Here is a 72,089-nt window from a genome sequence, read left to right as displayed (position 1 = left end):
ACTTGCCTCATGGCAAGAGAGAAGAAGGTAATCACTCGTAATGATATCACTTATGATTCTTCTAGTGACGATGAGTCTAGTGATGATGAAATAGATTACTCTAGTTTGTTCAAGGGATTGGATAGAAATAAAATTGATAAAATCAATGAATTGATTGATGCCTTGAATGAAAAGGATAGGCTTTTAGAAAAGCAAGAGGATTTGTTGTATGATGAACATGATAAGTTTATAGAGGCACAAAAATCTTATGCTTTAGAAGTTAAAAGAAATGAAGTGCTTTCTAGTGAACTATCTTCTTGTCATGAAACCATTGCTACTTTAAAGAATGTTAATGATGACTTAAATGCTAAACTAGAAGTAGCTAGTAAATCTAATTCTTGTGTAGAACATATTGAGATTTGCACTAGGTGTAAAGATTTCGATGTTGATGCTTGTAGCGATCATTTAGTTTCAATTTCCAAATTAACTGAGGAATTGGCTAGTCTTAATGCCCAACTTAAGACTAGCAAGAATGAATTTGATAAACTAAAATTTGCAAGGGATGCCTACACAATCGGTAGACACCCCTCAATTAAGGATGGACTTGGCTTCAAGAGGGAAGCCAAGAACTTAACAAGCCATAAGGCTCCCATTCCCGCTCTGGAGAAAGGGAAGGCCCCTATGGCTACTAGTGCTAAAAAGAACCATGCCTTTTTGTATCATGATAGGAGACAAACTAGAAATGCCTATAGGAGTTATAATGCTTACAATGATTTTTCTCATGCTATGTTTGCTTCTAGTTCTTCATATGTGCATGATAGAAATGGTGGTAGAAGGAATGTTGTTCATAATATGCCTAGGAGAGATGTTGTTAATGTTCCTAGGAAAGTCAATGAACCTTCTACAATATATCATGCTTTGAATGCTTCTTTTGCAATTTGTAGAAAGGATAGAAAGGTGATTGCTAGGAAGTTAGGGGCAAAATGCAAGGGTGATAAAACTTGCATTTGGATCCCTAAGGAAATTGTGACTAACCTTGTAGGACCCAACAAGAGTTGGGTACCTAAGTCCCAAGCCTAAATTTGCCTTGCAGGTTTATGCATCCAGGGGTTCAAGCTGGATTATTGATAGCGGATGCACAAACCATATGACGGGGGAGAAGAAGATGTTCACCTCCTACGTCAAGAATAAGAATTCCCAAGATTCAATTATATTCGGTGATGGGAATCAAGGCAAGGTAAAAGGGTTAGGTAAAATTGCAATTTCTAATGAGCATTCTATCTCTAATGTGTTTTTAGTGGAGAGTCTTGGATATAATTTGCTATCTGTTAGTCAATTATGTCACATGGGATATAACTGTCTATTTACAAATGTAGACGTGTCTGTCTTTAGAAGAAGTGATGGTTCACTAGCTTTTAAGGGTGTATTAGACGACAAACTTTATTTAGTTGATTTTGCAAAAGAAGAGGTCGGTCTAGATGCATGCTTAATAGCTAAGACTAGCATGGGCTGGCTGTGGCATCGCCGCTTAGCACATGTGGGGATGAAGAACCTTCACAAGCTTCTAAAGGGAGAACACGTGATAGGTTTAACTAACGTGCAATTCGAAAAAGATAGACCTTGTGCAGCTTGTCAAGCAGGTAAACAAGTGGGAGGAGCGCATCACAGCAAGAATGTGATGACCACTTCAAGACCCCTGGAACTGCTGCATATGGACCTCTTCGGACCCGTCGCCTATCTGAGCATAGGAGGAAGTATGGTCTAGTTATCGTTGATGACTTTTCCCGCTTCACTTGGGTGTTCTTTTTGCAGGATAAGTCTGAAACCCAAGGGACCCTCAAGCGCTTCCTCAGGAGAGCTCAAAATGAGTTTGAGCTCAAGGTGAAGAAGATAAGGAGCGACAACGGGTCCGAGTTCAAGAACCTTCAAGTAGAGGAGTTCCTTGAGGAGGAAGGGATCAAGCGCGAGTTCTCCGCTCCCTACACACCACAGCAAAATGGTGTGGTAGAGAGGAAGAACAGGACGCTAATCGATATGGCGAGGACAATGCTTGGAGAGTTCAAGACCCCCGAGTGCTTTTGGTCGGAAGCCGTGAACACGGCTTGTCACGCCATCAACAGGGTCTACCTTCACCGCCTCCTCAAGAAGACGTCGTATGAGCTTCTAACCGGTAACAAACCCAATGTATCTTACTTTCGTGTATTTGGGAGCAAATGCTACATTCTAGTGAAGAAGGGTAGAAATTCTAAGTTTGCTCCCAAAGCTGTAGAAGGGTTTTTGTTAGGTTATGACTCAAATACAAAGGCGTATAGAGTCTTCAACAAATCATCGGGTTTGGTTGAAGTCTCTAGCGACGTTGTATTTGATGAGACTAATGGCTCTCCAAGAGAGCAAGTTGTTGATTGTGATGATGTAGATGAAGAAGATGTTCCACCGGCCGCTATACGAACCATGGCGATTGGAGAAGTGCGGCCACAGGAACAAGATGGACAAGATCAACCTTCTTCCTCAACAACGGTGCATCCCCCGACTCAAGACGATGAACAGGTTCATCAAAAGGAGGCGTGTGATCAAGGGGGAGCACAAGATGATCACGTGATGGAGGAAGAAGCGCAACCGGCACCTCCAACCCAAATTCGAGCGATGATTCAAAGGGATCATCCCGTCGACCAAATTCTGGGTGATATCAGCAAGGGAGTAACTACTCGATCTCGATTAGTTAATTTTTGTGAGCATTACTCTTTTGTCTCTTCTATTGAGCCTTTCAGGGTAGAAGAGGCCTTGCTAGATCCGGACTGGGTGTTGGCCATGCAGGAGGAACTCAACAACTTCAAGCGCAATGAAGTTTGGACACTGGTGCCTCGTCCCAAGCAAAACGTTGTGGGAACCAAGTGGGTATTCCGCAACAAACAGGACGAGCACGGGGTGGTGACGAGGAACAAGGCTCGACTTGTGGCAAAAGGTTATGCCCAAGTCGCAGGTTTGGACTTTGAGGAGACTTTTGCTCCTGTGGCTAGGCTAGAATCAATTCGTATCTTGCTAGCATATGCCGCTCACCATTCTTTCAGGTTGTACCAAATGGATGTGAAGAGCGCTTTCCTTAACGGGCCGATCAAGGAGGAGGTGTACGTGGAGCAACCCCCTGGCTTCGAGGATGAACGGTACCCCGACCACGTGTGTAAGCTCTCTAAGGCGCTCTATGGACTTAAGCAAGCCCCAAGAGCATGGTATGAATGCCTTAGAGACTTCTTAATTGCTAATGCTTTCAAGGTTGGGAAAGCCGATCCAACTCTCTTTACTAAGACATGTGATGGTGATTTGTTTGTGTGCCAAATTTATGTCGATGACATAATATTTGGTTCTACTAACCAAAAGTCTTGTGAAGAGTTTAGCAGGGTGATGACGCAGAAATTCGAGATGTCGATGATGGGCGAGTTAAACTATTTCCTTGGGTTCCAAGTGAAGCAACTCAAGGACGGCACCTTCATCTCCCAAACGAAGTACACGCAAGATCTGCTAAAGCGGTTTGGGATGAAGGACGCCAAGCCCGCAAAGACTCCGATGGGAACCGACGGACACACCGACCTCAACAAAGGAGGTAAGTCCGTTGATCAAAAAGCATACCGGTCAATGATAGGGTCTTTACTTTATTTATGTGCTAGTAGACCGGATATTATGCTTAGCGTATGCATGTGTGCTAGATTCCAATCCGATCCTAAGGAGTGTCACTTAGTGGCGGTGAAGCGAATTCTAAGATATTTGGTTGCTACGCCCTGCCTCGGGCTCTGGTATCCAAAAGGGTCTACCTTTGACTTGGTTGGATACTCAGATTCTGACTATGCTGGATGTAAGGTCGATAGGAAGAGTACATCAGGGACGTGCCAATTCTTAGGAAGGTCCCTGGTGTCGTGGAACTCTAAGAAACAAACCTCCGTTGCCCTATCCACCGCTGAGGCCGAGTATGTTGCCGCAGGACAGTGTTGCGCGCAACTACTTTGGATGAGGCAAACCCTCCGGGACTTTGGCTACAATCTGAGCAAAGTCCCACTCCTATGTGATAATGAGAGTGCTATCCGCATGGCGGAAAATCCTGTTGAACACAGCCGCACAAAGCACATAGACATCCGGCATCACTTTTTGAGAGACCACCAGCAAAAGGGAGATATCGAAGTGTTTCATGTTAGCACCGAGAACCGGCTAGCCGATATCTTTACCAAGCCTCTAGATGAGAAGACCTTTTGCAGGTTGCGTAGTGAGCTAAATGTCTTAGATTCGCGGAACTTGGATTGATTTGTAGCATACATGTGTTTATGCCTTTGATCATATTCCTTATGCATTTTGTTGCTTAATATTGGTGCTCAAGTTGTACAAACACTCCCTGGACCTCACAAGTCCGTTGCAAAGTGATGCACATATTTAGGGGGAGATGTGTTACAACTTGACCCTTTGAGACTAACCATTTGCTTGAGTCTGCTTGATTTAGTCTCGAAGGTGGAATGAAAGGGAAAGGTGAACTTGGACCATGCAAGACTTCCACTGCACTCCGATGAGAGGGTAACTTATTCCAAGTTCATCTCTATGATCTTATTGCCTTTGTACTCTTAATTGAAGATTTTGGTGAGGCAATGGGATTAAAGGGCCAAGATTGATCCCGTTTTGGTGCTTGATGCCAAAGGGGGAGAAAATAAAGGCCAAAGTGATAAATGGATCAGCTACCACTTGAGAGATTTTGAAAACAGTAGAATAGAGCTTTTGGTTTGTCAAATCTCTTTTGTTGTCTCTTTTGTCAAAAGTTGGCCTCTTGTGGGGAGAAGTATTGATTATGGGAAATAGGGGGAGTTTTTGGAATATTGAATCAATTTTCTTTGGAAAACCTCTCTTTATGTCTCTACAAGTGGATTTGACTTAGAGATAGGATTTTGAGTTTGATTTGCAAAAACAAACCAAGTGGTGGCAAAGGATGATCCATATATGCCAAAACTGAATCAAAATAAATTTGAGTTTTTATTTGAAGTGATATTGCACTTGTTCTAGTTGCTTTATGTTGTGTTGGCATAAATCACCAAAAAGGGGGAGATTGAAAGGGAAATGTGCCCTTGGGCCATTTCTAAGTATTTTGGTGATTGAGTGCCAACACAGGTGCTTAAATGTGAATCTATGCCCATGAATGGACAAAGTGCAAATCAGGAGCAAAGGTATGTTTCCATGTCTTAGTACATTGGTTTTGTGTACTAATATACTTGTCTAAGTATTGGAAACTGATAGTCGCCTAGAGGGGGGGGTGAATAGGGCGAAACTGAAATTTACAAATATAAACACAACTACAAGCCGGGGTTAGCGTTAGTAATAAGAAACGAGTCCGCAAGAGAGGGCGCAAAACAAATCCCAAGCGAATAAGTAAGTGAGACACGGAGATTTGTTTTACCGAGGTTCGGTTCTTGCAAACCTACTCCCCGTTGAGGAGGCCACAAAGGCCGGGTCTCTTTCAACCCTTCCCTCTCTCAAACGATCCACGGATCGAGTGAGCTTTCTTTTCTCAATCACTTGGAACACAAAGTTCCCGCAAGGACCACCACAAGATTGGTGTCTCTTGCCTCAATTACAAGTGAGATTGATTGCAAAGAAAGGATCAAGAAAGAAGAAAGCAATCCAAGCGCAAGAGCTCGAAAGAACACGAGTAAATCACTCTCTCTAGTCACTATGGCGTTGTGTGGGATTTGGAGAGGATTTGATCTCTTTTGGTGTGTCTAGAATTGAATGCTAGAGCTCTTGTAGTAGTTGAGAAGTGGAAAACTTGGATACTATGAATGGTGGGGTGGTTGGGGTATTTATAGCCCCAACCACCAAAAGTGGCCGTTGGAAGGCTGCCTATTCGATGGCGCACCGGACAGTCCGGTGCACACCGGACAGTCCGGTGCCCCCTGCCACGTCATCACTGCCGTTGGATTCTGACCGTTGGAACTTCTGACTTGTGGGCCCTCCTGGGTGTCCGGTGCACACCGGACAACTCCTGTTCATTGTCCGGTGCGCCGGAATGGGCGCGCCTGCCTTCTGCGCGCGCAGAGCACGCATTTATTGCACAGCAGGTAGCCGTTGGCGCGGAGTTAGCCGTTGCTCCGGAGTCGCACCGGACAGTCCGGTGCACACCGGACAGTCCGGTGAATTATAGTGGACTAGCCGTTGGAGTTTCCCGAAGCTGGCGAGTTCCTGAGGCCGACCTCCCTTGGCGCACCGGACACTGTCCGGTGTACACCGGACAGTCCGGTGAATTATAGCCGAGTCGCCTCAGGGAATTCCCGAAGGTGGCGAGTTTGAGTCTGAGTCCCCCTGGTGCACCGGACATGTCCGGTGGCGCACCGGACAGTCCGGTGCGCCAGACCAGGGGTGCCTTCGGTTGCCCCTTTTGCTCCTTTGTTGAATCCAAAACTTGGTCTTTTTATTGGCTGAGTGTGAACCTTTAACACCTGTATAATCTATACACTTGGGCAAACTAGTTAGTCCAATAATTTGTGTTGGTCAATTCAACCACCAAAATTAATTAGGGACTAGGTGTAAGCCTAATTCCCTTTCAATCTCCCCCTTTTTGGTGATTGATGCCAACACAAACCAAAGCAAATATAGAAGTGCATAATTGAACTAGTTTACATAATGAAGGTGTAAAGGTTGCTTGGAATTTAGCCAATATAACTACTTACAAGATATGCATGGAATGTTTCTTTCTTATATAACATTTTGGACCACGTTTGCACCACGAGTTTTGTTTTTGCAAATTCTTTTGTAAATCCTTTTCAAAGTTCTTTTGCAAATAGTCAAAGGTACATGAATAAGATTTGCAAAGCATTCTCAAGATTTGAAATTTTCTCCCCCTGTTTCAAATGCTTTTCCTTTGACTAAACAAAACTCCCCCTAAATTAAATCCTCCTCTTAGTGTTCAAGAGGGTTTTGATATATCATTTTGAAATACTACTTTCTCCCCCTTTTGAACACAACAGGATTCCAATTGATAAATATTTCTTGGAAAACACTAAGTTTTGAAATTGGTGGTGGTGCGGTCCTTTTGCTTTGGGCTCATACTTTCTCCCCCTTTGGCATGAATCGCCAAAAACGGAATCATTAGAGCCCATCGAAGTCCTATCTTCCCCTTTTGGTCATAAGTAAATGAGTTAAGATTATACCAAAGACGAAGTCCGGTCCTTTTGCTTTGGGCTTTTTACTCTCTCCCCAAAGACAAGGTCCTTTTCTTGGAGCGATGGCGAAGGATGAGTTACGGAGTGGAAGCCTTTGTCTTCGCCGAAGACTCCAATTTCCTTTCAATATACCTATGACTTGGTTTGAAATAGACTTGAAAACACATTAGTCATAGCACATAAAAGAGATATGATCAAAGGTATTCAAATGAGCTATGTGTGCAAGCTAGCAAAAGAAATTTCTAGAATCAAGAATATTGAGCTCATGCCTAAGTCTGGTAAAAGATTGTTCATCAAGAGGCTTGGTAAAGATATCGGCTAATTGATCTTTAGTGTTAATGTATGAAATCTCGATATCCCCCTTTTGTTGGTGATCCCTAAGAAAATGATACCGAATGGCTATGTGCTTAGTGCGGCTATGCTCGACGGGATTGTCGGCCATTTTGATTGCACTCTCATTATCACATAGCAAAGGGACTTTGGTTAATTTGTAACCATAGTCCCGCAGGGTTTGCCTCATCCAAAGTAGTTGTGCGCAACAATGACCTGCGGCAATATACTCGGCTTCGGCGGTGGAAAGAGCGACCGAATTTTGCTTCTTTGAAGCCCAAGACACCAAGGATCTTCCCAAGAACTGGCAAGTCCCCGATGTGCTCTTTCTATTGATTTTGCACCCCGCCCAATCGGCATCCGAATAACCAATCAAATCAAATGTGGATCCCCGAGGGTACCAAAGTCCAAACTTAGGAGTATAAGCCAAATATCTCAAGATTCGTTTGACGGCCGTAAGGTGGGATTCCTTAGGGTCGGATTGGAATCTTGCACACATGCAAACGGAAAGCATAATGTCCGGTCGAGATGCACATAAATAAAGCAATGAACCAATCATCGACCGGTATACCTTTTGATCCACGGACTTACCTCCCGTGTCGAGGTCGAGATGCCCATTTGTTCCCATGGGAGTCTTGATGGGCTTGGCATCCTTCATTCCAAACTTGGTTAGAATGTCTTGAGTGTACTTGGTTTGACAAATGAAGGTGCCCTCTTGGAGTTGCTTGACTTGGAATCCTAGAAAATACTTCAACTCCCCCATCATCGACATCTCGAATTTCTGTGTCATGATCCTACTAAACTCTTCACATGTAGACTCGTTAGTAGACCCAAATATAATATCATCAACATAAATTTGGCATACAAACAAGTCATTTTCAAGAGTTTTAGTAAAGAGTGTAGGATCGGCCTTGCCGACTTTGAAGCCATTAGCAATAAGGAAATCTCTAAGGCATTCATACCATGCTCTTGGGGCTTGCTTGAGCCCATAAAGCGCCTTAGAGAGCCTATAGACATGGTTAGGGTACTCACTATCTTCAAAGCCGGGAGGTTGCTCAACATAGACCTCTTCCTTGATTGGTCCGTTGAGGAAGGCACTTTTCATGTCCATTTGATAAAGCTTAAAGCCATGGTAAGTAACATAGGCTAATAATATGCGGATTGACTCAAGCCTAGCTACGGGTGCATAGGTTTCACCGAAATCCAAACCTTCGACTTGGGAGTATCCTTTGGCCACAAGTCGAGCTTTGTTCCTTGTCACCACACCATGCTCATCTTGCTTGTTGCGGAAGACCCATTTGGTTCCTACAACATTTTGATTAGGACGTGGAACCAAGTGCCATACCTCGTTCCTTGTGAAATTGTTGAGCTCCTCTTGCATCGCCACCACCCAATCCGAATCTTGGAGAGCTTCCTCTATCCTGTGTGGCTCAATAGAGGAAACAAACGAGTAATGCTCACAAAAATGTGCAACACGAGATCTAGTAGTTACCCCCTTATGAATGTCGCCGAAGATAGTGTCGACGGGGTGATCTCGTTGTATTGCTTGGTGGACTCTTGGGTGTGGCGGTCTTGGTTGTTCATCCTCCTTGTCTTCATCTTTTGCATCTCCCCCTTGATCTATGCCGTCATCTTGAGGTGGCTCATTTGATTGATCTTCTTCTTCATCAATTTGAGCTTCATCCTCATTTTGAGTTGGTGGAGATGCTTGCGTGGAGGAGGATGGTTGATCTTGTGCACTTGGAGGTTCTTCGGATTCCTTAGGACACACATCCCCAATGGACATGTTCCTTAGCGCTATGCATGGAGCCTCTTCATTACCTATCTCATCAAGATCAACTTGCTCTACTTGAGAGCCGTTAGTTTCATCAAACACAACGTCACATGAGACTTCAACTAGTCCAGTGGACTTGTTAAAGACCCTATATGCCCTTGTGTTTGAGTCATAACCAAGTAAAAAGCCTTCTACAGTTTTAGGAGCAAATTTAGATTTTCTACCTCTTTTAACAAGAATAAAGCATTTGCTACCAAAAACTCTAAAGTATGAAATGTTGGGCTTTTTACCGATTAGGAGTTCATAGGATGTCTTCTTGAGGATTCGGTGAAGATATAACCGGTTGATGGCGTAGCAGGCGGTGTTGATCGCTTCGGCCCAAAACCGATCCGGTGTCTTGTACTCATCAAGCATGGTTCTTGCCATGTCCAATAGAGTTCGATTCTTCCTCTCGACTACACCATTTTGTTGTGGCGTGTAGGGAGAGGAGAACTCATGCTTGATGCCCTCCTCCTCAAGGAAGCCTTCGATTTGACAGTTCTTGAACTCCGTCCCGTTGTCGCTTCTTATTTTCTTGATCCTTAAGCCGAACTCATTTTGAGCCCGTCTCAAGAATCCCTTTAAGGTCTCTTGGGTTTGAGATTTTTCCTGTAAAAAGAATACCCAAGTGAAGCGAGAATAATCATCCACTATTACAAGACAATACTTACTCCCGCCGATGCTTATGTAAGCAATCGGGCCGAATAGATCCATGTGTAGGAGCTCCAGTGGCCTGTCGGTCGTCATGATGTTCTTGTGTGGATGATGGGCTCCAACTTGCTTCCCTGCCTGGCATGCGCTACAAATCCTGTCTTTCTCAAAATAAACATTTGTTAATCCTAAAATGTGTTCTCCCTTTAGAAGCTTGTGAAGATTCTTCATCCCAACATGGGCTAGTCGGCGGTGCCAGAGCCAACCCATGTTAGTCTTAGCAATTAAGCAAGTGTCGAGTTCAGCTTTATCAAAATCTACCAAGTATAGCTGACCCTCTAACACTCCCTTAAATGCTATTGAATCATCACTTCTTCTAAAGACAGTGACACCTACATCAGTAAATAGACAGTTGTAGCCCATTTGACATAATTGGGATACGGAAAGCAAATTGTAATCTAGAGAATCTACAAGAAAAACATTTGAAATAGAATGGTCAGGAGATATAGCAATTTTACCCAATCCTTTGACCAAACCTTGATTTCCATCCCCGAAGGTGATAGCTTGTTGGGGATCTTTGTTTTTCTCATATGAGGAGAACATCCTTTTCTCCCCGGTCATGTGGTTTGTGCACCCGCTGTCGAGTATCCAACTTGAGCCTCCGGATGCATAAACCTACAAAACAAATTTAGTTCTTGACTTTAGGTACCCAAACTGTTTTGGGTCCTTTGGCATTAGAAACAAGAACTTTGGGTACCCAAACACAAGTCTTTGTCCCCTTGTGTTTGCCCCCAACAAACTTGGCAACGACCTTGCCGGATTTGTTAGTCAAAACATATGATGCATCAAGAGTCTTAAATGAAATGCTATGTTCATTTGATGCATTAAGAGTTTTCTTTCTAGGCAACTTAGCACGGGTTGGTTGCCTAGAGCTAGATGTCTCACCCCTATACATAAAAGCATGGTTGGGGCCAGAGTGAGACTTCCTAGAGTGAATTCTCCTAATTTTGCTCTCGGGATAACCGGCAGGGTACAAAATGTAACCCTCGTTATCCTGAGGCATGGGAGCCTTGCCCTTAACAAAGTTAGACAAATTTTTAGGAGAGGCATTAAGTTTGACATTGTCTCCCCTTTGGAAGCCAATGCCATCCTTAATGCCAGGGCGTCTCCCATTATAAAGCATGCTACGAGCAAATTTAAATTTCTCATTTTCTAAGTTGTGCTCGGCAATTTTAGCATCTAGTTTAGCTATATGATCATTTTGTTGCTTAATTAAAATCATGTGATCATGAATAGCATCAACATTAATATCTCTACATCTAGTACAAATAGTAACATGCTCAATGGTAGATGCAGAGGGTTTGCACGAATTAAGTTCAACGATCTTAGCATGTAATAGATCATTTTTATCTCTAAGATCGGAAATAGTAGTATTGCAAACATCAAAATCTTTAGCCTTAGCAAGCAATTTTTCATTTTCATTTCTAAGGCTAGCAAGAGAAATGTTCAATTCCTCAATCCTAGCAAGCAAATCATCATTATTATCTCTAGGATTGGGAATTGAAATATTACAAACATGTGAATCAACCTTAGCATTTAAACTAGCATTTTCATGTCTAAGGTTGTCAATCATCTCACGGCAAGTGCTTAGCTCACTAGATAATTTTTCACATTTCTCAATCTCAAGAGCATAAGCCTTTTTAACCTTAACATGTTTCTTGTTTTCTTTAATTAGACAATCCTCTTGAGAATCCAAAAGATCATCCTTTTCATGAATAGCACTGACTAATTCATTTAATTTTTCCTTTTGAGCTATGTTAAGGTTGGCAAAAAGGGAACGCAAACTATCTTCCTCATCACTAGCATTATCATCACTAGAAGATTCATATTTAGTGGAGGAGTTAGATTTAACCTTTTTCTTTTTGCCGTCCTTTGCCATGAGGCACTTGTGGCCGACGTTGGGGAAGAGGAGTCCCTTGGTGACGGCGATGTTGGCGGCGTCCTCGTCGTCGGAGGAGTCGCTTGAGCTCTCGTCGGAGTCCCACTCGCGACAAACATGGGCATCGCCACCCTTCTTCCTGTAGTACCTCTTCTTCTCCTTTCTCCTCCCCTTCTTGTCGTCACCTCGGTCACTGTCACTAGATATAGGACATTTAGCAATAAAATGACCGGGCTTACCACACTTGTAGCAAACCTTCTTGGAGCGGGACTTGTAGTCCTTCCCCTTCCTTTGCTTGAGGATTTGGCGGAAGCTCTTGATAACGAGCGCCATTTCCTCATTGTCGAGCTTGGAGGCGTCTATTGGTTGTCGACTTGGTGTAGACTCCTCCTTCTTCTCCTCCGTTGCCTTAAATGCAACGGGTTGAGCTTCGGATGTGGTGGCATCATCAAGCTCGTTGATCTTCCTCGAGCCTTCGATCATGCATTCAAAACTCACAAAATTCCCGATAACTTCCTCGGGGGTCATTTTAGTATATCTAGGATTACCACGAATTAATTGAACTTGAGTAGGGTTAAGGAAAATAAGTGATCTTAGAATAACCTTAACCACCTCGTGGTCATCCCATTTTACGCTCCCGAGGTTGCGCGCTTGGTTCACCAAGGTCTTGAGCCGATTGTACATGTGTTGTGGCTCCTCCCCTTTGCGAAGCCGGAACCGACCGAGCTCCCCCTCAATCGTTTCCCGCTTGGTGATCTTGGTGAGCTCATCACCTTCATGCGCGGTCTTGAGTAAATCCCAAATCTCCTTTGCGTTCTTCAACCCTTGAACTTTGTTATACTCCTCTCTACTCAAAGAGGCTAGGAGTATTGTTGTTGCTTGAGAGTTGAAGTGCTCGATTTGGGCCACCTCATCCTCATCATAGTTCTCATCCCCTACCGATGGTACCTGTGCACCAAACTCAACAACATCCCATATACTTTTGTGGAGCGAGGTTAGATGAAATCGCATTAAATCGCTCCACCTAGCGTAATCTTCACCGTCAAAAGTCGGTGGTTTGCCTAATGGGACGGAAAGTAAAGGTGTATGTTTGGAAATGCGAGGGTAGTGTAGGGGGATCTTACTATACTTCTTGCGCTCTTGGCGCTTAGAAGTGACGGAGGGCGCATCGGAGTCGGAGGTCGATGTTGATGAAGTGTCGGTCTCGTAGTAGACCACCTTCCTCATCCTTTTGTGCTTGTCCCCTCTCCGATGCGGCTTGTGAGAAGAAGACTTTTCCTTCTTCTCTTTGTGGTGAGAGGAGGAAGACTTTTTCTCCTTCCGTTTGGAGGAGTCCTTCTTCTTCTCCTTCCTCTTGGTGCGGGACTCTTCTGATGAAGTGCTCCCATGGCTTGTAGTGGGCTTTTCGCCGGTCTCCATCTCCTTCTTGGCGTGATCTCCCGACATCACTTCGAGCGGTTAGGCTCTAATGAAGCATCGGGCTCTGATACCAATTGATAGTCGCCTTGAGGGGGGGGTGAATAGGGCGAAACTGAAATTTACAAATATAAACACAACTACAAGCCGGGGTTAGCGTTAGTAATAAGAAACGAGTCCGCAAGAGAGGGCGCAAAACAAATCCCAAGCGAATAAGTAAGCGAGACACGGAGATTTGTTTTACCGAGGTTCGGTTCTTGCAAACCTACTCCCCGTTGAGGAGGCCACAAAGGCCGGGTCTCTTTCAACCCTTCCCTCTCTCAAACGATCCACGGATCGAGTGAGCTTTCTTTTCTCAATCACTTGGAACACAAAGTTCCCGCAAGGACCACCACAAGATTGGTGTCTCTTGCCTCAATTACAAGTGAGATTGATTGCAAAGAAAGGATCAAGAAAGAAGAAAGCAATCCAAGCGCAAGAGCTCGAAAGAACACGAGTAAATCACTCTCTCTAGTCACTATGGTGTTGTGTGGGATTTGGAGAGGATTTGATCTCTTTTGGTGTGTCTAGAATTGAATGCTAGAGCTCTTGTAGTAGTTGAGAAGTGGAAAACTTGGATACTATGAATGGTGGGGTGGTTGGGGTATTTATAGCCCCAACCACCAAAAGTGGCCGTTGGAAGGCTGCCTGTTCGATGGCGCACCGGACAGTCCGGTGCACACCGGACAGTCCGGTGCCCCCTGCCACGTCATCACTGCCGTTGGATTCTGACCGTTGGAACTTCTGACTTGTGGGCCCTCCTGGGTGTCCGGTGCACACCGGACAACTCCTGTTCATTGTCCGGTGCGCCGGAATGGGCGCGCCTGCCTTCTGCGCGCGCAGAGCGCGCATTTATTGCACAGCAGGTAGCCGTTGGCGCGGAGTTAGCCGTTGCTCCGGAGTCGCACCGGACAGTCCGGTGAATTATAGTGGACTAGCCGTTGGAGTTTCCCGAAGCTGGCGAGTTCCTGAGGCCGACCTCCCTTGGCGCACCGGACACTGTCCGGTGTACACCGGACAGTCCGGTGAATTATAGCCGAGTCGCCTCAGGGAATTCCCGAAGGTGGCGAGTTTGAGTCTGAGTCCCCCTGGTGCACCGGACATGTCCGGTGGCGCACCGGACAGTCCGGTGCGCCAGACCAGGGGTGCCTTCGGTTGCCCCTTTTGCTCCTTTGTTGAATCCAAAACTTGGTCTTTTTATTGGCTGAGTATGAACCTTTAACACCTGTATAATCTATACACTTGGGCAAACTAGTTAGTCCAATAATTTGTGTTGGTCAATTCAACCACCAAAATTAATTAGGGACTAGGTGTAAGCCTAATTCCCTTTCAGAAACAGGAAGAAAAAGAAAAGAAAAGAATTGGCTGTGTACAACCAGAAGGTTGTTCGGTCTGGAGCACCGGACTGTCCGGTGGTGCACCGGACAGTGTCCGGTGGTGCACCGGACAGTGTCCGGTGCGCCAGGCTGCCTCGAGCGAAGTGGTCGCTCTCGGGAATTCGCCGACGGCGTACGGCTAAAATTCACCGGACTGTCCGGTGTGCACCGGACTGTCCGGTGAGCCAACGGTCGGCCGGGCCAACGGTCGGCCGCGGAATCCGTGCGCGACACGTGGCAGTGCCAACGGTCGGAAGGGGGCACCGGACTGTCCGGTGTGCACCGGACATGTCCGGTGCGCCAACGGCTCCAAGTCTGCCAACGGTCGGCTTCGCTAATTAAGGAAGGAAATCGGGCACCGGACAGTGTCCGGTGTGCACCGGACTGTCCGGTGCGCCCGACGACAGAAGGCAAGGATGGCCTTCCAGATTTGTTCTCAACGGCTCCTAGCTGCCTTGGGGCTATAAAAGGGACCCCTAGGCGCATGGATGAGAACACCAAGCATTCCTACAATATTCCTAAGCACCAAGACATTGATCTCACACATTCGTTTCATTGTGATAGCATCTAGAGCTCTTGTTGAGTTGCGAACTCCTTGAGTTGTGTTGCGAGCTCTTGTTGCGACTTGTGTGCGTGTTGTTGCTCTGATCTTTTGAAGTCTTGTGTGCGTTGCTCATTCCCCCTTTGCTCTGTGTTCTTTGTGAACTTCAATTGTAAGGGCGAGAGGCTCCAAGTTGTGGAGATTCCTCGCAAACGGGATTGAGAAAAGGCAAGCAAAACACCGTGGTATTCAAGTGGGTCTTTGGACCGCTTGAGAGGGGTTGATTGCAACCCTCGTCCGTTGGGACGCCACAACGTGGAGTAGGCAAGCGTTGGTCTTGGCCGAACCACGGGATAAACCACTGTGTCGTCTCTGTGATTGATCTCTTGTGGTATTGTGTTTTGTTGAGACTCCTTTCTAGCCACTTGGCATTTATTGTGCTAACACTTAACAAGTTTTTGTGGCTATAAGTTTAAGTTTTACAGGATCACCTATTCACCCCCCCCTCTAGGTGCTCTCACTGAGGCACAACCCCCTTCTGCACTAAGTACCGGTGCAAGTACTTAATTAGCGATGTTCTGGCGATCTCTTCAACAAAAGCTATTTCTTCGTGCTTATCCTGGTGGGGGTTATAGTTATCCAGAAGTGCGCAAAAACGTGAGTAGGTGGGTTTTCTTAGCACATCGTCGCCTAGCCAGCTGAACAAGCTTTCGGATGCCATATCACCCTTCTGATAAACTTTCTTCCCCTCGCCACAGTCGATTATGTAGTCCTTACCAGGAACGATACGGTTCATATCGAGCTCCCAAAGTCGGCTACACGCTTTCGATAAGCTATCCAGCTCCTCCCTGGTGGGCTCGAAATTGAGTCCTTGGTGGATATGACCGACATCCTCAGAGTACTTTTGTTCTGATGGTGGCTTTCTGTATCCATTCCATGCTTCAGACTGCATTATGCAATATCGTGAATTCAGAGTTTAGATAGTACAAGAAAGCTTTAGAACACGCAATTATCACCATTCAACTAGAGTGTCAATTGATTTATGTGGACGTAAAAGTAACAGTCTTACAAGAAACAAATGGGGTGCAACCGTGTATCTACACCTGGTTTGGTCAGATCTGTCACCAGCAAGGCAGCAATAAAGCTCAAACTGGTGTGGTCTAACAGAACGACACAACTTCAGACTATTGATACAGTTAAAATAAAACTTCAGAGCAATTATCTTGACTTGGTTCATATTCTGGTTTCCTCATTCAAAGATGAGCAAAGAGGGAAGAGTCGACAAGTGGCATCTTTAACACTAACAGATCACATTCTGCAACGGTCTCAAGGAGTGAATATCCCACAGACCAAACAAGAAGGAGCGAGATAACGATGGCCCACTCTATTCCTCAAACCAAACAGGCCATTACAACATGCTTCTAAAAAATACTTGTCTTTTTCATATTCTTATTTAGAAATTAGATCATGCTGCTTTTGCATCATAGGAAAAAAATAGCCATGATTATTGGCCCCTGAAAACAACGAACCATAAGCAGGGTTGAGTCAGTACCACCTGTCTCACTGGCCTAGAATGTTCGAGGTGATCAGGATGCTAGAAGGAGACAGGCTCACAGAGAGATGGGAGGTGTCGCAGAACGTGGACACGCCAGAGTTCGTCTCATCGGAGCTCCTACTTCAAAAGTACATGGATTTTGCAGCGGACGAATGCTCGCTTGGTGTAGAAGCCATGGAGCTCTCTGGACTAAGGTGACCTGTAAGGAAAATGGACCCCGGGCCTTTTGGCTAATTGAGTTTTGGTGTTTGATGAACAGCACAATCCGTGAACTAATAAGTTTTCTAGTGTTTGTGTTTGTAGTTCACAGGATGCGAAGAGAATTGGACCAAGGCAATGAGGATGCAACACCTCAAAAGAAGACATAAAAAGATGCATAGGAGTCCAATGCTCAAGAACAAAGAAGCCCGAAGAAATCAGCGAAGAAATCCAAGTCAAGGGCTGTCAGCCAGCGCCAGGTGGCGCACCGGACATCGGTGTCCGGTGTGCACCGGACTGTCCGGTGAGGCACCGGACAGTCTGCGCAGAGAGGCCGCAGACAGGCGCTCTCTGGCTGTAGCACCGGACTATCCGGTGTGCACCGGACTGTCCGGTGTGCCAACGGGCAGAAAGGCAACGGTCGGATCCAACGGTCGACTGCTACAGGCGCCAACGGTCGGCTGACGTGGCGTGCACCGGACATCTACTGTTCAGTGTCCGGTGGTGCACCGGACTGTCCGGTGCACCCGACGACAGAAAGCTGCTGCTTTCTGTCCAACGGCTAGTTGGGGGTGTGGAGGCTATAAATACCACCCCAACCGGCCATTCTCTAGTGTGAGAGCCCAAGCAACATACCAAGGCATATATTGCACATTTCCAAGAGCTCAAACACCCAAGTGCTTAATAGAATCACTCGGTGATTAGCGTAGGTGCTTTGCGAAGTGCTTAGGTTAGTTAGACCGCTTTAGCGCTTGCTCTAGGTGAATCCTAGTTAGTTGAGTGAGTTTAGATAAACCTCACAACCCCTCGGCTCTTGCGTGAGTCGTTGTAATTGTACCGAGTGGGGCGAGAGTCTTGCGAGACCGTGACAACCGCGTTTGTGTCACGGCCGCCACCGTGTACCGGAGGGAACGAGGCCCGCGGCGTTTTGGCCGGAAGCTCGATAGTGGAGACGGCGGGGAGCGTCCGAGAAGAGCCGGAAGCGGAGCACCACTTGCGCGTGGAGAAGGCCCGTGGCTCTCTACGGAGTTACTCGACCGTGGTGCTTGGCCCTCGCGTGGGCTTCCCTTTGCGTAGGGGCACCAACGAGGATTAGTCGGGACCTTGCGTGGTTCCGGATACCTCGGTAAAAGTACCGGCGTCATCCACGAGAGTTTGCTTCTCTACTTAGCTCTTTACATTCCGCATTTATATTAAGCATTTAAGTTTCAATCTTGTAGTCATACTTATTTAGTGTAGATTGAAACTTAGCCTTTGCGGTAGAGATAGCAACACCTAGACTAAACCTAGCTTGCACATTCTAGTTTGATTATTAGCTTAGGTTTTGCTCTAGGGATTTAATTGTGGCCTAGTTTAGTAAAAGTTTTAGAAGTCCTAATTCACCCCCCCTCTTAGGCGTCACCCGTTTCCTACAAGTGGTATCAGAGCCTGGTTTGGCTCATTTGAAACGCTTTAGCTTCACCGCTAAAAGAGCCGACGCTTTTCAGAGAAAGGGATGGATACTCATAGGCCACCACACTTCGACGGCACTAACTTTCCCTATTATAGTGCTAGAATGGCTTGTTACCTAGAGGCCGTTGATCTAGGTGTTTGGAGAGTCACTCGTGACGGGATGAAACCCCTCAAGAATCCCGAGAAACCCACCACGAGTGAGGAAAAAGAAATTCATTTAAATGCTAGAGCCAAAAATTGCTTGTATGAATCTCTTAGCATGGATATTTTTAATCAAGTATTTACCTTGAAAACTGCTAATGAGATTTGGCTAAAATTGCATGAGCTCCATGACGGCACATCAAATGTCCGTGAGCAAAAACATTGTCTAGTCTTAAATGAGTATAATTCTTTTGCCATGAAAAATGATGAGCTTGTTAGAGACATGTATTCTCGTTTGAATCTAATCATCAATGAGCTCAACTCTATTGGCATTAATAAGCTAGGTGATGCGGACATTGTGAGGAAGATTATCTCCCTGCTACCTCAACGAAGATATGGGAGCATCATCACTATCCTTCACAACATGGAAGACTTGGGTAACATGACCCCGACCATTGTGATTGGAAAAATCGCGGCCTTTGAGATGTCGCGAAAAATGTGTCGGGGAGAGGAGCCAACTTCCTCAAGGCCATATGCTTTTGCATGTGATGAAAGGAAGGGCAAAAAGAAGGCTCCCACTCCAAGTTCCTCAAGTGAAGAAGAGGAAGAAGAAGAAAGTGATGATGATGAAGATAATCAACCATGCTCATCATCCTCTGAGGACGAAGAAACAATCCGACGCGTCGGAAAGGTAATGGGGATGATCCGCAAGATTAATCTAATGGGTGTGCCCTTGCAGGTCGAAGATCTTCTCTTTAACATTGACAGGAAAAAGCAAAGGAAGAGAGGATGCTTCGCATGTGGGGAGAAGGGCCACTTCAGGGACAACTGTCCAACTATGGCCGAACCCAAAAAGGAGAGGAGTGAAAGGGAAATGTGCCCTTGGGCCATTTCTAAGTATTTTGGTGATTGGGTGCAAACACAAGTGCTTAAATGTGAAAATATGCCCATAGATGAACAATGTGCAAATCACAAGTAAAGGTATGTTTCTAAGCCTTAGTACATTAGTTTTGTGTACTAACATCTTGTCTAAGTGTTAGAAACAGGAAGAAGAAGAAGAGAAGAAAGTTGGCTGTGTACAGCCAACAGGCTGTTTCGGTCTGGGGCACCGGACTGTCCGGTGGTGCACCGGACAGTGTCCGGTGCGCCAGGCTGCCTCGGCCGAAGAGGCCACTCTCGGGTTTTTCTCCGGCAACTTCGGCTAAAATTCACCGGACTGTCCGGTGTGCACCGGACTGTCCGGTGAGCCAACGGTCGGCCGGGCCAACGGTCGGCCGCGCGATCGGCGCGCGACACGTGGCCGAGCCAACGGTCGGAAGGAAGCACCGGACTGTCCGGTGTGCACCGGACTGTCCGGTGCGCCAGATCTGTAACGGTCGGCAACGGTCGGCTTCGCCATTTAAGGAAAGGAATCGGGCACCGGACACTGTCCGGTGTGCACCGGACTGTCCGGTGCGCCCGACGACAGAAGGCAAGGATAGCCTTCCAGATGAGCTCTCAACGGCTCCTAGCTGTCTTGGGGCTATAAAAGGGACCCCTAGGCGCATGGAGGAGTACACCAAGCATTCCTTGAGCATTCTTGATCACTCACACATCAATCTCGCGCACTTGTTCGACATTCTAGTGATTTGAGCTCCGTTCTAGTGTGCTAGTCTTTTGAGCTCAAGTCTGGGTCTTGTGTGTGCGTATTCGCTGTGATCTTTGTGTTGTGTGTGAGTTGCTAATCCCTCCCTTGCTCTGTGATTCTCTGTGAACATCTTTTGTAAGGGCGAGAGGCTCCAAGTTGTGGAGATTCCTCGCAAACGGGATTGAGAAAAGAAAAGCAAGAACACCGTGGTATTCAAGTTGATCATTGGATCACTTGAGAGGAGTTGAGTGCAACTCTCGTCCGTTGGGACGCCACAACGTGGAGTAGGCAAGTTTTGTACTTGGCCGAACCACGGGATAACCACTGTGTCATCTCTGTGATTGGATTCTTGTGGTTATTATGTTTTGACTCCTCTCTAGCCACTTGGCATAAACTGTGCTAACGCCTAATCAAGTTTTGTGGCTTAAAGTTTTGAAGTTTTACAGGATCACCTATTCACCCCCCCCCCCTCTAGGTGCTCTCAATTGGTATCAAAGCCGTTCTCTTCAAGAAAGGGACTAACCGCCCGAAGAGATGGATCCTAAGGGGAAGGGAATTGTGATCAACGATAAGGAGAAGGAGTCCTTCGTCAATGAGCCAAGGGATGACAAGTCCAATGACTCGGGCTCGGGCCACAAGCGAAAAGATGGGAAGAAGAAGAAGACAAGACGCATCAAGGAGATCGTCTACTACGACAGCGATGAGTCCTCTTCTTCCCAAAAGGACGACGACCACGACTACAAAAAGACGGTCAATTCGAACTTTTCATTTGATTATTCTCGTATTCAACATAGTTCGAATTCGCATTTGCTTTCCATTCCTCTTGGCAAACCCCCACACTTTGATGGGGAGGACTACGGATTTTGGAGTCACAAAATGCGTAGTCACTTATTCTCTCTCCATCCAAGCATATGGGAGATTGTGGAGAATGGAATGAAATTTGATAGCTCGGATAGCCCTATACTTATAAATGAACAAATTCATAGAAATGCACAAGCTACTACTGTTCTCTTAGCATCTTTGTGCAGGGAAGAATACAATAAGGTGAGTGGCTTGGACAATGCCAAGCAGATATGGGACACCCTCAAGATCTCTCACGAGGGGAACGACATCACCATGCTCACCAAGATGGAGTTGGTGGAGGGCGAGCTTGGACGATTCGCCATGATAAGGGGAGAGGAGCCAACTCAAACCTACAACCGGCTCAAGACCCTTATCAACAAAATAAGGAGCTACGGAAGCACGCGTTGGACGGATCACGACGTCGTCCGCCTAATGCTCAGGTCCTTTACCGTTCTTGATCCTCATCTCGTGAACAATATTCGTGAGAATCCCAGGTACACGATGATGACGCCCGAGGAAGTGCTTGGAAAATTCGTGAGCGGGCGGATGATGATCAAGGAGGCAAGATACGTTGACGACGCATTGAACGGTCCACTCCACGAGCCTCAACCCATTGCTCTAAAGGCAACGAGGAGCAAGGAGTCGCTACCTAGCAAGGTGGCGCAAGTTGAGGCGGCCGGGCTCAATGATGAAGAGATGGCTCTCATCATTAAAAGATTCAAGACGACGCTAAGAGGTCGAAAGGGACAGCCAAGCAAGGCCAAGACCAAGGGAAAGCGATCATGCTTCAAATGCGGTAAGCTTGGTCATTTTATTGCTAACTGTCCCGAAAATGATAGTGACCAGGAGCAAGGGAAAAATGGGAAGAGAGAGAACAAGAAGCATTACAAGAAGGCAAAGGGCGAGGCGCATCTAGGCAAGGAGTGGGACTCGGATTGCTCCTCGTCCGACTCCGACAATGAAGGACTCGCCGCCACCGCCTTCAACAAATCGGCTCTCTTCCCCAACGAGCATCACACTTGCCTCATGGCAAGGGAAAAGAAGGTAATCACTCGTAATGCTAATACTTATGATTCTTCTAGTGATGATGAATCTAGTGAGGATGAAATTGATTACTCTAGTTTATTCAAGGGATTGGATAGAACTAAGATAGCTAAGATTAATGAGTTGATTGATGCCTTAAATGAAAAGGATAGAACCTTAGAGAAACAAGAAGACCTCTTATATGAAGAACATGATAAATTTGTTAGTGCTCAAAATTCACTTGCTCTAGAAGTTAAAAGAAATGGAATACTTTCTTGTGAACTTTCTACTTGTAATGAAACCATTTCTTCTTTAAAAGGTGAAATTAAAGATTTAACTACTAAACTAGAAGTAGCAAGTAACTCGTATGTTGAAAATATTACAATTTGCACTAGGTGTAAGGATTTTGATGTTAATGCTTGTAGTGAACACTTAGTTTCCATTTCAAAATTAAGTGATGAAGTGGCTAGTCTTAATGCTCAACTTAAGACTAGCAAAAGTGATTTTGAAAAACTAAAATTTGCTAGGGATGCCTACACGGTTGGTAGACACCCCTCAATTAAGGATGGACTTGGCTTCAAGAGGGAAGCCAAGAACTTAACAAGCCATAAGGCTCCCATTCCCGCCAAGGAGAAAGGGAAGGCCCCTATGGCTACTAGTGCTAAGAGGAACCATGCCTTTTTGTATCATGAAAGAAGACATACTAGAAATGATGTTTTTGATTCACATGCTTATGACTCTTATGCTATGACTGCTTCTAGTTCTCATGTTATGCATGATAGAAGAAATATTGTTCACCAAATGCCTAGGAAAAATGTAGTTCATAATGCTCCTAGGAAAGTAGCAAATGAATTTTCTACAATATATCATGCTTTGAATGCTTCCTTTGCAATTTGTAGAAAGAATAGAAAGATAATTGCTAGGAAGTTAGGGGCTAAATGCAAAGGTGATAAAACTTGCATTTGGGTCCCTAAGAAGATTTGTGCTAACCTTGTAGGACCCAACATGAGTTGGGTACCTAAGACCCAAGCCTAAATTTGCCTTGCAGGTTTATGCATCCGGGGGTTCAAGCTGGATTATCGACAGCGGATGCACAAACCATATGACGGGGGAGAAGAAAATGTTCACCTCCTACGTCAAGAATAAAGATTCCCAAGATTCAATCAAGGCAAGGTAAAAGGGTTAGGTAAAATTGCAATTTCCAATGAGCATTCTATTTCCAATGTGTTTTTAGTAGAGTCTCTTGGTTACAATTTACTATCTGTTAGTCAATTGTGCAGCATGGGGTATAATTGTCTATTCACTAATGTAGATGTGTCTGTCTTTAGAAGAAGTGATGGTTCACTAGCTTTTAAGGGTGTATTAGACGGCAAACTTTATTTAGTAGATTTTGCAAAAGAAGAGGCCGGTCTAGATGCATGCTTAATAGCTAAGACTAGCATGGGCTGGCTGTGGCATCGCCGCTTAGCACATGTGGGGATGAAGAACCTTCACAAGCTTCTAAAGGGAGAACACGTGATAGGACTAACTAATGTTCAATTCGAAAAAGATAGACCTTGTGCAGCTTGTCAAGCAGGGAAACAGGTGGGAGGCTCTCATCACACCAAAAATGTGATGACGACATCAAGACCCTTGGAGATGCTGCATATGGACCTTTTTGGACCCGTCGCCTATCTGAGCATAGGAGGGAGTAAGTATGGTTTAGTTATTGTTGATGACTTTTCCCGCTTCACTTGGGTGTTCTTTTTGCAGGATAAGTCTGAAACCCAAGGGACCCTCAAGCGCTTCCTCAGGAGGGCTCAAAATGAGTTTGAGCTCAAAGTGAAAAAGATAAGGAGCGACAACGGGTCCGAGTTCAAGAACCTTCAAGTGGAGGAGTTCCTTGAAGAGGAAGGGATCAAGCATGAGTTCTCCGCTCCCTACACACCACAGCAAAATGGTGTGGTAGAGAGGAAGAACAGGACGCTCATCGACATGGCGAGGACGATGCTAGGAGAGTTCAAGACTCCCGAGTGCTTTTGGACGGAAGCCGTGAACACGGCTTGCCACGCCATCAACAGGGTCTACCTTCATCGCCTCCTCAAGAAGACGTCGTATGAGCTACTAACCGGTAACAAACCCAATGTATCGTACTTTCGTGTATTTGGGAGTAAATGCTACATTCTAGTAAAGAAGGGTAGAAATTCTAAGTTTGCTCCCAAAGCTGTAGAAGGGTTTTTGTTAGGTTATGACTCAAATACAAAGGCGTATAGAGTCTTCAACAAATCATCGGGTTTGGTTGAAGTCTCTAGCGACGTTGTATTTGATGAGACTAATGGCTCTCCAAGAGAGCAAGTTGTTGATCTTGATGATGTAGATGAAGAAGATGTTCCGACGGCCGCTATACGAACCATGGCGATTGGTGATGTGCGACCACAGGAACAAGAAGAGCAAGATCAACCTTCTTCCTCAACTATGGTGAATCCCCCAACTCAAGACGATGAACAGGTTCATCAACAGGAGGCGTGTCATCAAGGGGGAGCACAAGATGATCTTGTGGTGGAGGAAGAAGCGCAACCGGCACCTCCAACCCAAGTTCGAGCGATGATTCAAAGGGATCATCCCGTCGACCAAATTCTGGGTGACATCAGCAAGGGAGTAACTACTCGATCTCGATTAGTCAATTTCTGTGAACATTACTCCTTTGTCTCTTCTATTGAGCCTTTCAGGGTAGAAGAGGCCTTGCTAGATCCGGATTGGGTGTTGGCCATGCAAGAGGAGTTAAACAACTTCAAGCGCAATGAAGTTTGGACACTGGTGCCTCGTCCGAAGCAAAATGTTGTGGGAACCAAGTGGGTGTTCCGCAACAAACAGGACGAGCACGGAGTGGTGACGAGGAACAAGGCTCGACTTGTGGCAAAAGGTTATGCCCAAGTCGCAGGTTTGGATTTCGAGGAGACCTTTGCTCCTGTGGCTAGGCTAGAGTCAATTCGAATCTTGCTAGCATATGCCGCTCACCATTCTTTCAGGTTGTACCAAATGGATGTGAAGAGCGCTTTCCTCAACGGGCCAATCAAGGAGGAGGTGTACGTGGAGCAACCCCCTGGCTTCGAGGATGAACGGTACCCCGACCATGTGTGTAAGCTCTCTAAGGCGCTCTATGGACTTAAGCAAGCCCCAAGAGCATGGTATGAATGCCTTAGAGACTTTTTAATTGCTAATGCTTTCAAGGTTGGGAAAGCCGATCCAACTCTTTTTACAAAGACATGTGATGGTGATTTGTTTGTGTGCCAAATTTATGTCGATGACATAATATTTGGTTCTACTAACCAAAAGTCTTGTGAAGAGTTTAGCAGGGTGATGACGCAGAAATTCGAGATGTCGATGATGGGCGAGTTGAACTACTTCCTTGGGTTCCAAGTGAAGCAACTCAAGGACGGCACCTTCATCTCCCAAACGAAGTACACGCAAGATCTGCTAAAGCGGTTTGGGATGAAGGACGCCAAGCCCGCAAAGACGCCGATGGGAACCGACGGACACACCGACCTCAACAAAGGTGGTAAGTCTGTCGATCAAAAAGCATACCGGTCAATGATAGGTTCTTTGCTTTACTTATGTGCTAGTAGACCGGATATTATGCTTAGCGTATGCATGTGTGCTAGATTTCAATCCGATCCTAAGGAGTGTCACTTAGTGGCGGTAAAGCGAATCCTTAGATATTTAGTTGCTACGCCTTGCCTCGGGCTCTGGTATCCAAAGGGGTCTACCTTTGACCTGGTTGGATACTCAGACTCCGACTATGCTGGATGTAAGGTCGATAGGAAGAGCACATCGGGGACGTGCCAATTCTTAGGAAGGTCCCTGGTGTCATGGAACTCTAAGAAACAAACATCCGTTGCCCTATCCACCGCTGAGGCCGAGTACGTTGCCGCAGGTCAGTGTTGCGCGCAACTACTTTGGATGAGGCAAACCCTCCGGGACTTTGGCTACAATCTGAGCAAAGTCCCACTCCTATGTGATAATGAGAGTGCTATCCGCATGGCGGAAAATCCTGTTGAACACAGCCGCACAAAGCACATAGACATCCGGCATCACTTTTTGAGAGACCACCAGCAAAAGGGAGATATCGAAGTGTTTCATGTTAGCACCGAGAACCAGCTAGCCGATATCTTCACTAAGCCTCTAGATGAGAAGACCTTTTGCAGGTTGCGTAGTGAGCTAAATGTCTTAGATTCGCGGAACTTGGATTGAATTGTAGCATACATGTGTTTATGCATTTGATCAGGTTCATTCTGCATTTTGTTGCTTATTATGGTGCTCAAGTTGTACAAACACTCCCTGGACCTCACAAGTCCGTTGCAAAATGATGCACATGTTTAGGGGGAGATGTGTTACAACTTGACCCTTTGAGACTAACCTTGTGCTTGAGTTTGATAATTTAGTCTCGAAGGAGGATTGAAAGGGAAAAGGTGGACTTGGACCATGAAAGACTTCCACTGCACTCCGATGAGAGGGTAACTAATTCCAAGTTCATCTCATAAACTCTTATTGCCATTTGATCTTAATTGAAGATTTTTGTGAGGCAATGGGGTTAAAGGGCCAAGATTGATCCCGTTTTGGTGCTTGATGCCAAAGGGGGAGAAAATAAAGGCCAAAGTGATAAATGGATCAGCTACCACTTGAGAAATTTTGAAAATAGTAGAATAGAGTTTTTGTTTTGTCAAAAGCTTTTATTGTCTCTTATTGTCTCTATGTTCAAAAGTTGGCCTCTTGTGGGGAGAAGTATTGATTATGGGACTTAGGGGGAGTTTTTGAAATCTTTGATCAATCTCTTTTGGAATGACTCTCTTTATGCTTCAACATGTGTGTTTGACTTAGAGATAGAGATTTGAATTTGATTTGCAAAAACAAACCAAGTGGTGGCAAAGGATGATCCATATATGCCAAAATTGAATCAAAACCAATTTGAGTTTTTACTTGAAGTGATTTTGCACTTGTTCTAGTTGCTTTATGTTGTGTTGGCATAAATCACCAAAAAGGGGGAGATTGAAAGGGAAATGTGCCCTTGGGCCATTTCTAAGTATTTTGGTGATTGGGTGCAAACACAAGTGCTTAAATGTGAAAATATGCCCATAGATGAACAATGTGCAAATCACAAGTAAAGGTATGTTTCTAAGCCTTAGTACATTAGTTTTGTGTACTAACATCTTGTCTAAGTGTTAGAAACAGGAAGAAGAAGAAGAGAAGAAAGTTGGCTGTGTACAGCCAACATGCTGTTTCGGTCTGGGGCACCGGACTGTCCGGTGGTGCACCGGACAGTGTCCGGTGCGCCAGGCTGCCTCGGCCGAAGAGGCCACTCTCGGGTTTTTCTCCGGCGACTTCGGCTAAAATTCACCGGACTGTCCGGTGTGCACCGGACTGTCCGGTGAGCCAACGGTCGGCCGGGCCAACGGTCGGCCGCGCGATCGGCGCGCGACACGTGGCCGAGCCAACGGTCGGAAGGAAGCACCGGACTGTCCGGTGTGCACCGGACTGTCCGGTGCGCCAGATCTGCAACGGTCGGCAACGGTCGGCTTCGCCATTTAAGGAAAGGAATCGGGCACCGGACACTGTCCGGTGTGCACCGGACTGTCCGGTGCGCCCGACGACAAAAGGCAAGGATAGCCTTCCAGATGAGCTCTCAACGGCTCCTAGCTGCCTTGGGGCTATAAAAGGGACCCCTAGGCGCATGGAGGAGTACACCAAGCATTCCTTGAGCATTCTTGATCACTCACACATCAATCTCGCGCACTTATTCGACATTCTAGTGATTTGAGCTCCGTTCTAGTGTGCTAGTCTTTTGAGCTCAAGTCTGGGTCTTGTGTGTGCGTATTCGCTGTGATCTTTGTGTTGTGTGTGAGTTGCTAATCCCTCCCTTGCTCTGTGATTCTCTGTGAACATCTTTTGTAAGGGCGAGAGGCTCCAAGTTGTGGAGATTCCTCGCAAACGGGATTGAGAAAAGAAAAGCAAGAACACCGTGGTATTCAAGTTGATCATTGGATCACTTGAGAGGAGTTGAGTGCAACTCTCGTCCGTTGGGACGCCACAACGTGGAGTAGGCAAGTTTTGTACTTGGCCGAACCACGGGATAACCACTGTGTCATCTCTGTGATTGGATTCTTGTGGTTATTGTGTTTTGACTCCTCTCTAGCCACTTGGCATAAACTGTGCTAACGCCTAATCAAGTTTTGTGGCTTAAAGTTTTGAAGTTTTACAGGATCACCTATTCACCCCCCCCTCTAGGTGCTCTCAAGGAGCAAAGGCAAGGCGCTAACAAGTGTTAGAACTTGGGATGATTCTTCAAGTGAAGATGAACCTCCAAGGACGCGCAGTCACCGATCCTCATCACGCTCATCACGGTCATCACACAAATGCCTTATGGCAAGAGGTAACAAAAGCATTCCATCCTCTAGTGATGAAAGTAGTAGTGATGATGAAGGCGAGGGAAAGGCCTCTCTAGATGAGCTTGCGGAAGCCGTAGAATTTTTCCAGGATGTTTGCACTAAGCAAAAAGCTCAACTTAAAACCTTGAAAAGTAAGTTGATTAGCTCCCAAAATGATTACAAAGGTTTGCTAGAAAAATTTGAAACTTTTGCAAACTCAAATAGTGAGTTGTCAACTAAAATTGAGCTATTAGAGTCTAGTGCTCCATCCATTGCTACTGATGATGGCCTTATTAAAAAGAATGAAAAACTTAAGGCTAAGTTAGCTAGCTCACAAGACACTATTGAAAATTTGCTAGAGAAAATGGAAATTCTTAGCATACACAATAATGAGCTAACTACTAAGCTAGAAAACATTGGTAGCACCCCAGGAGTATCTTTTGTTGAAATTCCTGAAATTATTAAAAAGGATGCTTCTACTTCTTGCCTTGATTTAATTGATGATTCTAACCCCTGCAACCAAGTTCTTGTTGAGAATATTGTTGTAGAAACATGTCTGGATGAGGTTGCAAAGGAAAATGAACAATTAAGGCAAGAAGTGGCTCGCCTTGGCAAGGCTTTGTATGATAAGAAAGGCAAAGCCAAACAAATCCGACCTCCACAGGATAACACCACTACGGGAGTGAACAAGCCTATGGAGGGAGAAACTGTGATTTGTAGGTTGTGCCGCAAGGAAGGCCACAAGTCTTTCCAATGCAAGGCGATGACCGGGGATAAACAAAGGCAAAAGCTCAAGCAAAAGCCATCAAGCAAAATCTCCAACACCTACATCAAAAAGGTGAACAAAAAAGATGCTACACCATATTTGATCAAGAAGAAAAAGAACGGAAAGGTGATAGCAATCAAGGCCAACAAGCAAGCCAACAAAGGAAAGGGGGCCAAACGCATCTGGGTGCCAAAGGAGATAATTTCAACCATGAAAAGCACCAAGAAGGTTTGGATCCCGAAAGGGAAGTGAGTGGACCGAAGGTCATCGGGAAATTTGGAGACTTGGCAAGTTTGGGATGTATATCATGGGATACATCATAATGGATCAAGTTTGTTGTCAAGTGGGTTAGTGAAAATTTTTGGACCCAAATTTCCCACTCATGACTAAGGTAACTAGTCTTATTATATTTCTCGTTTTTTTGATATGCGTATCTATTTATCTTTTATCTAGTTTACCTTTCTTGCCTAGTGTTACATTTGTTATGTACTTTTGTTCAAAATCATGCATACTAGGTAAATCATATGGTAGGATTGCTTGTTTTTAATTCATATACTTAAGCAAACCTACATGGCTTAAAATGTTTATTTAAGCATGGCACATAGCTTTTATATCACTCCATAGTAAATGATGCATCAATTGAAAATTTTGATTTCTACAAAGTGTATCATTTAACTTATATGTGCCAAAGTTGGGATTATGGATAATTTCCCCCGCTTGATATCAAATCAAAGTGCATGTCTCCTACAAGTATTCAAAACTTGTATGCACACCTTTAGGGGGAGGTTACTCTATAATCTAATACTTTGAGACTAACACCTTTTCAAGTCTATTTTATGTGATAGTCTCATTGTAAGGTAAATAAGGTCCCCGGAGAAAGACAACAATCTTCCACTGCAAAATCTCCAAGAACTCTCATGTCTCTCAAGCTCGCCATTGATCTTCAATTGGTATCTTTTGAGACTACATTCAGTAATCATTCACATGTCTTCTCCAATATTTGATTATACTATATTTCATATCATATGCTTCCTTGTTGCTAAAAATGCATAAGTAGTTAACTCATATTCTGTTACCTATGCATAAAGGAAGTTAGTCTTTTCAAATCATGTCTTGCACCTCTAATTTTCACATGCTTTTTCCTAAGTAGAGGATCTCTGTCAGGGGGAGTATTTCTTCATCTCTAATGGGGGAGAAAAACTCTTTCCAAAGGAGAATACTCATTTAGGGGGAGTAATCTTTTGAGGAACTCCTACTCATGGTATCTTTCATGATCTCCAAGTGGTATCTTTCATGGCTTAATTTGATATCTTTCTAGTGATATCATTTGTTGAGGGCAAGCTTTTATTTACTTCCTACATGCTTTTAATGTCTTCGTTTTCGGTGGTTGATGCCAAAGGGGGAGAAGTCTAGGGGCCAAAGCAATGAAAACTATATCAAACACCAAACACCACCAATTTAAAATTTTATATCTACTAATGACTTTTTAAGTGGTTTTGGTTATTTGGTCCAAAAATAGGAAGTAAGTGAATTATGGAGTTAGGGGGAGGCTTAAGTCCATAATGTCACATTGTGGGGACAATCATGCATCCTAGCAAGTAGATTGCACATTTTAATTCAAATACTTGTATTATTTGCTTGCTTTGGTTGTGTTGTCATCAATCACCAAAAAGGGGGAGATTGTAAGGAAAATGGACCCCGGGCCTTTTGGCTAATTGAGTTTTGGTGTTTGATGAACAGCACAATCCGTGAACTAATAAGTTTTCTAGTGTTTGTGTTTGTAGTTCACAGGATGCGAAGAGAATTGGACCAAGGCAATGAGGATGCAACACCTCAAAAGAAGACATAAAAAGATGCATAGGAGTCCAATGCTCAAGAACAAAGAAGCCCGAAGAAATCAGCGAAGAAATCCAAGTCAAGGGCTGTCAGCCAGCGCCAGGTGGCGCACCGGACATCGGTGTCCGGTGTGCACCGGACTGTCCGGTGAGGCACCGGACAGTCTGCGCAGAGAGGCCGCAGACAGGCGCTCTCTGGCTGTAGCACCGGACTGTCCGGTGTGCACCGGACTGTCCGGTGTGCCAACGGGCAGAAAGGCAACGGTCGGATCCAACGGTCGACTGCTACAGGCGCCAACGGTCGGCTGACGTGGCGTGCACCGGACATCTACTGTTCAGTGTCCGGTGGTGCACCGGACTGTCCGGTGCACCCGACGACAGAAAGCTGCTGCTTTCTGTCCAACGGCTAGTTGGGGGTGTGGAGGCTATAAATACCACCCCAACCGGCCATTCTCTAGTGTGAGAGCCCAAGCAACATACCAAGGCATATATTGCACATTTCCAAGAGCTTAAACACCCAAGTGCTTAATAGAATCACTCGGTGATTAGCGTAGGTGCTTTGCGAAGTGCTTAGGTTAGTTAGACCGCTTTAGCGCTTGCTCTAGGTGAATCCTAGTTAGTTGAGTGAGTTTAGATAAACCTCACAACCCCTCGGCTCTTGCGTGAGTCGTTGTAATTGTACCGAGTGGGGCGAGAGTCTTGCGAGACCGTGACAACCGCGTTTGTGTCACGGCCGCCACCGTGTACCGGAGGGAACGAGGCCCGCGGCGTTTCGGCCGGAAGCTCGATAGTGGAGACGGCGGGGAGCGTCCGAGAAGAGCCGGAAGCGGAGCACCACTTGCGCGTGGAGAAGGCCCGTGGCTCTCTACGGAGTTACTCGACCGTGGTGCTTGGCCCTCGCGTGGGCTTCCCTTTGCGTAGGGGCACCAACGAGGATTAGTCGGGACCTTGCGTGGTTCCGGATACCTCGGTAAAAGTACCGGCGTCATCCACGAGAGTTTGCTTCTCTACTTAGCTCTTTACATTCCGCATTTATATTAAGCATTTAAGTTTCAATCTTGTAGTCATACTTATTTAGTGTAGATTGAAACTTAGCCTTTGCGGTAGAGATAGCAACACCTAGACTAAACCTAGCTTGCACATTCTAGTTTGATTATTAGCTTAGGTTTTGCTCTAGGGATTTAATTGTGGCCTAGTTTAGTAAAAGTTTTAGAAGTCCTAATTCACCCCCCCCCCTCTTAGGCGTCACCCGTTTCCTACATGACCATCTGATCGATCGGATCGGCCATCGCACAGGTCGCATAGGTGTCTTGCCATATCAAGCCTATATTATTGTTGTATTACATTGGACACATAGGGAAGGGAAAAAAATCCGGTGAATTGTAGGGTGTGATCTGTCTGCCTATACTTGTGGTGGCATTCATTTATGCAAATGATTTTGATATATTGATGTCGAGAATATATATGTTGTTTATTTCTATGTAATCGTTGCACACTATAATTTTATCAAACAACTTTTGTATTGTTGCAAGGGGCGACAAAAATTCAGTGGATTGTAGTGTGTGATTTGTCTATCTATAACTGTGGTGGTATTCAGTTGTGCAAATGATTTGTGGTATATTGATGCCAAGGATATATATGTTTGTTTTTATGTAATTGTGCGTACGTGGCAACGTACGGGCACATACCTAGTTGAATAATAAAGTGAAGAAGATCGAGCTGCATGCAGTAGTTCGCAGCGCAAAACTCGTGTCCAGTCGCCGTGTTCGTGTGCGTGTTCTTGAGCCTCGTCTCCGGCGCCTGGCTCACCTGGGCGATCCCAACATCTTCCAGTTGGTGATGGCTCATGACTGACGAGATCTCCCGTATGAAGCAGCATTTGGATCGTGATGCATTACCACATCCCTATATGGTGACCAGATCATTATTTGATCGACAAGTGCAATAACATGTTTCACTTTCGCGGTTTCTCAAGATGATTTTTGTGCGATCACGAACCTCCATTATATAGTTTCCCTATTTGGCGGAGGGGGCAAGTTCTGTTTCTCATGAATTTTTTGTGATTTCACTGAACAGTGCTTAGCTTTACAGTGTTCTGCATCTATCTATACAACTCTATTAATAATTATACAACTCTATTAATAATGGGGTTGAGATAGCAGGCCATGCATCATGCATGCAACTATTTCCAGCACTTTATCATGCCCGCCCAGGTTACTGTGCTTTGGGAGTTGTGTATTCCCAGAAATGAGGAAGGTAACAAGCCTGATAGAGTGACAGGTTGTGGCAGTACGTATGGCATGCACTTGTTTGAAACAAACTGGTTGACCAAGCGCAAGAAGAAATTGAGGGGGAACTCCATGGCTTCTTGCTCTTCTCGGCGGAGGTTGCTTCAAAACAAATCTTAAAGAGCATGCATCGTCGCATTATCGATCGACAACCAAGATTAAATATGGAAGGAGGAAAAGAAGAGAAAACACATCATCAGACTCGCTCAATGATCAACAGCTAGGCTAGGACCAGGGGCATGCAGTGCGATCATACACTGTCGGTGATATTTCTAGCTAGCGTTATGCAATGGATGATTTATATTGGCTGGTCTCTGCTACAGCTAGCTAGTGGCTTGCAGTATTGCGGGGATAATTAATCTAATGAATGTGGATATTATATATTGTACACATGTGTTGCTATGTGCTATACTGTCCTTACAGTATTTCTTTGGCATGCATATATATCTTCATTCCCAGGATGATCTGCTGGTTAGGGCTTGTAAAATGGATTGTAAGACTGCATTTATTAATTCGATTGTTGAGAAAATAGTTTGACTTTAATTTCCCCGTTCAAGACTGTTTACTTCAAGTGTACGTTCACTTTCTAATTTGACGGCTGATGTCACATAAAAACAAACGGAGGAAGTATTGTTTAAAGTATATTATGACTAAAACGGAAGGTGTAGTAGTGTTGGAGGCTAGCTTCCATATAAATAGCTAGGTCTGAAGAAGAAGAGATAAACCGAGACCAGCCTTTCTCTCTGTAAAATGCGTTGATTAAGACTGATCGAGCCACTACACATCTGTCCTTTAAGTATATTTATGACTAATCTCAGGATCTCTCATCAATTATTAGGGAGAGGAAACGTCGTCATTAATCCATTTACTGGCATGTACATCAACCATCACCGCAGATCTAGAGGGGTTTAGGTAGAACTGGCGGGCATGCAAAAATATCATTACTATGCCTTGCAACCTAATTAAGATGAGACCATGCATCATAATCCGAACGGGACTGAAGGAAAATTAGCACGAAGTTAGTGACGACGAGGGACCAGTACAGCTAGCTATCCTACTAGCTAGACCTATTCAATGCATGCTTTTGCAACATGCGTGGGAGGCTCCTTATTAACCAGCTAGTAGTATATATACTACCTGTGCACCACAAGATATCTAGCTAGGCAAAAACTGGTATGGCCTTTTCCAAAATTTAAGAGCACCAGTCTCGATCAGCAGTTCCCTGAATTATGAGGAGGCGCATATCATATGTTTAATTTGTCAGGAGTTTGCTACATATACAGCCACCGCTTTTTTTTTTGTGGTAACCATCACTGAACTTAACACGGTCTTAATCAGATGCTATGCTAGCTATCTCTTCGTGTACTATAAATGGTGATCAACTGTTGTTTTCATCAACACATCCTAGACCTCTCATCCTACTGTATGTGTCAATGGCAGGCACGCTATCTCCTGTTGTTTGTGATCCCTTCATTTTTGGCTGGCAGTGGCACGATCGTACTTCATGACTGACCAACTAACTCACACGTACTGGGCCCATCTGCATTGACTGCACGCTAGCTTTACCAAACTGTGGAGATGAGATGATTCGTGCTTCATTCCTACACTTCGATCTCCTGTGTTGTCAAATAGGAAAGAAAGAATATGCATGAATGGAGGCCATGTTTTTTTTTGAAGGGAGCTGTAGTAGTTTTCTTTGTTGCTAACTAGCAGTATGCATGCTGGATTAATATGTCACAGTTCAAAGACATAATAGCTGAAGCTTACAATACTTTGGGAGTCTTGACTTCATCTCATCAACAAAGAGGGGACAATGAACTGATTTACTGATGTCTGCTTTTACAGCTGTGTGTAGTACTCAACCATGGCGCTCTGGTTATAGCTACTTCTGCGGATGAAGAAATGGAAAGAACTAATCATATGAAGTCTGGTGTGCCGTCACAGTTAAGTTGACGGCCTGCCTGCATTTAATCGTCAATTAAGCCCCGCAGGCCTGCGCGACGCGACGAGGGATTTTTTCTTTTTATTTTTTGCCTGCAGACAATGGTTCCGCTGGTCATTATTGCTTGTGTTAGGTGTATGCTACCTTGGCTGCTTGTTATTAATGTCAGTGTATTGTGGTGCTTATGCTTTATGCAGACCGTGAGCAGTATTTTGATGAATCTCCGTCCGATAATGTTCTCGTCATGCATCTATCATTTATCAAATATTTATGTGAAAGCGACATTCACAATATATATAGCACATATATAGGAATACAGTAAACGTTTTTTTTTTGGCATCGAATTGATTAATGTAACTGTGATGATACAATACAGTAAACGTTTGTGTCATTTGCAGGAAAAGGGACATGGCATAAATTAACTCAAAGACAAGTGTATTATTTGCCTATATGATGAAAGTCATGAAACCATAGTACCATACATGTGCATGTTTTTCTTAGTCCTGGGGAGTTGCTACCTAAGTACATAGGTAGGCTGATGCTCTGTGCTTTGAAACGATTATTATGTTGGTAGCCAAAATAAGCTCATCTTATTTCCAAAAGATATCAGCTACATATATATCTTTATATTCCAGATCGATGTTCTTCTGATGAAAAGCCTCATCAGCCACAACCACAAGACAATTATTTCCTTTCATTAACTAGGAGGGGACACGCTGATATTGATATATAATTATATATAGCCTGATATTATTGATACATGTATAACAAAGGGCTGCATGCTTATATACATACAAGTAAGCCTTTTAATATATAGATACAGAGCTTCACAGGGAATGAAGTGATTAAGATTAATTACTTACTATATGGTCTCTCTCTCCTAATAAGCTTGACTGATGTAGCTAGCTAGCTAGTAATAGAGATACATATGTATGATGCAATCTCAACTGCTTTCTGCACCAACCACACTACTTTCGACGACTCTTGTGTGTACCAAATACTTGATCCGGCCGATCAAACTTAATTGTAGCTTGCTGAACGAACCATGCATGCATGCAATGCAATTTCCGTTGTTGTCCGGCCGGTCTTCAGATGACGAGGCCGCCGCCTGCTGCCGCGATCTGGAGCATCCCACCATTCCCATGCGGGTGCGAGACCGGGCCGCCGCCGCCGCCGCCGCCCAGCAGCTCCTCGATCATCTGCAGCGCGATCCTCTCCTCGTCGTCCACCACCACCACCGGAGGAGGCGAGGCAGCCGTCGCCGTCGTGGCCGTGGACGACGTGGCGCTGGGCGCCGGCGCGGCGTCCTTGTCGCTGAGCTGGACGGTCATGACCCAGCTGGAGTCGGCGCGCGCGCCGGCGCCCTTGTGCCAGACGCCGATGTGGGACCTCTCCGGGTCGAGGCGGAGGCAGGTGAGCGACGGCGACGGCGCCTTGCAGCACCTGCGGAGCTTGGCGCTGAGGACCTGCGACTGCGACAGGCTGCTGGTGCTGGTGCTGGCGCTGGCGCTGGCGCTGGCGTTGGTGTTGTTGCCGGACGAGGCGCCGCCGCCGCCGCCGCGCGTCCTGCCGCAGGGCACTACGGGGAAGTTGGTCTTGGCGTTGCGGCCGCTCATGAGGACGGCGGCCTCGTCGTACGCCCGCGCCGCCTCCTCCGCGGTATCGAAGGTGCCCAGCCACACCCTCCTCTTGCTGCGTACGCACAAGAACGCGTGCACACGTTGAATTCGGCCGTCGTCATCAGAAGAACACATGCATGGCGAAAGAGAGAGAATGAACGGCACAAGAACACTGCAGGTGTGTGTCGGTTCGGTTGGTTCTTACAGCAGCGGGTGCCTGATCTCGGAGACCCAGGAGCCCCAGTGGCGCTGCCTGACGCCGCGGAACTTCTTCTTCTTTGACTGCTGCACCATGCTAGCTGATGATCCTGCGTTTCCCCCCTCCCTCTGTGCTGTGCGGCAGGAGGGGTCGGTCGGGCTGGCGCTGGACGGCAGGCACTGCAGATCCTCTGCCTGCCACTGGCAAGGGAAGGAAGGAAGGAAGGACAGAGGAGGCAGTCGTCTGCAGAGCGGTGCGAGCCGGACGCGAGCACTGTGAGCAGCAGCAGTGAGTGAGTGAATGCCTCCGGATCAGCCAGGACTGGGGTGTGTGTGTGTATGTGTAGATGATGCCTGCTTCCCTGCGCCGTTCCGGTGAATATAATATAAAATAAAAGCTACACCCGCAGTGTACGGAGTACGAGGGAAAGCCAGTAGTAAGATTAGATTAGGGTGCTCTCACTGCAATGCCGCATTCAGAGTAGCTAGGAAGGAGTACAGGAACACACTTTTGATTTTGAGTCAGTGCTGCTAGCTCTACTGCTCTAGGTGCCTCCCCGTGTGTGTGACGTGACTACCCCCCACCATAAGTAGTAATCCATGGCGGCTGCCGCTGGTACGTGGGGCCGGTAGTAGCAGTAACATATATACAGGAGGTCATCAGGACCCCGAAGCATGGGAGTGACAGATGATGGTAGTACGTACGACTAATTAAAGGGCCCGGCCTGTTGTATGCATCCGTCACTTTTCAACAATCTGTTTTTTTTTGTCACTTCAAAACTTAGTGGTGGTATCTAAAGGAAGGTGCCATTTTTTGGCAGTTTGTTGCGCCGGTTTTTTGTTGGCATATTAGTAAGCGATCGACATCCAGCCTTTGCGAGTAGTATATTTTTATATGATCCAAAAGAATATATATAATAAATGACGCCAGAGGGGAGAGCAATGGATACGTATGAAGCTAGACTCTTTAGAAACCGAGGCACCTCCCTGTCAGAATCCAGATTTATTTTAGGAACTAGTGAGTACTGGAAATGTAAAACAAAAAAAAGCTGGTTTTTAAGGATCTGAAACTGATCCAGAGCATAGACTTAAGGGTGGGCGTTCGGGTTACCTAAAAAATTCGGGTCGGGTAATTCGGGTTTTGGGAATCGACACCCGAAATTACAACGGGTTTTGCAATACCCGAAAATTCGGGTACCCAAAATTTCGAGTTTGGGTTCGGGTATTCCCGAACTACCCGAACTATTGTGTCGGCTTCATAAAAACACATACACCCTATTAAATTAGTATAAAAATATAGTTTGAATAATGATATACATGGACATATAAAACACAAGCAATCTACAATCACAAGTTATGCACACTTACACATAATTATAAATATACAAATTAATAATTAAGCATGACATGAGTACATGATACATGAAAGTTCGGGTATTTCGGGTACCCGATTGTGATACCCGAATTACCCGAAATAAATTCGGGTTTTGCAAGTTGCTACCCGAAATCCCGAACAAAATTCGGGTTTCGGGTATTTCAGGTTCGGTTTTAGGTATTTTGGGTTCGATTTTAGATATTTCGAGTTCGGGTTACGGGTTTTTTTTGGCCAGCCCTACCTAGACTGCACTGCACGAGAAGACTCGTTGTAGTACTCCAGCAGACTAGCAGACGGAGGAGGGAGGTTGGGCTCGTCACTTGTGGGATGCGCTGTCGGTGAAGTGTGTGTGGCGGGTGGCACTGATACCCACCCTCGCTCGCTGGCTGGCTAATTAACTACTCCCCCCACCTACGTACGTACGTACGTACTCCTACGCGCTTGGCGTTGGCGACCTCATTTATTGATGGGGGCAGCAGCAGCTAGCCGGCCAGAGCCAGGGATATATGCAATGCAACCGTATTAGCTGAGTGAGCAATCCATCCGCCACGCTATCATCATCGCGTGGCAATGGCAACACAGAAAGCGGAAGCATCGAGCTGGACACGATCAATGGCGGGCGCGGGGCTCACTCCTCGCTGCCCCCCTGCCCTTGTCTTGTCCACCACGCCCAATTCAATGCGGCCCGGCCGGTACTGTAAGTACAGCACAGGTAGTACGTAGGGGGTGTTTGGTTACACCCCGCTAAAATTTAGCATCTGTTCCATCGAATGTTTGAACCTCCGTTCCGGGTATTAAATGTAGTCGGATTATAAAACTAATTTGTCAGCCGAAGATTAAAAGACGAGACGAATCTAGTCCAGTTGGTTGGGTCTATATTTCATACTCCTATTTAAAAGTCAAACGCTTGATGTGACCCGGGCTAAACTTTAGCAGGAGCAACCAAACACCCCCGTAGTACTTTTTAATTTACAGTAGTTTCCTTCGGTTGGGCTCCACACAGATACGTGTGTCAGTAACAGTGAGTTCTTCCTAGCTTCCTCCTCACCTCACTCGCATCGCAGGTTGCAGCATGGAACCTTCAGCTACAGGAACGCTGCCTGCTGCTCGCTCGCTCGCTCGCTGACACTACTCGCTCATCACTCCATCTGTATCCGTAGTTTCCGTACGCGCGCGCGTCACTGGAAAGTGCGGGCGGCCGGCCTGGGGCAGCAGCTTTAGTGTGAGGGTGGTGGTTGCCTTGCCTTGTCCTCCATCGCCTGTCAGGACCGGCCGGCCCGTCGCGTGAAAACGGTTAGCAACAAGGTGAACGGATTCATGGCTGCAGTACTACGTGATTATTAGCGCGCCGGCCGTACCCCAATCAGTCAGTCGTCGTACCGTACCAACGCTACTAGTTTGCTGGTACCGGCCGGCCGCCCGGCCTCAGGGCCAGGGAATGCATGCATGCGGGCTAACGGCAAATTCAAGCTCTTGAACCGCATTAAGGATCGAGTCTTACTATAGGGCTGTTTGGTTTGAGCCTAATTTACCACATTTTGACTAACTTTTCTAACTAAGGTTAGTTATTCAATTCGAACGACTAACCTTAGGCAAAGTATGACACATTTAGCCACGAACCAAACAGCCCCTATGTCTCATATTTATTCAGCGTGCGCATAGGGAAATCAGCTCAAGCATTCACAGCCTCTCCACCTGTCCTGTCCAGCACTGTCGTAGCACGTCACAGGAAATCGCTAGGCTTTCCTATCCTGATGTTCTGCTCCTGCAAGAAGCATGTAACAGCATTCTTCTGCCAGCCCTTGAAGCTCCTGGACAGGAAATTAAACGCCAAGAGATGCCGTTTTAGAACAGGGTGACCGTACAACCATGGACTAGCTGCACAGCTGATAGAAACATCATTGTGTGCGGAAATTTCCTTGTTTTCAAATAAAGAAGATTTATATTTTTGAGAGCCAAGAAATGAACCATGAACTTTACTAGTGTCAAATAAAGAATTTTCTTGTTGGTGATTACATTCGAAATTACGAGCAAGGGTTTTGTGGTCCAAAACTACAGTAGCTACATAGGCTAAAAAATAACCAAACAAATGCAGTGAAGGTAACGTCTTTAATAGATTATTAGATGCACCAAAAACTGGCTGGGGCACTTACTTGTGATCAAGATGCGCGATAACTTCACCACCAGGAAATGCTGCCTTTGTTGCTTCATAAGAAACTTTGATGGAGTGCTTCCACATTCCAGCAACCTCTTCAGAACTCTTTACATTTACTTGCGACGACATGTCCATTGGCAAGGAGTAACCAGAGAGTAAATGACCGACCCATACACCATCTTTGCTGAAATATTTGAAAAATGAGGCAGTTAGAATATATGTTCCTTGTGTACATCAAAATACTAATTTCTGCTCTTCAGTAGAACAAGCATGCATTAACTAAGAAAATTGCGAATGAAAAGTCAGTTGGGCAGACCCTGTGCCGGAGACTCCCACATGACTGGATTTGGGGAAGGTATAAAACGAGACAAGCCTTTTCCTCATAAATGTAGACAGGTTGTTTTGAACCCGCGGCCTAGTGACTCAGCTGAGACAGCTCTCACCATTTTCCAGAGAATGAAAAATCAGTTAACAATGAAAATGTTCCCACTGACAACAGATCCACCACAGGACAGATTCTGCATCAGTCCAGAGGAATTAAATAGGAAACTAGGATTGATCACACCCACATCAGCATCAATCAACACTCTTAACTAGGCAGGTACATGGTTCGGTTCCAACCCACTCAACCTGTCAAACTGCACCATACCACAGCAGTTAAACTGAATTTGCATGTTTAACTGGTTCGTGGTTCAAACAGTGTTTGTTTGCAACTAGTCAGACCAGATCCCACACATAGCCCATGAATCTATATATCAAGTCATATCTGGTAATAGAGGTTTTATCTTCTCACATCCCCAAGGTTAATAAGACAACACCTTGTCTTGGTGTCGTATAAATTTGTTGTTTCACCAAAAGAGTTGGAAAGTAATATTTCATCAGAATTTGTTTCTTCCTTTCACTTCTAGAAAGCAAAGTATGACGATCTTTTAAGATTAGAAGTGCTAACATACAAAAAAATATATACAGGGGAGACAACATATAATTAGAAATTGCTTTCAAGAATAACTTTTATCTCAGTGCTTACATGACAATATCCATGTGACGAGGAACATAGTGACCACCTCCTATACCTAATAGAACCTTTTCACAATTCCTGCATAACAAGAAATGAGTTTTCATGCGCTTACTGCTTAAGAAAACAAAGAAAAGAGTGGGAGTAAGAATGTAACAAATAAATGCTTACAAGAAAAAGAAATTTCAAATTAAGAGGATTCCATCACAAAGATGCTCATATGTAGAAAACACCATATGCCCATATGATGTGATCATGTGAGGATGACATGTAGGCGTTGTCACCAAATGTCATAGAAACACTTACGGTAGTTTACAACTAAGGTGGCCCTTGTGGTGGTATTTTCCAAATTCTCCTAATTTTAATTTACAAATAGAAACAATTTCATTGATAAAATAACCATCAAACAAAATGCAAATACAATGTATGTGATCAACAGTGGTGTACAAGGAATCTAAGATATTGTATTATATAAAACAGCAAGAGCCTGTCTGGTAAACAAAACCGGGAGTTCATGATGGGGCAATAATAAAATCATCGTTGTTAATTACTTTGGAAATTCAATGGGTTCAAATAAAATAATTGATTCTGCTATTGATACCCGTTGCTATTTTGTTCCGACCATTAAGTTTGTATGTTCAGTCTACTAGATATATGTACGCTGTTGGGCCGCCACCTACTCGGTCCCGCGGCAGGGTACGGACGCTGGACGAGATCCTCGACTCCCAGTGTCCGTACCACAAGGAGATGTGCCATACTCTATGAAATTGCCGAGACTTCAAGAACTCCGTCGGGCATGGCCGACCGTTCCAACCGCTACCACCTCCCCCACCACGAGAGAGCCCCCCGAGCCGGGCCAACCTCAGCAGTAGGGTGGAGGGGGTGGCGGGGCTTTTCCGCGCATCGACAGGGAAGTCAATGTCATCTTCGGGGGGTACGGGACGCAGGAAAGCAGGAGGCAACAGAAGCTCACCGATTGGCAGGTCCTGGTGGCCACCAACAGCGCCCCAACCTCGTATCGGTGGTCAGAACACACCATCTCTGATGAGGACATCACTTCTATACATACAATGAATGGACCGATAACACGATCTCGTGCACGACAACTAAATTTTCAGGTAAGTTCTACCCTAGTCAATTGTGTTTCAAAGCTTACACTTGGGGCCATGGATGTTTTGATGATTAGGTACCTTGGAGACGACCAACGAGGACTTGGGAAAGGCAAAGGTGTTAAGGAGGAGCAGCAAGGGCGTCCACAACAGGAAGGAAATCAAGTCCGAGTCGGCTGCGACTCCATCTCGGGTTCCAGGACTAGTCTGCACTAAAATGGACGCCCAAGATGCATCCGGACTCCGATTGCGACGGACTGGATATGGTTGGAAAGATAACGAGATTATCTAACCAACCCAACTGGTTCCACCCTAAAATTCATCCGGAGTCAACGGGAATCGTCGAAACAAGTCAACGTTCAGATTCTGTTTTGGTGATGCGATACCGTCTGTTGGGCCGTTGGGCCGTGTATCGCGTCGGAGCCCATTAGGGGCGAGTCCAAGGGTCACGCACGCCCTAATACTCTATTTATTCAGCAGCCGCCGCCACATTTAGGTTTGGGTTTTGCTTAGATCAATTCTGTCATCGAAAAGTGTCGCCGTCATCGGCTTGTGAGACCCCATCTCGTAATCAATACAATTTTGGTTGCGTTTCTTTCCTGTTCTTGCTTGTGTTCTTGATTGCGCTTGCAGGGATAAGCCTTCGTGGCGAGGTCATTCGTGTGTCACGGGTGATAACCAACGGAGCCGTGGTGTAGTGATTGCGAGGAACCGTTCGCTCGGAGCCTTGGATCATCAACGTCGAGATCTCCACTCAATCAAGTTATCGTATCTCACGGAAGATCGGGCCGCGTCTATTATCAATCTCCTTCAGCTGGGCCAACCAATGGCTCAACTTTGATCACCCTGACAAGTACCCCCTGCTTGTCGATCCGGTGATTAGGGAAAACCGAGCAAGAAGGTGCTGGTGGATGGTGGCAGCAGCATCAATGTCACCTTCCCTCGGACACTTCAAGCCCTAGGAGTGCCGACCTCACCCAGTCGGACACCCCCTTCAAGCCCTGGGGGTTTATCGGTCGGGACGTTGTTGCGGCCTTCTATTAATGAAATACTGCGAGGGTGGTCTTACCCTCCCCGACCAAGTTTTTTATCCATATATCGGTTTCTTTAGAAAAATGGTGTATCCACGCATCTTTATGCACTTGATACTGATAAGTGTATCTGTATTAGTGCTACACAAATCATGATACTAGCCCAACACTCTAATGTTTGGTCTATGTGCTAGCATCAATATTTTCCCCTAATTTGTAGCAAGATGAGGTACCAATTTCTGTCCTACAATCTACATTATACTGAGGATAAAACTTTGTGTCTTTGTATAGACTTGATCAAGAAAAATCCCCAAGATGTTACTTTACATACAAGGAATATGCATATGGGCATACCTCTGCCAAGTTCCAACAGCATTTCCATCCTCCAGACCAAGACCTTTCCATAGAACCTGCAATAATTTTAAAAATTAAATTCCATGTTTTCTTGTGAAGGTCACATTTAAAGAGAACAGTTAAAGGCTAACATTTGAAATAAAGGATAACATAGTAATAGCAATGCTGAATTGGGCACATAGAACTTGAAAACAATCGTCTTTTCTGTTATGGATTGCACTATATTCAATATGAGGGTACTAGGCCCAAATATATAAAACGATATAGGATAGAGACCGTGGAGAACAAGAACTCTATGAGACCGAATATAACAAGGAGTCAAGGGCACGTGTATAGACATCTAACAAGGATTCTATATGAGACCGAATGCAACAAGGGCACATGCATAAACACCTAACGCTCCCCTCAGACTCAAGGTGGATCACAACACACTTTGTAGAGCTCTAGTTTATGCCTTCGTAAATAAATCAGCCAACTGAAGATCTCAAACCACATAGCGAAGATCAGTCATATTATCCTGAACCTATGCACGTGTCTAATAGGCATCAACACCTATTTGCTTAGTAAGCTCATGCTTGACCGGATCACGAGCAATACTAATAGTACTTATATTGTCAGGTAAAAGAGGAGTCGGCGTACAAATAGAAACACTAAAATCCTCAAGCAACCACAGTAACCAAGTAACCTCTATAGTCACAAGAGTCATAGCACGCAACTCAGCATATGCACTTGAACGAGAAACGACTACCTACTTCTTAGTCTTCCAAGCAACGAGGGAACCACCAAGAAAAACACAATAGGCAGAAAGGGATCGAAGATCAGAGAAATCACTAGCCCAGATAACATCAAAATAAGCTTGAAGTTTTAAAGAGCTAGAGCGTGAAAAGAATAGATGTCTATATATAGTATCTCAAAGATATCATAGGGCAAGAAGCAAGTGACTGTAGTGGAGCTGGGTGGGAGCAGAAACAAACTGACTTAGAATATGTACAGAATATAAAATGTCCAGATGAGTGACACCGAAGTAAACAAGACTCTCTACAAATGTGTCGATAACGAGTAGGATCCTCAAGAGGTTCACCATCCGAGTCATGAAGATGATAATCAAAGACGCTCAAAAGAATCCCTCCCTAAAGAGCTAAGGATGAATGTTAGTCGAGTTGGACTAGAGATAGCCTCGGCCCAAAAGTGAGGAATAGAAGAGACAAACATAAGAGCACGGGCAGTCTCAAGAAGATGACGATGCTTGCACTCAACCAAACCATTTTGAGCATGAGTGCCAGAACATGAAATTTGGGCAAGAGTCTCTTGCTTAGAAAGTACCTGAGAAAGAACATTAGAGAGATACTCACCTACAGGTCAGCACAAAAGACACAAATAGATATGTAAAAATAAGTGCGGACCATAGCAGAGAAAGTCTTATAAATGGATAAAGCATCACTACGATGTTTCATGAAATAAATCCATGTGGCGAGAAAAACATCTATAAAAACGATAAAGTATGGTAGTAACGATGGCCCCTTTTAGAAACAAAAGAAGCAGGACCCCATATATCAGAGTGAACAAGATCAAAAGAACGCTGAGAAACGAATGGTAAGTAAGTTGTACTAACGAACGGTCCGTGGATATACCCAGATTGTTCGGTCATGTTTGCTACCACCGGGGGGGGCACGTGATGGTCCTGGCGTGGGTCCAGACTGTCCGACAGGGAGAGCCAGACTGTCCACGTTAAGGTCAGACGGTCCGCGATTAGATGCGGACGGTCCGGTCATATCCAGAGTCGCTGATCTGTTAAGTAGGGACGACGGTGGTGGAATTTGCCCTGGATATGAATTCATCGGCATACCGTACAATGGCTAGGGCTGCGAATCCCCATTTGTTAACGATGTATTAGACATAGATATCCTATTGCTAGTTTCGTATGACGAAAAACTAGGAGCAACAAATTTCTCAAATGTGCGTGTTACTTCTCTAATTGTTTCTTCCAACCCCCAATCTGTTGTTTCATTTCATCTTGTTGTTGCTTAATAGATTGGATGTCGTCAGATTTACTTACATTTGAGATTTGAAGCGAAGGTAAGAAGAATGCAATCTCGATCTCTCCATGCTTGGTAATCTTCTGGTGGCAATCCACCGTGAAGTATGATAAGAATTTCTCTGTCGCCTCCTCCTCGGCCTTGGCGCTATGGCGACATGCGTCTTCCCTCACTTGACTCATCAAGTCTTCATATAGTTGCTGCTCATCGATCGACAGGCTTTCTACAGCCGGCCTAAGGATATTGTCTGGGGAGATATCGGTGTGATCTTTAGAACCGACCATTTGAGGGCCTGATTTTTAGTAGATCTAGACACCTAGTCCCCAGCGGAGTCGCCAAAAAGTGTGTTGGCGCCGATATGGGCGCCAAACACTGGAGATGAACCGTCTGGCAGTGCTCTCTATGGCGGCAAAGACCGTCCGCGACCTGGGCGCAGGAGCGGATCCTCCTCTGCACACTTCCGAACGGTCCGTGTCTAGGGTCGCACTGTCCGCGATGGCACATGTTCTTCTTCTCCGTGAAGAACCCTAGAACTTGCCTTCGAGTAGATCCCGTCGAGGAGAGTTCCAAGGGTTGCTCTAGGGTTGGCAGGCCACCCGGGCGTCCCTAATCGGCGTAGAGTCGAAGAGGGATGGTTTTGTGGAAGACTAAACTAGATCTAAACTAAGGCTAGATTACTCCTACTCCTAGGGAATGGAAAGAACAGTGCAAATAAGATAAAAACTGATAAATATATTTGATTGGATTGATTGTGTGGGGGGGAGGGGTTAATCGGCCGTATCTCTTCATCTATATAAAGGGGGAGGTCTGGACACGTTACAAGCCGGTTATCATCTCGCGGCTTTTGCTAACAAATCCCGCAAGAAACTCGGAACTCTAACTGATTCTGCACAGGCACGGACTGTCTGCAGGCACATTTGGTGCTCAACGCTAACAAAACAATTAAAACCAGATATGCAAACTAGGTGCCGACCAAAACCGGGCCTAGAAGGGGTTGCATGCGTGAGCAAAACAACACAACACACGAACACCAGGCACGAGCGAAACTCGGCTCCACGCGGGAGTAGAGCGTAGGGCGTCCTTGTGTGCGACCGAACACATGCAAATACGACACGTGATAAAAAACGTAGAGAAGGAAAGAATCCTTACCCTAAAAATTAGCTTTGTATGCCATGCTATGTATCGCACTATATTCAATATTAGAGCATCATGCCTAAATATATACACCGATACATGATAGAGACCTTGATGAACAAGTACTCGATGTATGAGACCGAATACAACAAGGACACATGCATAGACATCTAATAAGAACTCTATATATGAGACCGAACGCAACTAGGACACATGCATAGGCATCTAACATTTTCAATACTTTGTGAAAGTGTTAGACTGTGTGGATTGAATTGGACATAATGTGTGGGTTGAATCACATTAAGTGCCTATATAGAGACTTGGGGGGGCAAGTTGCCTTTCTAGATACATATGCAGCACTGGATTATATTCATAATTACCAAATAAACTCGAGCCACCCTCACACCCCAGTTGTAACAGGAGCATCGATGTCGATCAGACTTAAGAATAAGTCTAAGACTAATATTCATCGTAGTCATGTCATATGCTATGATCAAAGTAGAAACAAGCAAATAATCTCATGCAGATGATAGCCCTTTTCTTCTTACTGAAATACCGAGGTAGAGGTGGACATAGTCGAAGCAAGTAGAAAGGCACAGGTCTGGGGCATCAGAGGCTAGCTTTGCGCCAACAATCACAACAGGACAATGAGCTGATAAATGGCGACGGTAAACAGGGTTGCTCACACATATCAACGAGCAGTGGGGCAGAGGTGATGTGGTTGCAGAACTTAGGGGAATCGGAGATAATACAATAAACAAGATTGTAAAAGGATGTGCCTATGTTCGAAAAGGTTCAAATGTGATCCTGGCCCACATTACATATCTGATGGCACAAGACAGAAGTTTCTACTTTCCAACTCATACGCAGCTCATTTGACTATTGGCATTTGGCAATGCAGCAAATTTTCTTGTTAAGATATTTGTTTTGAATCTCCACATGCTATATGATCCTGACAGCCATAATACCATCTGCTCGTGCAAATCCACAAGAAAAAACTAAGGAAGTATATTGTAGTAAACACAAAGATGGAGGGAGAGAGCTCACTAGAGCAATTGCCTGTGCAGCATCTTGTCGACCCCAGTGGTCTTCTGTACTTCCTGGCATTATTATAGCAGTCCAATACTGAGGTTAGCAATTCAGATCCAGTAGACATGATGGGAGTGTAGAAACCTAGTATTCATTATGCCTATTAATTCATCTGCTGGAGTGGTGTACTGAGCTATATTTAAATAAGCAGGTTGAATTCACATAAACTCAAAGGCCTTTTGAAAAGGTCCATAAGATAGAGCACAAACTATTAATTGCTTGCATCTTGTTCACCCTGTCCATGTTATAAGAAGCATCTCGTTCCAAAAGTTCACATGCTTAAGTTGACTACCTTCTATTTATGATTTTGCTGAGGATATCTTCTATAGTGCAGTAATCAACTCTTCCAACTCAAAAGAACAAAAAACATGTCATAAATATAAGCTTGTGCAAACTATATCAAATGTATGTTGACACATTCAAAAAATAAACAACTGAATAAAGATCATTGTAAATGACTGAGCATGAAAATTTTGTGTTCTTGTATATAAATGCCCGGTATGAAACTGGAGAAATTGATGCAGAGTCAATAGGGGCAAATTACATCAAACGTAAAGTATTAACTCCACTCGTGAATATGGAACTGAAACAAAGGTCAAAAGTTAATTTAAACTAGAGGTAGTATACTTTATACAGTAACTTTCAAAGTAAAATTGACAGGGGAAAACCCAAAAGGGGATAACATCCCACCCCGCAAGTATGGTATGGTTCCAGCTTTCAGATACCCCAATAGTGCTAGTTCTAATTTAAATCAAACAATATGTTGGGAAGACTCCTGTTGATTATGGGAATACATGTACACTTGCAACTTCAAAAGCATGGACTGCCCTGGTTGAAGAATGTGAATAAGAGTTGAGGATGATGTCATGTAGGAGGCAAAGAGGGCAGAACTGTGTCTAACGGGTCCAAGAGGTCGCCAAGCTAATTGTAGGGCTTTTTGATGTGAACTGTAAAAAGAACTTTCAAGAAGGGCAGGCCTCGTGCAGTAGTGAGAGCTGTCTCACTAAATCACCAGGTTGCAAACATAACCTCTCCACATTTGTGGGGTGAAATCTTGCCTCGTTTTATCCCTTCCTCAGACCCCACTCATGTGGGATCCCCTTTGTAGAATGCTGACATATTGACATGCAAGAAACAAAAAAAGGATGTACATAAGCACATACCTATCTCAACAAACATGGTGGGTGTGCTGGTAACTGGTCCATGGTGAGTAGCCTCAAGCGTAACCTTCACAAACAATCATAGTTATAGATCAGTTCAGTTCAATCAAAAAGGCATGGGTATTGCAGAGCAAACTACCTCAAACTCTGGAACAAGGCCTTGTTCTACAGCTATCTTTTGCATCAACCGGAGCCAAGGTCCAATTCGAGGACTTGGAATTGCTGCCCATCCAGGAGTTCCTCCTTGGGGTGGGGTTTCATCCTCCTTCAGATGTGGCACACCTTTATATGTGTGTCTACCGGTAAGCACATATATACATTATCAAGCAAACAGACAGTTGATGAAATAATAATTTGAACAAACCAACAGATGCACGTGCATGTCGTTCAAAAAACACAGTGCTATAACTAGTAAACAAAACAATAACAAATACAAGGAAGGTCATTACAGAAGTCGTTGGATTGTCATGTTTCCAAACAAAATCAATGGATTGCCAGTATGCTATAAGTAACATAGTTCAATATCCTTAGAATTCATCGAACACATATATATCTCATGAAGCAAATGTTGTTCAGCAAGAAAGAACAGAAAACATCATTTGACCTTGCCATTGGGATAAATGAGATCACATACGAAAGAAGAACGGACCAATTGGATGCACTGTGAGTGCTGGACGTTTGGAGACTGCAGTGTGTTTGCTGAGGAATATGACCTCAGAAACAGACTCTCCAGTGGCTTCCTGCCATCGCTGGTCAAGATCATCCTCTGCGACAATGCTACGCTCATGCTTCAGTAATCGAACATTCCCATTAGTAAAACTCTCCATCGCCTCCTACAAAACAATATGGGCACACATTAATTGGAACCAGAACTATGATAAAACATGAATTTAGAAAACTGCTGAAACAAAGTATCAACTAACATCAGTTGGATGCCTTCATTTTTACAATATTAAAGAAATTGATTGAAACTTAAATGAGTTCAGATTCCCTTCTTCCTGGTACATAATGCATTTGCATCTGTTACATGACCCGAGATTTCAGTCTCAGAATACCAATGAGAATATGCAGCATCAACTCATGAAGTCAATGTCTCACTAAGCTTAATTTTTTAAAAAAACAGGAATGCAATCATGTCCGGTGTACTTCTCATAGAACAGACAATGCTAGAATAATACTCAAAATGCACCGGCTCGCAAAGTATAATGAACAAATGGTGAAGCCAAGTCAAATTTTATTCAATACCCCAGCACAAGGGCATGAAGCCACGAACTGAAGCCTTTACGGACATGAGTCCAAGATATCTTTTTTTTTCTTGAATACGCAGGAGAGCTGCGTATCTATATCTATACTACTATATTAAGAACCTAATGTGGGCACCTGGTGCTACCACGGCTTCACCCTCCCCACGCCTAGCACCCGCAAAAAATAGTGCAGAACGAGCACTCGAACCCACACCACTCTGCTCCACAAATTTAGGGCTAACCACCAAACCACATGTACCTTAGTGTTTAGAAATAAACAAAAAATATATTTGTAGCCTAGGCGCAGCTCCCCACGCTCTTCCGCCTCATGGCAACGCATGAGCACATACCTAGTCAATGTATTAAGAAGGAAAAAAAGAGGGGGTCCATACAAAGCCTCACCACATCTCCTTCCACCCAGGAGATGGGCTGATACACATATGCGAAGGGCCGGGGAGTGGGGGGTGGGGGGGGGAGGTGAGACCAGACCACTAATCTGACCCAAGTCCCTCGGAGCTTTAGCCCCAGCCCTACACCACAGCTGGTGCTCTGTTTGAAGATCAGAGAGCAGGCTTCTGATGCTAGGCTGAGCCCTTTCAAACACACAAGCATCAATAATGTGAGCGAATAGAGTCATGAGTCAAGGTCAGTACATAAACGACATGTTTGGATCCACTAGTGCTAATAGTTAGCAGCTAAAATTAGTACTAGTGAATCTAAGATTCCAAGCAGACCTGCTAATAGACCAACTAACTATTAGTTAAAGGGTTGCTAACTATTAAGGCATGTTTGGATGAGCTAGAGCCTAGAGCGACTTACTAATTGGGGCTAAAAAATGGTCCAAATTAGCTACAATTGACTAGCTAATTGGCTGAAAAATAGTTGGAGACTTGACTAAAAAATTAGCCCTCCTGTTTGGATGGGTTAGGTCTAATTTTAACAATTTTTTAGCTAGCTAACAATTAGCTCTTGGTATCCAAACAGTCATTTAGTTCCACTAGCAAGTTTGGGGTCCCTAATAGGTGCCAACCACCTATTAGCAACATTTTAGTAGGTCGATCCAAATAGCTCCCTGCTAATAATTAGCTTGCTGCTAGCTAACTAATATTACTAGTGGATCCAAACAGGCCTAAAATGTAAATGAATATGTTTGGTCCTCTCCCTCTCCCGAGTTGGATCAACCTCAGAAAAATACTACACACAAGGCCAGTAAAAGTCAAGCAGCCATGATCTCAAGAACTGCTTATCTTTCTATCATGGGCTATAAAATTGTCTCGCACACTGCTAAGACAGGGTACCTGTGCCCAAAAGAACTCTGGTAAGTACTATTAAACACAGAACTCAACATACCTAACTAGATATTCGTGGCTACATGAAAATCCTGTTGGCGCGATAGTCACTCATACATCCCGAATTGCACAGTTGCCTAAAGCTACACAACCATGCATCCTGTTTTACAGCCAAACATAATATCCGGAGCACTAGGCACAATCTCAAATCTCAGCGACGAGGAGTACCGCAACTCCTAGAGTCCTAGCAACTCCACAGATAATATTGGTGGTCGACGCATATAAATTACCACAAAATAGGAGATAGCGCAACACAAAACCGGATGGACCGACTCGAGGCTTATGGGCATTAAATCAGATCAGATTGATGGGGTTCGGACAGAATCTCTCGTATGCTCTTACGGCGATGGGCGGGCCGGGGGACCATCCGGGCATGGCGAGGAAGGCGGCGGCGGGCCCAATGGACGCCGGGTCTGACGTCGTGGCCACCACCAGCACCACCATCTTCTCCTCCTCAGATTCCAACGCCCCGACTGCTCCGCCAAACACCTACACCACCTCGACCTGGGAAAGCACTCTCGATTACTGTGGCGCTAGTGCGCTACAACACGCTAGTCGAGGGCCAGCCAACACAACTCACAAGTACGAGGATTTCGTGGACTGGAGTACTGTCTACAGGTCTGATCGTTTTGGTGTGCCTTCAGTCGAGCCATTGGCAATTTTGCCATTATCATTTGTGGGCTTCGCCAGTATGCCATCGGACCCACAAATCATAGACACAGACGGTCCCACCAGTCATAGACACGGGATGGCATAATAACAGATACCCAAATTGAGAGTGGCAAAATAGCAAATTTCTCGCCTTCAGAAACTGCGGGCGGACGGGAAATCGGGGGGCAACAGCAGTCGGTATGACCGTATCTGTGGATTGTGCCTTAAGTAATTACTAGATAGGTGCTCGTGCGTTGCAACGGAAATATATCGTCAGCATAGGAAACACAACTCCTACCAATCTAGTATCAAAGGTCTCAACAATCATGAGCTCTGTCGCTGCCTCTAGACAGCAGCCGCCTCCCAGCAACGTCCAGCGCGCTGGTCGCAGCCCCTGCTTCGTCAGGAGCCATGATGCTTCGCCGATTTCTTATGTACAATTCTCACTAAAATTCAAAATCGCTGAAACAGCATGTGCCTATAAACAAGAAGAGCAATACAGGTCAAAATAGATTGCCAGGTCCTAAGAAGTATGACATGAAAGCAGGGGCAGTCTACTGATAAGAACAGATACTACACTTGATCTTAGCCAAAAGGCGGAGAAAGGTATGAGTTGCAGCTAGGCACTCTCGCTTTCCTTTGTAGCGTGCCTCGTGCCCCTTCCGCATCTCTGCTAGCGATGTGGGACTATAAACAGATGCACCGTGTCTATTCTTCTTCCATGCGGTCTGGCGCACCTTCCGTTCGCGCGAAAACGCTCCTTGTTTGGGCCTAATGCTGATTTCCCGCTCGCGGCCTCATGGGCCGTATTGTAAAAGGAGCGTACAAGTTGCAAGGCGCTCTCTCTCTCTCTCAGACTCGGTCAAGGCCAGACGACCTGAAGGGTGATGTCGCAAGCAGGCTCCATCTCTCACGGTCAACAGCTTACGGGCTCCTATCCTGCTTTTTTTCTTTCTCAGAAGCAGGAGAGCTTGCCTCAAACTGACAGCACTATAAAGCGAGGTCAAGGTTAAGGATGATAATGAATAATGATTTAAATATTTCTTCACAGTTTGTTTAAATTCTTAATTAATTATAATTCAAAATTGAATAGAAACAGTGTCCGATTTTAATCGGGTTGGATCCATAAATTGTATTGTGTACGATTTATAGCGCATTACCACACTAAAACCGGCAACGAGCAGTTACAGCTGACATTTGTACGGAGTGTACCATTTTCCAAACAATTTTCTGGTGGAAAATTTTCGGCAAAAATGCATGACCGCGTCAGTGCCTCATGGATGGCAGATGAAAACGTAAGCAACAAAAATAGCCAACAAGGTTCGCCCCAGCTCCACGTTCAAAATATTATGTAAGGTACGGCAACACGCCCAGAAAACTATTGCCAAGTTGAACTACATCCAGGATATACATGTTTTGTACAATTGTATCGTTTCCCTGTTTTCTTTTCTTTTCGCCTCAACCACACCGACAACAGCTGTCATCTGGGACCAGATAGCTCGATTGGCTCTATTATGAAGGACGACGAATCGTGGGGGTCCTCATGCCTCACAGAGAAACTGTGAGGCACGCCATAAGGAAGAGGTTCCCTGTTCAACTCGAGCTGGTTTCCGCCAGTGTGACATTGGCTTCAAGAGCATGCAGAATTTCGGACATCTTAGGCCGCAACATAGGGTTCGTCTGCGTGCATTGGATGATCACGTCAACTGAACACTCCAGCTCAAGAATATCAAATGAATCTATGAGATCCCTGTCGACCAGCTTATCCAGTCTCTTGTCCTCCTTTAGCTCTCTAACCTGAATAGGCACGAAAGCAGGTGTTAAACCTCTCTAGCGTGGGGCTGAAATACAGTAAACAGAACGCAAATAAGTGCACAGAAGCTTACCCAGTCTAGAATCATGCCTTTCTGAGACTGGCCATGTCCATTGCTCAAGGTCTTAGGACCAGTAATCAGTTCCAACAGGAGAATGCCAAACCCATAAACATCAGTCTTTTCCGAGGACTGTCCAGTTGAGAGATACTCAGGAGCAATATGCCCAATAGTGTCCCAAACTGCAGTGGTAACATGCGATTCCTGACGGTCAAGAAGTTTTACCAATCCAAAATCTCCGACGATTGCTTCGAAATTTCCATCGAGCAATATGTTTGCAGCTTTGACGTCCCTGTGGATGATCTTAGGATTGCATTGTTCATGAAGGTAGAGTAACCCCCTGGCAGCGCCAAGAGCAATCCGCATGCGTTTACTCCAATCAAGAGATGGTTTTCCATTGCGATAATATGAAAATTGCAACCCCGTATATTACAAAGGTATAAGGATATATAAGCAGAGTATATGGCCGTGGCAAAGAACCAACCAAAACACATAATGTTAAACAAAATATTTACAAGAAATGCAAAAGACTTGCACAGAATGCCAATTGTAGACTTCATTAACATTGAAATGTTGTAGACGAGTGAGTTACCTCTCAAGCGGTCAGCAACACTGCCATTTGGCATATATGGATATACAAGCAACCGTTCTTTAGAGGTCATGCAAAATCCATACAAACACAAGAGATTCCTGTGCACAGCAAGGCCAATCAACTCAACTTCTGTCTGAAACTGGACTTCACCGGTAACATCAGGATCTTTTAATCTCTTCACTGCCACTAAAGTTCCATTTCTCAAACAGCCTTTATACACAATTCCAAAACCTCCTTGACCTAATATATTCCTGGAATTAAAATTGTCTGTTGCACTTTGCAGATCGTGAAATGTGAAATGCTTCACATGGCCCAATTCGAATTCTAGATCTTGATCTACAGATAAAAAAGTCAGATTGTGTAAATTTAACTTGTAAAGAGCTAATACTGCGAAGGCTTGGATAATTACCAGCTGAAGCATAAGGCAAGCGCCATCTCCAATAACTTAGCCAATACACGAACAACAAAACTAATATTGCTAGAGCTAATTGATGGTGGTTCTTGGCCTTTTGGACCTGTCTCGACATTTGTCCCTGCCATTAATGTACAGTTAAGTTGCGGTTTCTAAAGAATAGATATGTAAAAGATATGCCATCTGGGAAAGCAATTACCATTAGTCATTGCTGTCACATCTGAACAACCATGTATAACTGTAATAAATTCAGTTTTGTATTAGTTTTAAAATGTCGTGCTCCGAAACTATTAAATATGTGTGCTCTTCACTAAAAATTCAGTTCTAAAACAAAAAATTCAATTCTGAAATAAAATAAATGTCTGTGCACCTCAAAAATTCAGTTCTGAAACAAAAGAAATGTGTGTGCAACTCAAAAATCCAGTTCTGAAATGTGTGCTCCTAACAAATTCAGTTATGTAGCAAAACTCTTGAACCTCGGAAAATGTGTGTATTCCTCACAAATTGCGAAAAAGAAATGTTCCTGACAAACAAGACCCAGCCAAAGAGAAGCAAACCAGCTGATGTTGCAAAGAAAACAGACAAGTCCTTTTAGTTGCAGTGTCTATTGAATGCTCAAATAGAGGAGGTATGGTTCTATATAGTTACATTAAATAGGAGTATGATTAATGGTTGGTCATTTCACATTATTTTCTTGAAGTTAACACTTCCTTGTTCTCACACAGGGCATGCTGATAATTATTGCAAAATAGAGGGAGTAAGATCAGGATAGCAAGGATATGTAGTGTCAACTAATTAATTTTGTCTACATATATTTGCAGACTTGTAGTCATGTAAGCTATGCACATGCATGAACTAACTCATCTAGGAACTACATAGGTCCATGTATTATGTGCTTGTGAAATGTGAATCATTAGCCTTGTGAAATAACAATCCAATTTCATTTCTGGCCTAGATGCATATTATCCAATGACTTTCAGAGTCCAGATGGGACTCAAATTCACCTGAACATTTGCATAGCTGATCACAGTGTTATAACTTATAACGATTGATTTCAGCAAAATAAGGGGGCATGCCGATTAAAATAATAAGAAAAACATAGATAAAGTTTGCATAAAGAGGTACACATGGAAATGTCGTTATGAAAAAAGTTAAACTATATGAAGAATAGGTAAATATACTCCTAATATCAACAATTCAACATAGAAGGGTTGCCAGCTATGAAGCCTGAACAAAATAGAATAGAAATCAACCTACACAAGTAGTACTTGATAATTCTTTAGAGTCATTCGAATGGGAGTTGCAAAAGTATTGGCAGATTCATCTCATTCAGTCTCGCCCCTAGCAGCAAATATGCCACTTCCTGTCATCTCCTTCCACTTGGGAGCTGAGCATGGTTTCTTGAAGGGGAAAAGGGAACAGGGGAACGACTTGGTGAGCCACGGGTCCCTTCATCTATAGAACTTGACAAAACATAGACAAATCATGAGCCTTGTGATCAACACAGATTCACTGATAGAGTACCAAAGCTGGATTAGTTGTTTAAATAGTGCGATTGACCTTGGATGAAACTATCTATGCAAAAGTAGGGAGATGTTAGATAAATCAAAGAGTCAGAGATGGAGGGAGATTGGAGAGTTGAACTTACGTGTAGCAAAGATTGTTGGTCGGTGACTGCAGTGCATCAGCAGTAAATTCGTTCTCATCATAGAGCACATGGTAATGGGTCAGGCGACTTGTTCCCTGACAAGAAATATTTTTGACACTCGATGTCTGATAAGTGTTGTTCTGGAAAAGAATGTGCAACGTACCTGAATGCCAACATGACTACACAAGTAGAAATCAAACTCAGTAGGGTGGCAAATCTTTTGGTCAACCACAGTTCCTGCAGCACAAGTGACATGCAAAATAAGGCCCAGACAACAAATGCTTATAGAAGCAGCAGCTTTATGAACCCAATAACAGTGTGACACAAAAACACTAACCAGGAAGAATGTTTCCACTTTTATCAGTCATATCATGCCTTCCGTGAACCTCAGGGAAAAGCCTTGTGTGATGCCTTTTCTGAACAACCACAAACGTCAATGGGGGTATATACCCCTCCTCCAAAGAAGCACAAGCCTTGAAATGGAAAGGGACAAAACCATTGACATGGGCATGGCAATGCAAACCATATTTCGCCGACAAATTCTGATGCTGGAAATCATACCTTTCTGATGGCATCCATTTCATGAAGGAGAACATGGCTGAATTGACCTTCACTTACACCGTCCCTGCATAGGAGTTATAAGTCAACATACTTCACTCAACAGCATACAATAAATGAACCAAAAATAGGAATCTGGAACACATGCCTATACAATATTATCCTCTCAGGCTTTCTGTTTGTCTTCTTGCGAAAAACAATAAGTAGTTCCCTGCAATGCCAGTTACCCAGATGAACCATTCGACAACTTTCAATAGGTCAACTCAAATCAATAAAAACCTTACCTGATCATGCCACCATTAACGTTGTGCCCCATTTGTGGTCCTCCAGCGACGCCTCCACCAGCCGCGCGCCCTGGGCCTCTAAGGACGGCAACATCTGGAGCTTGTCGATGTCCAGGCCGATCTCCGGCCGTAGCAGGACCAGCGTCGGGTGCCCTTGCGCCAGGCTCGCCCGCACGAGCCGCCGCCCGATGTACCCGGTGCTGCCCACCACCAGCACCCGGCTCTTCTCCATGGCTTTGGCTCGCGAGAGGACGATTGATGGATTGGGACGATTGATGGGGGGCAGCGAATGAGAGCGCGTCATCAGGGCGTCCTAAGGCGGATTGCGGAGGGCGGGCGGGGATTGCGGGGATCGCGGCAGGCGGGCGGATTGCGGAGGGCGGTCGGGGATTGCGGCGGGCGGGCGTGGGGGAGGCTTGGGCAGTCTACATTAGGCTCTTAATAGTTAGTAGAGATTATTAGAGGGACCATGAATAGATCAGTATGCTCACTTCGCTCGCCAAAAATATCACTCTTGTACTCCTGTTCCAAGGTAGTAGCAAACATGAAGGGGGAATTAAGTGCAACTGACCATGCTAAAGCAACATGAGTTGCCCTTCTAAAATATGAAAAAACGTTAATAAAAGCATAAAGCACATCTGTCACCAAATGCATCTGAAATATATTTTTCAATAAATCAAAGAAAGAGAAATAATAAACTGATATACATAATTAGTGGTATATGGTCAATCTGTTTGGTTTTTTATGACCTGCAACCAACATATAGAATTAAAGTTGTAGAATTGCAATTTTCAACCAACATATAGAATTAAAGTTGTGCTGCACATAAATGGATATTGTAATAGAAAATAGTGATCAAATCAATGGATATGTACTCGCTCTCGTTGTATGCTACAAACAAAGGAAATGACAATAATTATGGAACTGGAAGGAGAATATGCTATCAAGCAACTATAACATGAAATGAAACTGATATCCTTATGGAACCAGAAGGAGCATACCCTCTTTAATTTTCGCATCTGAGACTGAGATTCTTGAAGGAAAAATTCAAGCTTCAGAACCCCCTTCTTCAGCCCTTGATCAGTTCTCCGGTGCTTTTCTAACTGCCAAAAAATGAATACAATAAACATAGCATTCTTCCAACCGGAAATCTAGAAGAATTGCTTGCCTATACAGCACAAATCAGGTTTATTGAAGCAAAGAAAACTTAAAACTACAATTTTGAATCAATAGCCTAATAAAAAGATAGCTTGATATAACAACACGTGAGCCAAATGTAATAAGCAGGCCACTATTCAGCATGAGAGAAATAGATTTTTCAATGTTCAACTCCAAAGAATTTGGACCCTGAAACTGTCGTTCCATTCTGATCAGAGCCAAGGTTCAGTACAGGCCTAAGGTACTCCAGGCCTAAGGTATAAAGGTGAATTCCACTTCCTACACCACTGCATCCTATAACTCCCATATATGTTTATGATCATCCTATGCCATCATACAGTTCGCAATACCACGGAAAAAGGCTTATTCACATATCACTAAGTATGAATCCAACGAGAGTAAGCCAGACACGAGAAGAGTTCGCTGGTATAGTATCGCCTTAGCAGTGTTTCTTCACAGTTCACAGCAAGCAAGGAGGGCAGCTAAAGGGAATAGCATGTGGACCTTATTAGGGGCGGCGACAGTAGAGACGAGGCGGAGTGCAAGCAGCAGTGCGCCACCCATCTTGCTCTAGTTCCCCTTTCGCTTGGTCCTCCCCCTCCCCCTGCAGCAGCACAGAGGAACACAAGATTGAATCGAATAGCACAACGCTGAGTAGGAAGGGAAGATCGGATCAGAACAAACTCAAGAATTGAATCAGCTAGGAGTTGTTGATCCAGTACCTTGTTCTTGAAGCCTGCTTGCTTTGGTTCGCTTCTCTTCTCTACTTCCGTCTTCTGGATCTGGTGGAGCCACCTCGTCGGAGCCTCGATCTGCTACCGCAACAAGAATCACTAAAGTCGGGAGGTCGACGGACGCGGACTTGAACTTGGATGGCGGTCGGCCACCCAGAGGCGACGCCGACGAGGGTGAGGATGGGTAGAGAGGCGGCTAGGTTTTTAGGATTTGGAGTTGGGGGTCGGACTCAGGCCCACCGCCATGTGCCCGCCGTTCGCCTCTTTGGCTAGCATCGCGGGCTCGATGTCCTCATCCCCGATGAGGATAGCCAGCACGACGCTATCAGGGGTCAGGGTCGGTGATGCGGAATCCACGCCCCCATGGCAGCGCTTCTTGGGGCGGTGCCTCCCCGCGGTGGGGTTTCCTGCTGCTGGTGGCTGTAGCGGTGGGGGACGCGAGGAGGACGGGGTGGGGCTGGGACCATGCGACGGGCGTGGAGCGGGACACCGAGGAAGCGTGGAGCGGGGCACCAAGGACGGGGATACGGCGAGCGGAGGTTTCTCCGCTGTTGTTCCGCTGGCGTAGGGACGGTCGTTCCGCGTCATGGCTGGCGGCGTGGGTGCGGAATCCGCGGTGGACGTGGGGTTGCCCGGGCGGTACGCTGGCGCGCGTGGCGGTTGGGTGCCAGACTCCGGCGTGGGCAAAGGGCTGCGGCGCGGGGGCGGTTTGGTACTGGATGGATGCGTGGGTGCGGATTTCGCTGCGGCGGCGGCGTTGCGGTAGCGGAGGTCGGCGGGATTGCGCGGTGAACAGGCGGGCGTGCGGGGGATGCCGTTGTGGTAGCGGAGGTCGTGCGGCGGGATGCGTGGGGAACAGGCGGACCGCGGGCGTGCGGAGGTTTCGCTGCCGCGCGGGCGTGCGGGAGCGGCGTTGGGTAGGGGAGCGGGGGCAGTCTACAGATGACGCTTAATAGTTGTAGAGAAGTAAGGACTGGGCATTCTAATTCGGTTCGGTCTATTCGAGTTTATGGAATTTTGGTTTCTAAAAAATAAGGACTGAAAATTTTAAAATATTTTAGTAGGGCTGGGCAATCAGTTTAAACCGACCATTCGGATCGGTTATCTTGATGCAGGTGAAGTCCGGTTTACGGAAGGCTGATAACCGATCGGTGTTTGAGAAATAAAGAAATCGATGACTTCGATTTCGGTTTATTTGATTTGGAGTTCGGTTTCCACCGAGGTTGGTGAGCAGCAGCGGTAGCTTCTTTGGTTGCAGCCTTGCAGCCTTTTAGCTCTTATGATCGATGCTCCATAGTGCTAATGCATGATGGGCCGATAGCTACACGATTTTGAAATGGGCCTCGTTGGATGGTGGTTTATTGGGCCAAGACTCAAGAGTGAACAACAGACCAGAGAAAAGGATCCAAGTAGCAAAGTTCGGTGGACGTTTGGTTGTTCGGTTTGTACGAAGGAAAAACCGATACCGGAACCGATCCCCAAACTAGGAAAAACAACAACCGAAACCGAACCGAATAATCGAATAAATCGAAACTTTGGCTCGGTTCGGTTTTCAGTTGCAAAGTGCCCAGCTCTATATTTTAGGAATCGAACCCGAATAGACTCACAATTTTGGTTCGGTCTATTCGGTCCACCGAATAGACCCGAATTGTATAGAGACTAGTATATTTTGTTAAAATATATACAATGAATAATTAATTGAAAGTACTATTATTACAACAAGTGACTATAAAAATTAGCATACAAATATATATATATATACTATCGTTAAGATGATATTATTATTTCTAGCTAATAAGTTTATAAATCATATAATAATACCATCACATATTAAGAGCTTTTTTTATATTTTGGGTTATTCGGTCTATTCGGTTTTTAAAGGTTAGGAACCGAACTCGTACCCCGAAATATAACACATATAGGAACCGAACCCGAACCCAAAAACCCAAATAGATCGACAATTCGGGTTCATTTTGGGTTCGGGTTCGGTTTTCAAATGCCCACCCCTAGCCTTAAGGCACAATGAGCCGAAAAAAAGATAAGAGAGACTAAAATAAATCGTTTTAGTATAGAAGCCTCTTCTATATTATATATATCGAAAGGAAATTAGGCTTACACCTATTTCCTAAAATGATTTTGGTGGTTGAATTGTCCAACACAAATAATTGGACTAACTAGTTTGCCCAAGTCTATGAGTTCTACAGGTGCCAAAGATTCACAATAAGCCAATAAAAAGACCAAGAAAAAGGGTTCAAACAAAAGAGCAAAGGGACAACCGAAGGCACCCTGGTCTGGCGCACCGGACTGTCCGGTGTGCCACCGGACAGTGTCCGGTGCACCAGGGGACTCCAAGCTAAACTTCGCACCTTCGGGAAAACTCAGAGGCGCCACGCTATAATTCACCGGACAGTGTCCGGTGCTACAAGGAGATGCGACTCTGAACTCGCCAGCTTCAGGAATTCACTCCACTATAATTCACCGGACATGTCCGGTGCAACGGCGGAGCAACGGCTACTTCACGCCAACGGTCACCTGCAGAGGCATTTAATGCGCGCCAGAGTGCGCAGAAGTCAGGCACGCACGTGGTGGCGCACCGGACAGCCTACAGGGCATGTCCGGTGAACCACCGGACAGCCAGGCGGGCCAACGCGTCAGAGCTCAACGGTCGAACCCTAACGGTCTGCTGACGTAGGCTGGCGCACCGGACAGTGTCTGGTGGCGCACCGGACTGTCCGGTGCGCCATGCGACAGCAGCCTTCACCAACGGCTAGTTTGGTGGTTGGGGCTATAAATACCCCCAACCACCCCTCATTCAAGTCATCCAAGTTTTCACACTTCTACACCTTACAAGAGCTCTAGCATTCAATTCTAGACACACCCAAGTGATCAAATCCTCTCCAATTCCACACAAAGCTTTAGTGACTAGTGAGAGAGATTTGTTATGTTCTTTTGAGCTCTTGCGCTTGGATTGCTTCTTTCTTTCTCATTTGTTCTTGTGATCAAAACTCAATTGTAATCGAGGCAAGAGACACCAATTGTGTGGTGGTCCTTGCGGGGAAGTTTTGTTCCCGGTTGATTTGAGAAGAGAAGCTCACTCGGTCCGAGGGACCGTTTGAGAGAGGGAAAGGGTTGAGATAGACCCGGCCTTTGTGGCCTCCTCAACGGGGAGTAGGTTTGAGAGAACCGAACCTCGGTAAAACAAATCCACATGTCTCACTCTTTATTTGCCCGCGATTTGTTTTGCGCCCTCTCTCTCGGACTCATTATTATTTCTAACACTAACCCGACTTGTAGTTGTGATTAATTTTGTAAATTTCAATTTCGCCCTATTCACCCCCCTCTAGGCGACTTTCAATTGGTATCAGAGGCAGGTTCTTCATTAGAGCCTAACCGCTCGAAGTGATGTCGGGAGATCACACCAAGAGGGAGATGGAGACCGGCGACAAGCCCACTACAAGCCACGGGGAGACTTCATCAGAAGAGTCCTGCAACAAGAGGAAGGAGAAGAAAGACTCCTCCAACAAAGGGAAGGGGAAGGAGAAGAAATCCTCTTCCCACAAGTCGCATCGGAGAGGCGACAAACACAAGAGGATGAGAAAAGTGGTCTACTACGAGACCGACTCTTCATCACCATCGACCTCCGGCTCCGACGCGCCGTCCGTCACTTCTAAGCGCCATGAGTGCAAGAAGTTTAGTAAGATCCCCCTACACTATCCCCACATTTCAAAGCGTACTCCTTTGCTCTTCGTTCCATTAGGCAAACCACCGGTTTTTTACGGTGAAGATTATAATATGTGGAGTGACAAAATGAGGCATCATCTAACCTCACTCCACACAAGCATATGGAATGTTGTTGAGTTTGGTGTACAGGTACCATCCATAGGGGATGAAGACTACGACTCGGACGAAGTGGCCCAAATTCACCACTTTAACTCCCAAGCCACTACGATACTCCTCGCCTCTCTAAGTCGAGAGGAGTATAATAAGGTGCAAGGGTTAAAGAGTGCGAAGGAAATTTGGGACGTACTCAAAACCGCACACGAAGGAGACGAGGTGACAAAAATCACCAAGCGGGAGACGATCGAGGGGGAGCTCGGTCGCTTCATGCTTCACCAAGGGGAGGACCCACAAGCCATGTACAACCGCTTGAAGACCTTGGTGAATCAAGTGCGCAACCTCGGGAGCGAAAAATGGGATGACCATGAGATGGTCAAGGTTATTCTTAGATCCCTCATATTTCTTAACCCTACACAAGTTCAATTAATTCGAGGTGATCCTAGATATAAGCTAATGTCTCCCGAGGAGGTTATAGGAAAATTTGTGAGCTTTGAGCTAATGATTAAAGGCTCAAAGAAAATCATCGAGCAAGGTACCTCCTCAACGCCCGAAGCACAATCGGTGGCATTCAAGGCGACGGAGGAGAAGAAGGAGGAATCTACATCAAGTAGACAACCCATCGACGCCTCCAAGCTCGACAACGAGGAAATGGCGCTCATCATCAAGAGTTTCCGCCAAATCCTCAAGCAAAGGAGGGGGAAGGATTACAAGCCCCGCTCCAAGAAGGTTTGCTACAAGTGTGGTAAGCCCGGTCACTTTATTGCCAAATGTCCTATTTCTAGTGACAGTGACAGGGGCGACGACAAGAAGGGGAGAAGAAAGGAGAAGAAGAGATATCACAAGAAGAAGGGCGGCGATGCCCATGTGTGCCACGAGTGGGACTCCGACGAGAGCTCCACCGACTCCTCCTCCGACGAGGACGCCGCCAACATCGTCGTCACCAAGGGACTTCTCTTCCCCAACGTCGGCCACAAGTGCCTCATGGCAAAGGATGGCAAAAAGAAGAAGGTTAAATCCAAATCCTCCACTAAATATGAATCCTCTAGTGATGATAATGCTAGTGATGAGGAGGATAATTTACGTACCCTTTTTGCCAACCTCAACATGCAACAAAAAGAAAAACTAAATGAGCTAATTAGTGCCATCCATGAGAAGGATGATCTCTTGGACTCCCAAGAGGACTTCCTAATCAAGGAAAATAAAAAGCATGTTAAGGTTAAGAATGCTTATGCTCTAGAAGTAGAAAAATGTGAAAAATTATCTAGTGAGCTAAGCACATACCATGACACTATTGCCAACCTTAGAAATGAAAATGCTAGATTAATTGCTAAGGTTGATTCTCATGTTTGTGATGTTTCAATTCCCAATATTAGAAATGATAATGATGATTTGCTTGCTAAGATTGAAGAATTAAACATTTCTCTTGTTAGCCTTAAGATTGAAAATGAAAAATTGCTCGCTAAGGCTAAAGATTTTGATGTTTGCAATGTTACTATTTCTAACCTTAGAAGTGAAAATGATATATTACATGCTAAGGTTGTAGAATTAAAATCTTGCAAACCCTCTACATCTACCGTTGAGCATGTGTCTATTTGTACTAGATGTAGAGATGTTGATATTGATGCTATCCATGATCATATGACTTTAATTAAACAACAAAATGATCATATAGCAAAATTAGATGCTAAAATTGCCGAGCATGACTTAGAAAATGAAAAGTTTAAATTTGCTAGAAGCATGCTCTATAATGGGAGACGCCCTGGCATTAAGGATGGGATTGGCTTCCAAAAGGGGGACAATGTCAAACTTAATGCCCCTCCTAAGAAATTGTCTAACTTTGTTAAGGGCAAGGCTCCCATGCCTTAGGATAACGAGGGTTACATTTTGTACCCTGCCGGTTATCCCGAGAGCAAAATTAGGAGAATTCATTCTAGGAAGTCTCACTCTGGCCCTAATCATGCTTTTATGTATAAGGGTGAGACATCTAGCTCTAGGCAACCAACCCGTGCTAAGTTGCCTAAGAAGAAAACTCCTAGTGCATCAAATGATCATGACATTTCATTTAAAACTTTTGATGCATCTTATGTTTTGACATAAATCTGGCAAGGTAGTTGCCAAGTTTGTTGGGGGCAAACACAAGGGGTCAAAGACTTGTGTTTGGGTACCCAAAGTTCTTGTGTCTAATGCCAAAGGACCCAAAACCGTTTGGGTACCTAAAGTCAAGAACTAAATTTGTTTTGTAGGTTTATGCATCCGGGGGCTCAAGTTAGATCATCGATAGTGGGTGCACAAACCACATGACAGGGGAGAAGAAGATGTTCTCCTCCTACGAGAAAAACCAAGATCCCCAACGAACTATCACATTCGGGGATGGAAACCAAGGTTTGGTCAAAGGTTTGGGTAAAATTGCTATATCTCCTGACCATTCCATTTCCAATGTTTTTCTTGTAGATTCATTAGATTACAATTTGCTTTCCGTATCTCAATTATGTCAAATGGGCTACAACTGTCTATTTACTGATGTAGGTGTCACTGTCTTTAGAAGAAGTGATGATTCAATAGCATTTAAGGGAGTGTTAGAGGGTCAGCTATACTTGGTAGATTTTGATAGAGCTGAACTCGACACTTGCTTGATTGCTAAGACTAACATGGGTTGGCTCTGGCACCGCCGACTGGCCCATGTTGGAATGAAGAATCTCCATAAGCTTCTAAAGGGAGAACACATTTTAGGATTAACAAATGTTCATTTTGAGAAAGACATGATTTGTAGCGCATGCCAAGCTGGAAAGCAAGTTGGTGTTCATCATCCACACAAGAACATCATGACGACTGACAGGCCACTGGAGCTCCTACACATGGATTTATTCGGCCCGATTGCTTACATAAGCATCGGCGGGAGTAAGTACTGTCTAGTTATTGTGGATGATTATTCTCGCTTCACTTGGGTATTCTTTTTGCAGGAAAAATCACAAACCCAAGAGACTTTAAAGGGATTCTTGAGACGGGCTCAAAATGAATTCGGCTTATGGATCAAGAAAATTAGAAGCGACAACGGGACGGAGTTCAAGAATTCACAAATTGAAGGCTTCCTTGAGGAAGAGGGCATCAAGCATGAGTTTTCTTCTCCCTACACGCCACAACAAAATGGTGTAGTGGAGAGGAAGAATCGAACTCTATTGGACATGGCAAGAACCATGCTTGATGAGTACAAGACACCGGATCGGTTTTGGGCCGAGGGGGTTAACACCGCTTCCTACGCCATCAACCGGTTATATCTACACCGAATCCTCAAGAAGACATCATACGAACTCCTAACCGGTAAAAAGCCCAATATTTCATATTTTAGAGTCTTTGGTAGCAAATTCTTTATTCTTGTCAAAAGAGGTAGAAAATCTAAATTTGCTCCTAAGACTGTAGAAGGCTTTTTACTAGGATATGATTCAAACATAAGGGCATATAGAGTCTTTAACAAGTCCTCAGGACTAGTTGAAGTTTCTTGTGACATTGTGTTTGATGAAACTAACGGCTCTTAAGTAGAGCAAGTTGATCTTGATGAGATAGGTAATGAAGAGGCTCCATGCATCGCGCTAAGGAACATGTCCATTGGGGATGTGTGTCCTAAGGAATCCGAAGAGCCTCCAAATGCACAAGATCAACCATCCTCCTCCACGCAAGCATCTCCACCAACTCAAAATGAGGACGAGGCTCAAGTTGATGAAGGAGAAAATCAAAATGATGAGCCACCTCAAGATGACGGCAATGATCAAGGGGGAGACGCAAATGATCAAGACAAGGAGGATGAAGAACCAAGGCCGCCACACCCAAGAGTCCACCAAGCAATCCAACGAGATCACCCCGTCGACACCATCCTCGGCGACATTCATAAGGGGGTAACCACTAGATCTCGTGTTGCACACTTTTGTGAGCATTACTCTTTTGTTTCCTCTATTGAGCCACACAGGGTAGAGGAAGCACTCCAAGATTCGGATTGGGTGATGGCGATGCAAGAGGAGCTCAACAATTTCACTAGGAACGAGGTATGGCATTTGGTTCCACGTCCTAACCAAAATGTTGTAGGAACCAAGTGGGTCTTCCGCAACAAGCAAGATGAGCATGGTGTGGTGACAAGGAACAAAGCCCAACTTGTGGCCAAGGGATACTCCCAAGTCGAAGGTTTGGATTTCGGTAAAACCTATGCACCCGTAGCTAGGCTTGAGTCCATTCGTATATTATTAGCCTATGCTACTTACCATGGCTTCAAGCTTTACCAAATGGACGTGAAAAGTGCCTTCCTCAATGGACCAATCAAGGAAGAGGTCTATGTTGAGCAACCTCCCGGCTTTGAAGACAGTGAGTACCCTAACCATGTCTATAGGCTCTCTAAGGCGCTTTACGGGCTCAAGCAAGCCCCAAGAGCATGGTATGAATGCCTTAGAGATTTCCTTATTGATAATGGCTTCAAAGTCGGCAAGGCCGATCCTATTCTATTTACTAAAACTCTTGACAATGATTTGTTTGTATGCCAAATTTATGTTGATGATATTATATTTGGGTCTACTAACGAATCTACATGTGAAGAATTTAGTAGGATCATGACACAGAAATTCGAGATGTCGATGATGGGGGAGTTGAAATATTTCTTGGGATTTCAAGTAAAGCAACTCCAAGAGGGCACCTTCATTTGTCAAACGAAGTATACTCAAGACATTCTAAACAAGTTTGGAATGAAGGATGCCAAGCCCATCAAGACTCCCATGGGAACAAATGGGCATCTCGACCTCGACACGGAAGGTAAATCTGTCGATCAAAAGGTATACCGGTCGATGATAGGTTCACTACTTTATTTATGTGCATCTCGACCAGACATTATGCTTTCCATATGCATGTGTGCAAGATTCCAAGCCGACCCTAAGGAATCTCACCTTACGGTCGTAAAACGAATCTTGAGATATTTGGCTTATACTCCTAAGTTTGGGCTTTGGTATCCTCGGGGATCCACATTTGATTTAATTGGTTATTCGGATGTCGATTGGACGGGGTGTAAAATCAATCGAAAGAGCACATCGGGGACTTGCCAGTTCTTAGGAAAATCCTTGGTGTCTTGGGCTTCAAAGAAGCAAAATTCGATTGCTCTTTCTACCGCCGAAGCCGAGTATATTGCCACAGGCCATTGTTGCGCGCAATTGCTTTGGATGAGGCAAACCCTGCGGGACTATGGTTACAAATTAACCAAAGTTCCTCTTCTATGTGATAATGAGAGTGCAATCCGCATGGCGGATAATCCCGTTGAGCATAGCCGCACTAAACACATAGCCATTCGGTATCAGTTTTTAGGGATCACCAACAAAAGGGGGATATCGAGATTGCATATATTAACACTAAAGATCAATTAGCCGATATCTTTACCAAGCCACTAGATGAACAAACTTTTACCAAACTTAGTCATGAGTTAAATATTCTTGATTCTAGGAATTTCTTTTGATGTCTTGCACACATAGCTCATAAATATACCTTTGATCATGTCTCTTTTACATATGCTATGACTAATGTGTTTTCAAGTGAATTTCAAACCAAGTCATAGGTGTATTGAAAGGGAATTGGAGTCTTCGGCGAATACAAAGGCTTCCACTCCACTCTATCACTCATCCTTCGCCGTCGCTCCAAGCATCTCTCCGTCTTTGGTATAATCTTCACTCATATGTTTTATTTGCCAAAGGGGAGTAAGTAGTTATCAAAGGGCTCTAATGATTCCGTTTTTGGCGATTCATGCCAAAGGGGGAGAGAGTATGAGCCCAAAGCAAAAGGACCGCACCACCACCCTAATTTTTAAAATTAATGATTTTCAATTGGTAAATTTCAAATTGGTATCTCTTTGTGTTCTAAAGGGGGAGAAAGTAGCACCTTTCAAAATTGATATCTTAAAACCCTCTTGAACACTAAGAGGAGAATTTATTTGAGGGGGAGTTTTGTTTAGTCAAAGAAAAAACATTTGAACCAAAGGGAGAAAATTTCAAAACTTGAAAATGCTTCGCAAAATCTTATTCATTTACCTTTGACTATTTGCAAAAGGACTTTAAAAAAATCTTACAAAAGAATTTGCAAAAACAAAACATGTGGTGCAAGCGTGGTTCAAAATGTTAAAAATAAAGAAACAATCCATGCATATCTAGTAAGTAATATTTATTGGCTCAATTCTAAGCAATCTTTGCACTTGCATTTTGCAAACTAGTTCAAATTCTGCACTTGTATATTTGCTTTGGTTTATGTTGGCATCAATCACCAAAAAGGGGGAGATTGAAAAGGAAATAGGCTTACACCTATTTTCTAAAATGATTTTGGTGGTTGAATTGCCCAACATAAATAATTGGACTAACTAGTTTGCCCAAGTCTATGAGTTCTACAGGTGCCAAAGATTCACAATAAACCAATAAAAAGACCAAGAAAAAGGGTTCAAACAAAAGAGCAAAGGGACAACTGAAGGCACCCTGGTCTGGCGCACCGGACTGTACGGTGTGCCACCGGACAGTGTCCGGTGCACCAGGGGACTCCAAGCTAAACTTCGCACCTTCGGGAAAACTCAGAGGCGCCGCGCTATAATTCACCGGACAGTGTCCGGTGCTACAAGGAGATGCGACTCTGAACTCGCCAGCTTCGGGAATCATGTCCGGTGCACACCGGACTGTCCGGTGTAACGGCGGAGCAACGACTACTTCGCGCCAACGGTCACCTACAGAGGCATTTAATGCGCGCCAGAGCGCGCAGAAGTCAGGCACGCGCGTGGTGGCGCACCGGATAGCCTACAGGGCATGTCCGGTGAACCACCGGACAGCCAGGCGGGCCAACGCGTCAGAGCTCAACGGTCGAACCCTAACGGTCTGCTGACGTAGGCTGGCGCACCGGACAGTGTCTGGTGGCGCACCAGACTGTCCGGTGCGCCATGCGACAGCAGCCTTCACCAACGGCTAGTTTGGTGGTTGGGGCTATAAATACCCCCAACCACCCCTCATTCAAGTCATCCAAGTTTTCACACTTCTACACCTTACAAGAGCTCTAGCATTCAATTCTAGACACAGTCAAGTGATCAAATCCTCTCCAATTCCACACAAAGCTTTAGTGACTAGTGAGAGAGATTTGTTGTGTTCTTTTGAGCTCTTGCGCTTGGATTGCTTCTTTCTTTCTCATTTGTTCTTGTGATCAAAACTCAATTGTAACCGAGGCAAGATACACCAATTGTGTGGTGGTCCTTGCGGGGAAGTTTTGTTCCCGGTTGATTTGAGAAGAGAAGCTCACTCGGTCCGAGGGATCGTTTGAGAGAGGGAAAGGGTTGAGATAGACCCGGCCTTTGTGGCCTCCTCAACGGGGAGTAGGTTTGAGAGAACCGAACCTCAGTAAAACAAATCCATGTGTCTCACTCTTTATTTGCCCGCGATTTGTTTTGCGCCCTCTCTCTCGGACTCATTATTATTTCTAACACTAACCCGGCTTGTAGTTGTGATTAATTTTGTAAATTTCAGTTTCGCCATATTCACCCCTCCTCTAGGCGACTTTCAATATATATACACCTAAAATTATAAGAGAGGCTTCATGTGCTCGGGTCTCGGCAACGGTAGGGGCTCAAGCCCCACCCGCCCCATTGTTGCCTCCATCCTTACCTTAAGTTGTCTCCAACAAGACACGTTGAATGGTCTGCTACTCTAAATTTGGATGAAACATTTAAAGACATGTCTGGAACGTTTAGATCAGTTTTCTAGGTATAAGAGACAAGAGAGTTAAAAGATTATATGATAAAATCCTAAACCTCTAGGTCATTCATAAAGTTAAGAGATAAATACATAGAAAGATATGAAAAGACAGACTCTTCGCAAAAAGTCTGTCTCTTGACTTTTTTCGTTTAATTCATAGAAGCCCTTTAAGATATCCTTCAATTAATAGAGTTGTAGATGTATATCACCTTCAACAATAGTATGTAAATGGATTGCTAAAATATAAAGGTTGTCGGACAAAAGCTAAAAGCTAAACGTATAGAGGTTTGTTGTGCGTCCTCTGTCCATTCGGACGCTCAAGGTGACATGGAGAATCTCTACTCCAAGTCGGCAGTAACCAGTGAAAAAGAAGGCAAAAAAAAAAACAAAAT

General features: G+C 44.9%; 2 protein-coding genes, 1 non-coding gene and 1 pseudogene across 5 annotated transcripts; all 4 read right to left on the bottom strand.

Moving 5' to 3' along the window:
• Nucleotides 1-36,044: 36,044 nt before the first annotated feature.
• On the bottom strand, nt 36,045-37,743 carry LOC103629778 (ethylene-responsive transcription factor WIN1). Its single transcript, XM_008650884.3, has 2 exons — nt 37,167-37,743; nt 36,045-37,034 (listed from the first exon to the last, which is right to left on the bottom strand). Exons 1-2 carry the CDS (start codon nt 37,253-37,255, stop codon nt 36,431-36,433), a joined length of 693 nt encoding a protein of 230 aa, XP_008649106.1. The 5' UTR covers nt 37,256-37,743; the 3' UTR covers nt 36,045-36,430.
• A 2,245-nt stretch (nt 37,744-39,988) lies between these two features.
• On the bottom strand, nt 39,989-52,768 carry LOC100193788 (uncharacterized). Of its 3 annotated transcripts, none has more exons than XM_008649194.3 (9): nt 52,441-52,597; nt 50,267-50,450; nt 49,757-49,899; nt 49,621-49,684; nt 48,416-48,468; nt 44,199-44,254; nt 41,717-41,785; nt 40,688-40,873; nt 39,989-40,345 (listed from the first exon to the last, which is right to left on the bottom strand). In XM_008649194.3, the coding sequence occupies exons 1-9, from the start codon at nt 52,498-52,500 to the stop codon at nt 40,258-40,260; spliced, it is 903 nt and encodes a 300-aa protein (XP_008647416.1). In that variant the 5' UTR covers nt 52,501-52,597; the 3' UTR covers nt 39,989-40,257. The 3 variants fall into 3 exon arrangements, with proteins under 3 accessions (XP_008647416.1, XP_035815282.1, NP_001132345.1); XM_035959389.1 differs by having other exon boundaries at nt 52,212-52,473; NM_001138873.1 differs by having other exon boundaries at nt 39,990-40,345; nt 52,553-52,768.
• Nucleotides 52,769-53,274: 506 nt separating this feature from the next.
• On the bottom strand, nt 53,275-53,471 carry LOC111589698 (U2 spliceosomal RNA). The gene has a single exon (XR_004850940.1). It is a non-coding gene; the product is annotated as a U2 spliceosomal RNA (small nuclear RNA).
• Nucleotides 53,472-54,264: 793 nt separating this feature from the next.
• Nucleotides 54,265-55,655, bottom strand: LOC103629777 (probable LRR receptor-like serine/threonine-protein kinase At5g45780; annotated as a pseudogene).
• Between the last annotated feature and the right edge of the window lie 16,434 nt (nt 55,656-72,089).

This window comes from Zea mays, chromosome 6 (assembly GCF_902167145.1).
Source record: "Zea mays cultivar B73 chromosome 6, Zm-B73-REFERENCE-NAM-5.0, whole genome shotgun sequence".
Lineage (NCBI taxonomy): Eukaryota > Viridiplantae > Streptophyta > Magnoliopsida > Poales > Poaceae > Zea > Zea mays.
Note: the sequence above shows the minus strand (reverse complement) of the source record. Positions and strands in the feature narration are given on the sequence as shown.

Excerpts from the sequence above, each read along its gene's own strand:
- LOC100193788 (NM_001138873.1), bottom strand. The coding sequence starts at position 52,654 with ATGGTGGTGCTGGTGGTGGCCACGACGTCAGACCCGGCGTCCATTGGG. Across the intron at positions 49,685-49,756 it reads GCCTTGTTCCAGAGTTTGAG|GTTACGCTTGAGGCTACTCA; the intron begins GTAGTTTGCTCT and ends TTGTTTGTGAAG. Across the intron at positions 48,469-49,620 it reads CACCATGTTTGTTGAGATAG|GAAGTACAGAAGACCACTGG; the intron begins GTATGTGCTTAT and ends TAATAATGCCAG.
- LOC103629778 (XM_008650884.3), bottom strand. The coding sequence starts at position 37,255 with ATGGTGCAGCAGTCAAAGAAGAAGAAGTTCCGCGGCGTCAGGCAGCGC. Across the intron at positions 37,035-37,166 it reads GAGATCAGGCACCCGCTGCT|CAAGAGGAGGGTGTGGCTGG; the intron begins GTAAGAACCAAC and ends GTGCGTACGCAG.